Source organism: Pogoniulus pusillus, chromosome Z (genome assembly GCF_015220805.1).
Source record: "Pogoniulus pusillus isolate bPogPus1 chromosome Z, bPogPus1.pri, whole genome shotgun sequence".
Taxonomy (NCBI): domain Eukaryota; kingdom Metazoa; phylum Chordata; class Aves; order Piciformes; family Lybiidae; genus Pogoniulus; species Pogoniulus pusillus.
Window position 1 is genome coordinate 94913897 of NC_087309.1, and position 72089 is coordinate 94985985.

Here is a 72089-nt window from a genome sequence, read left to right on the forward strand (position 1 = left end):
TGCTGCGATTCCAATGGTTTGAAATACTCTAAGATGCAGCAAAACACTATTCTGCTGTTCACACTAACAGATAGGGAGTGCTTTATCCTGAAAAAAGAAAAAAAAAACAAACCACACACTAATTTCCATCCTGGATTTTAATTTTTTTTCTAATCGATTAATTTATTCACATCTGAGCTTCAGGTGAAATGAATGGGAATACTACTGGCATGCTGAAAGTATTGCATATTCAGGCCACAGGGTGACAAAAAATATATGTGAAACCATATAGCATATAGAAAGGGATGGTACAGTTATATAGTTTCAGTAAGAGTAAAAACAGTCAAGAGACCTTGTCCCTTCAAGGATAAATGTCCACTGAAAGCAAAAGATTTTTCTTTTATTTTTACACACATTGAATCTTGATGCTGTACCAAGATAAATGTACCAATTATGATTATCTATGGTTATTCCAAGGGACTCTAATAGGCTGGTATTTCAGTCAAAAGAAGTTAAACCAAACTATTATCAACATTTGGCTTGTATTTGGGAGAAAGTGGTAAAACACAGTATGTGTGCATATGTATATAAATATAGAAGAAAGTAGTTGCAACTACTTAACCATTAAGTGCATGTAGCAGATCCTCTACAAAAAGGTCACAACATTAATAGACAAGGGACAAGCAACTGACATCATCTACCTGGACCTAACCAAAGCCTTCAACACTGTCCCATATGACATCCTGGTCTCCCAACTGGTAAAATATGAGTTCAGTGGATGGACAACTCAGTGAATAAAGAAATGGCTTTGATGGCCACACACAAAGAGTGGCTGTCGATGGCTCCATGTCCAAGCGGAGGCCAGTGACAGGTGGAGCCCCTCGAGGATCAGTTCTGGGACCAGTCTTGTTCAACATCTTCATCGGTGACATGGACAGTGACATTGAGTGCACCCTCGACAAATTCACCAACATCAAGCTGTGTGGTGCAGCTGACACGCTGGAGGGAAGAGATCCACTCAGAGGGATCTTGACAGGCAGGAGGGGAACATAACAACCTCACTACATTCAGCAAGACCAAGTGAAAGGTTTCTGGTCCTTGGGCCAGGGCAATTCCAAGCACTGATATAGGCTCAGCAGTGACTAGTTCAAAAGTAACCCTGGGGAGAGGGATTTGGGGGTGGTGATGGATAAGAAGCTCAACATGAGCCATCAGTGTGCACTTGCAGCTCAGAAAGCAAACCATATCCTGGGCTGCATCAAAATAAGCATGGCCATCAGGCTAAGGGAGGTGATTCTCCTCCTCTACTCCACTCTGGTGAGACCCCATCTGGATTACTGCATCCACTTCCAGAGCTCCTATTACAAGAAGGATATGGATGTGCTGGAACATGTCCAGAGAACAGCCACAAGGGTGATCCTATAAAGACAGACTGAAAGAGTTGGGACTGTTCAGTCTGGAGATGAGAAAGCTCCGAGAAAACCTTATTGTGGCCTTCCACTATCTTAAGGGGTCCTACAGAAAAGCTGGTGGATGTCAGGTAGTGACATGACTAGAAGGAATGGAGAAAAACGAGAAGTGGGTAGGCTGAGATTGGATGTTAGGAAGAGGTTCTTCATCATGAGGGTGGTAAGGCACTAGAACAGATTGCCCAGGGAGGCGGTGGAAGTCTCATCCCTGGAGGTATTCCAGGCCAGACTGGACGTGGCTCTGAGCAACCTGATCTAGCATGAGGTGTTCCTGCCCATGGCAGGGGTTTTGGAGCTAGATGATCCTTGAGGTCACTTCCAGCCCCAACAATTCTAAGATTCTATGATTCTGTGATCAATGTGACTTCTTTGCATGTGGTCAGGTCATTCTGTGGCTTGATACTATACTCTCCTTAACTGATAACACAAAACTTGAAATGTGAAAACAAAAGAGATATCTTCTCTTGATGAGAGGGAAGTGAACCATCTAGTGTAGTAGATCACTTGGAAGCAGACCATCACAATACAATACAATCTAACAAAGTGCTAACATTGGGGCTTATCGTACTTTGGGTTAGAATTCTAACTTCTTTATTGGAAACCAGACACAGTATTGATACCTAGATATATGAAATCTTCATTAGCATGTCTATGATAGGCCCTTTCCTTTCCAGTGAAGTGCAAGGATTCAGAACAAAATATCTGAACCAAACTTTAGCACTGGGAGATAGAGACACAGCTCCTCAGTTGTCTCAGACATCCCATTGTCTAATGAACTTTCTGGTGCTGCCAGATGGGCACAGTCTTCTTCTACTACCTGCAATCCCTTTGTCTCCTGTCAGCCCCTGACACTTCTCCCATGCCTCTTCATGCAGTCATGCTGCATAAGTGGAGTGCCAGCTCCATCCAAGGCCATTTGGAGTACAGAGGGAGTGCATCTGGCCCAGGATACCTACAAGGATGGGAGTGAGCAGGTGTGCATGGCAGCTAGAGAACAATCCCAGACAGCCGACAGGTGGATGGAGCAGCAGGGGGACAACACCAGATGGGTGGCAGGTGGAGAGGGCAGCAGAAGGGCAATGCTACTTTGTACTCAACTTGATGTTAATTACACTTGTAACCTGAATGTTCCTAAATTGTTGGTTTTGTGGGTGTTAAATTACAAACCATAGCTGTTTAGATTCAGGAAATGGGTTCCTCTAATGAGTGAAGGCTTAGGAAGTGGTTGGAGAAGAGTTGGGTTAGAAAGTCTTGTTCCATCCTTAACTTCGAAATTTCAATGGACTTTGTGGAACAGTATGAGCTTGTGGTTCATTCATTTGCCTTTACCCACCCAGGCCTTCTACAAAAAGCCCTCAGAAGCATTAAAATACTGATGACTTTCTCAATGGCTCTATTATGTGGAGCTTCTCATTGTGGTATTTGCTGAGGTGCCCAGATGTTTATAATTAATTTAGTCTGATTACTTCTAATCACTATTTCCTGTCTGTGTTATCTTGCATTTGTCAAGTTCACATATAAGTAGCCCTGCTGCCTAATCATTTAATTTTGTAAGGTCCCTTTGGACCTTCTTAACCTTCTTCAGTGATGTCTCATCTAAATAATTGTGCTGTCTGAAAATTCTTTTCCCATTTCTCAGAACATTAATAAAGAGAATAGAGTCTTATTCCAGTACAGAAACATGAAGAATCCCACTGCAGACTTCTCATGATGAAAATTGGCCTCTGTCTCTCTTTTTCTAGTTTGTGGTTTGGTGGTTTGTTTTGGGGGATATTTTTGGGTTTGGGTTTTGTTGTTGTTGCTTTGTTTTGTTTGTTTGTTTGTTTGTTTGTTTTTAACCTGTTAACTGATTTCTAATTCCTGGTCGTATTTTAATCCTCTAGTCTTCACCACTGGAATTTATCAAGTCTTTTGCAAGAAATTTTATCAGGTTTTGTTTGTTGTTTCCTTTAATCACATCTACACCAACTACATTATTGCCACTCTTAAGAAATCTGTTAGATGAAAGGGATGGAGTTTCTTCTCTAAAAGGTGATTTCTTGCAACATATCTTGCTCAACCACTTATTCTAAACTTTTCAATACTTTTGGTATTTTCTGTTGATTTCTGAAATCTGAATTAAAATTTAGTAAGTAACTCATTTGTAGCTTCCCTTTTCTAATTCCTCTTTCCTACTGCTCTTGCTCCCAGTTATTATGCTATGTATTATACTGCACTGCTCCTAAAAGCTGGAGAATTTGAAGAAGAGAAAGGAAAAGGTGATGAGTTTTCATGTGAACCTTTCCTCTTTGAACCACAGAAGCTAATCCATTTACTGCTACCTTACAGGGACAGCTTTGACCTGAAGCATTGTATTTTTTTTTCTATTTATCTTTTGTAAAAGCTGTGCTACATTTTTAATACTTACTCACACACACACACACATTTCAATCAATTCTTTATGATCTGAGCTAGAGTTGTGATCCTCTTCTTTCTGAATCAATCTCACAGTTTAGCTCAGATTCCATTTGTGTGCAACAGTTGGATCTGTCCAATTCTCTAAAACAGCACACTCCTTTTATTAAGACCTTTAAAGATTAAATCTGTTTGTAGGCAGTGTTGCTACAGAATATAAAGTAGGAGAGTCTGTGCCTCCTTTCTTGGCTGATACAATCTGAACACAATTCAGCACTTCCAAAATATTTTCATCCAATGGTTTCACACCTTTACAAACCAATTAAGCTTCACAGCTCAATATAGAACGTTAGATCACATCAGTGTAACCATTTAGCAGTTTAACTGTAAAAGCAGTATCACACTTTAGAATATCAAATAAGTGTAAGTTTCTTTAAAAACACAATTCCAATACAGTTAAGTGTTCTGAGAACGTGTATATTCAAGAGCAAAAGAGGCCATAATGAAAGATGACTCAACACAAGAATACTAAAGCTAATGCTACCAAACTTCCAGCATTTCAGGAGACTGTATCTCCAGATCTGCTGTTCTTCCCCACACCCATAAACAGGTTGTTTTACCCATCTTGTTCTGTTTGCTTAAAGACTGACTATCAGAGGCATCTTGACCTGTCTCATTAGACAGGCTGACCTTGGAGAGAGCAGAAAATCACCTAATGCTTTGCCATTGGCTACCAAGCCTGAACTTGTAGTTTCTAATGTGTCAGAGTAAGAAAGACAAATCTAAAATATCCAGTAATGCTTTGGTCATTGCACCGTGAATTCCTCTTCCTGCAGGGGGTCACATTAGGAGAATGATGCATCTACATGTAAATAATTTGGGCACCAGTTGAAATTTGTACAAAATCAAGCACATCTGTAGTGACAATACCAGTAACTCAGCGCCTGAGCCCCTTGTATCTGCCTGTGCTAGCAGGAGCTCTTGTTCATGTTTGGATCTGCTTCAGGGTTTGCAGCCAGCGATTTCAGCAGTCTCCACACACACCTGGGCTAATTGTGGGTATGTGAAGCACATGTGCAGAGGTGGGAGTGCAAAGCAGGAAGGTCAAGGACTGTTCACCTGCAGCCTGTGGGGGTTCCTCAGAAAAGTTAATTCACAAAAGCTCTGTGCTCTGGGCCGCATCCCTCTAATCTTTGATGAGGTATTTGAGTAATGATTCTGGAAGTCAAATACTAGAAATGACCACTTGGTTTTGAAGGTCTCTGACTCAAATAACACATTTATCTAAAAGCCACATCTAAGTCACAACCACTCATCTAAGTGGTGACTAGTTAGTGTAGCAATTTCTACTGAAACACAGAGCATCACATGATAAATTACATCTGCAAGATTTGTTTCATATGTCAAGTACACATTACTTTCTAAATGAAATACTAAACCATGCCTTATTTAGTCAAAAGTAATCAGAATGCCATAATTTATAATTGTCTTAAAGCATACTGCACCAAAATTGAAAGCAGACCATTAAAATTTAATGCCTGTTTGGCAAAGTAGCACATTTCTGGACACGTTTAATGCAGCGTCATTTTCTCACACCATTGTGTATGCACAAAAAGTCAGCTTATGTTTGCCAACGTTCATGGAAACTAATTGAAAAACAAAAAAATATTTAGCCGCTGACATCAGGCTAGAAAATTATTGTGAGCAAAGACACTAATGGCAGTGGCTCCTTTCTCCTCATCTCACCCCCATCCGCGTGCTTTTAACAATTGTCTGTTGTTATTCAAGCCAGCTCCCTGCAGTACAGTTCCTAGCAAATATTCATTGGGGTGTTTAAGTTCTCGTCCTACACACCTATTCATCTGTGCTAAGTGAACAGCAGTCTCAGCTCAAATTAAGCTGGCATGAAAACAGCCACTGTTAAAAATTTCTGCTGTGATTCAGCTTAGCTTTGAATAGCAGGTGAAGATGTTTCATAACGGAGGCAATTATAGCTCTGTAAGCTCTTTCCGGCTGTCTGTTTAATCAGAGGAACAGAGCACGGTAGCTGCTGGAGCATGTAGCACGGCTGGATCCAGTCGCCATCAGAACGCATTTGTTATCTGCCAGATTGAACAGGCTGTTTTTCAGGGGCAGACGCTGGGCACAGTGATTAGCATGCAAAGCCTTTGGAAAGGTTGGGGTGAGGAGGTGGGAGTCAGCTTACTTCATCTGAACTTGCTGCAGACCTCTCCCAGCAGATAAAAATCTTCTAGCCCATCATTCCTTCGGCTGGAATGCAAACGTGTGTTTGTCAGGCTTGCACGGGTGTGTCCAGGCATTGTATGTGCACACTCGTGTGTGCGGAGAGCAGCTGAAAATTAAATAACAGGAAGTGAAGAGCTCTGTTCCACAAATGAGGGAAAAATTCTGTTTGCAAAATGGTAGCAATCGGTGAACTTCTGAGATATAATCAGGTCTGATAAAGAACTAACCTTTTAACATCTGTTTATTAAGATGCAGATGAAGGAGTAAGATGAGTGGAAATTAACAAGTAGAAAAAATACAAACGAAGCCTGTAGTTTCGGAAGAGAAATGCCATTGTGACGAATTTTTAGCTTTTTGTTTGTTTTTAATTAAAGACAATGTGTTTCCACCCACTGAATCTCTATTATTCTGTCTTTTATCTTTCATGTCAGTGCCACATAGGTCGAAGTATATTAAAACATAGTTGTATACTTAATTGTGTGGATTTGCAGATGGTTCATTTCCAGCCAAACATTTTTCTTAGACCTCAGAAGAAAATCTCTGACAGTCTAAATTGATTTTTTTTTTACATTATGATTTCCAGAAATGTACTTCTTAATAGCTTTTGATGTGCCTAAAGGCATGAATCTTAAACTACTTCCTTAGAAATGTGCTAGAAAATGAAAAATGTACTGTGGACTGTTTTTGTTGTTGTTGTTGTTGTTACTGTTGTTTGGTTGGCTTCTTCTCAAGTGCAAATAGTGTATTTCAGTTGTGTGTGTGTTAACCTACTTATATTTTACTGCTGTAGTATTATCTTGAGCACTTGCAATAACGAAAATATAACATTGTGCATTTCGGAAGTGCCCGATCGCAATTGCACTGTAACTGCAAAATGCACAGTGTATACTGGTTTCCAGAAACAAAATATATGTCTGCTTCCTTTTCAAAGAACAGCCTTAGCTGCTTTGTAATACTTGAAGTTTATCTCTTAGAGAGGTGGCACGGACGTTGACCTATTTCCATATTCCGTATTTTTTTTCCAAATGTGACACTGAAGGATTCTTCTTTCAATTAAGGGAAAATATTTCCACAATTCTTTTGAAATGCCCGAAAGACTAAATTGGTTGCAAGCTTGTGTGCATATTCAAATTCTCATCTCCCCAGCATGTAATTGTTTTATACAGTTCTGACAATGCTCTATTTATTGTCATCTTGGACTATATTCTGCATACCATCTCTTCCCGTGACAATTAGCACTGTTCCTTATCCCTGCAGCCTTTAAAATCTTTGTGCAACATTAGCCTATGTAGCCTAGTGAAAATGTCTTTACAGGTTAGTGTAATGTTAATACTACTGGCTCCCTGCTTTTGACTTGAAGTAGAATATACGGCACTGCTGGAGCAGATGGAATCAGAGTTTCGCTGGAAAGAGGAGATTGCTTGGCTGCCCGCCAACCGCGCTGCGCCGGCGGCTGTCGCAGCACCCCCACCGGGAGCGACAGCGGCGCGAAGACTCTCCCTGCCCTGGGAGAGAGTGGGAAAATGGAGGTGGGGAGGGAGAGGCGGGAGCACCGCTTAAATTTGCTTTGGATCACAATGCAGTTAAAGTTGTTTATCCTTAGATGTTTACACAGCATTCTAGGATGAGATGAATCTTCCTGTGAAAATGGAAACGTCTTTAGGTTTTTAGATTTGGGGAATTTTTTTACTGTGTTTTCTTTGTGCCATTTTTGTGGCGCGGTTTTGTGGAGCTTTTGGGTGTGTGGCAGTTTTGTTTGTTTGGTTGGGGTTTTTTGTTTGGGTTTTATGATGGTTTTGAAGTTTGGTTTTGTTTTTTTTTGGGAGGGGGTTGGTTTGGGTTGTTTTTGGGGGGGTGTTGTTTGTTGTTTGGTTTTTTATTTGTTTGTTTGTTTTTTCTTCCCTTGATATTTTTGTGTATTTTTTGCTTTTTTTTTTCTTTCTTTGTTTGTTTGTTTTTTCCTTTTATGGAAAATGTGAGGGAAAAAAGTGTAAAACACAGACAACTAAGTTGTAAACACATAATAGTCTTCTAAATGGATTTTCATTGGGTCATAATGACAATTTACTGTAATGTTCCCATTGCCTTAAGTGAATCAAATATATTCCTTTGTTTTGTGTTTGGGGGGTTGTTCTTGTTTGACTTCTTTCTTTGTTTCATTTGTTTTGAACAAAACATTATTCTGCAATAAAAAGGTTTTAGGTATTCCATAAAATATATAGTTGTACATTTAATATGAAGGTCATGCTGTGAAAAAAAATGGTGGGGAAAAAAAAACAGAAGTACATGGAGGATTAGGATGGACACATCTTCTATTGCATGTTTTCGTGGTTCAGAGATTAAATACATTAATCACAACACATGCGCTCTATTATTATTACACCAATCTAAGCTTCTATTGAATCTGTCACCCTGGATATTTACCTCCCTCTTGCTATCATGCCTTCCACCATTCCCCAGCCCAGAATCTTATTTTTCTTTCAAGTACTGCATTTCCCTATCTGTAAAACATATGCTGTTTTCTGTCTAAGTAGGTGGATAATGTAAGCTGTGATGTAGAGAGCATTTTTTCTTATAATTTTGGTTTTGAGGGTGTAGTTATAGTAACATATATGTGCTTTTATCTGTGACAAGAACTACCATCTGGTAGCTAAATACACACAGCTTATTGCTGAAAGTGCTTATACACATTGTGAAAACATACAGCTTTTGTGTATGTTAAGGTACTGCTTATATGTATTATTAATAACCTCACATATTAGCTGTTTGTAAAATAGAACAGTGATTCTAGACAAGAAGGATTAGGACTGGCATATTGCCAGATGTATATTTATTCCAGCAATACTATTGTGATCTTTTAATATCATACTGTTTGCAATGTCTTCCAGACAATAATTGTTTTAGGAGGAAAGTGGAGCCTCTTTGACAAAGGAAAAGGCATTTGTTATATTCACAGACCTGAAGCTTTCATTCTTGGTACACCAATTCACAAAGATGTGTGCTAAATGTGTGTGAGCATCAAGAGAGACAGAACCTATAAATTTGAGTTACTTTGACCTTTAATTCAGGAGACCAAGAAGAGAAATGCACTAGGAAGGCTGGTTTGTTGCTGTCTGGAGACTGATAAGCTGTAATAAAGGTGCACTCTGTTGCAACTCATCTAAAGCTTCCATTGCTATCATCTTCTTTTTTCAATTTTTGTTACCTCAAGTACTTATCTAAATCCCTTTCAATGCCAGCTTGAATGTGCTTTGTATTCTCTCCAGCTGTGGCTGGTGCTGTCTGTGCTTGTCAGTGTGCTTCAGCATACACTCTTCCCTCTTGTTTGACAAGAGCCAGTGCCAACACCTAATTAAGGATAAGCCATGGAGCTCTCAGCTCTATCTTTGTCAAATGCTTTATTCCCAGCTTTCTGCCTAGTTAAGATTTTATGAAAAGAGCAACATTTTTGGTTCAGCCCACTTCTGGCCTCTCAGTTCTCTGTGTGAGAACTACATGTAACTTCTCTCAGTGGTTGATTTTAGAAACATTTATGGTAGCAAAATTCATAAACCTCTTCTCTCTCTTTCTGAAGCAAACACATGTGTACATAGGTTTGTCTCTTCACATCTATATAACTGGATATGAATGTACATGTATATCTGAACTTTTTTCCATTCCCCTCTCCCCTTAATGGTTTCCTATGAGACAATTAGATGTTTTTGGGTTTTGTTTTTTTGTTGGTTTGTTTTTGGTTTTTTTTTTCAGATACTGTTTCTGAAAGTGTGCTATGAGCTTAATTTATCAGGACAGAAAACAACTAACTTAGGCACTTGCAGAGCTGTTCTAAGCATTTTGTCACTATACAGATATATTTAGGTCACAAAACAAGAAACTTTTTCAAAGAGTTAAGGACACGATAAGCTTGAAATCAGATCAATATGACCAATAGATGACTACTAGCCAATTAAATGACTACATAAAAAAAAATGTGGAGAGATCTGAATTTTATGTAAGCCTCAGTGTCTTGCCAGACACACTGCAAATTTACAGTGATGATGCACTGGTTAACTGATAAAAGTTGCTAAAACCTCTAAGGGAAAAAAAAAAAGAATGGCTGCATAAAGGGGACCTCATTTATTACAAAATGCATACATACATAACCAAAGGTAAAAAAATGTATTACTGACTTCAGCGTTTGAGATCTTGCTTCTTGTATTGTTAATCTGATAAGGAATGGACAGAATTCAAGTGTGAATTTCTATCAGTCAGTTCTTAATCTGAAGTGTGTTCTGATTCTAAAATCTGAAAAACTGCTTATGACATTGAGGACATCTATATAAACAGTTAATGGAATCTAGACCGCCCTTCCCAGTTATACTTCACAAGTTGGGCAGGTCTTAGTTTTGAAAGCTAGTTAGGACTGTTTTCCTTTTGAGTGATGAGTTTGTCTCTTCTGTAGGTTTTGCCAGTGACAGTAGCCTCTGTCTGGCTTTCAAATTTTCCATTTAGTCTCATTTTGTTCTTACAGAATCACAGAACTAATCAGGTAGGAAAAGATCTTTGAGATCATTGCGTCCAACCTATCACCTTATAATTAACTAAACCATGGAACTGAGTGCCTCATCCAATCTTCTTTTAAACACTTCCAAGGATGTCAAGCCCACCACCTCCCCAGGCAGCCCATTCCAATGGCAAATCACCCTATCTGTGAAGAACTTCCTAACATCCAGTCTAAACCTACTCTGGTGCAGTCTGATTCTGTGTCCTCTTGCTCTGTCACTGGATGCCTGGAAAAAGAGACCAACCATCACCTGGCTACAACTTCCCTTCATGTAGTCTAGAGAGCAATAAGGTCAAACTTTTCCATAGCTGACTTCCTGGGATACTAGGGGGGAAAAAAAAAAAAAAGTTATTTACATTTTTTTTTACAAATATTGAGTACAATCATGTCAATGGCATCTCTGCTGTGCTTCAATAAAGTGTATAAAGATATTGTCTTCTCGTTGATCTAAACAACAGTAGAACTAGCTTTAAGACTTTTAATTGCTCAGGTATCACAATGAGTGTCTTGCATTTCAGAAGGTTAGTTTTCTGCATTAAAAGCACTACTTCCTGAGGAGTAAATCTTTCAAAAACTATTCAGAAACCAGAGAACAGCAGAGTACACTTCACTCATTACCTTAATCTTGCTTTTATTTGTTTATTTGTTTTATGTCAAGCAGCTCCCCAGCCAAAACATCTGGAGGCTGAAAGTTAAAACCTGTCAGCAAAAGAGGTCATAATGGGTAGATATGCACTTTGTGTGTTACAGAGGAGAAATGGATTTGGTTTGGCTAGGTTATGAGTTTTGGAAAATTGCTCTTTGTGTTAGCTCAGTATACCTTTGGTCAGGCAGCATGGGAAAGACCTATTATTGCAATATGTAGTATCTTTGTATCTTAAGTTTAAAAAAATTCCAAACACATTGCATTGTGCTTCGTGAGAAACAATAGTGTAGACACCTTACAAGATGCTTTTTTTTTCTTTTTCATTACATTACAATTACAAGAAAAACTAGGCTGACAATCATCTTTGGTCCCAGAAGTCTAAATGGTATAACCTTTAACTGCTTTACTGCTTTTTTTCTTGGAAGAGTAGGTACAAACACTCTGCTCACTAAAAATATTGAAAAAAAAATATATTCCATTCTACTTAGTGTCTGTCATTTTTAGTGCAGCAATCAGTTTTGTATTACAAGAAGGAGCCACTTCATCTCTTTTCCCACAATCCAAACAGATGCTTATAAATTGACCTTGGATTCTAATGCAGCTGAAGAGTGTAGTGAAAATCTTCAAACGTATGTCTACATTACCAGCTTTAAGCAGAACTGGCTTGAGTATTTCACACAAGTACTTAAATTCAAACTATATTCTCCCAACTCTGCCCCACACCCCATCATAAAAGACAAGAGAAAAGCTCAGCTACAGTTATTTTGCTTCAATGTTTTGATTCAGCTTCTAAAATAAAATTGCTAGCATGAACACAAGCACTAGCTAGATTCCTTCTTGTCAACATGTATGTGAATGTTATTTTAAAGGACTTGTAAAGTGTTAATCCAAGGATGACAGACTTGCCATTTTTTCTACACATACTCACAAAGTTAACTCTAAAGGAAGAAAGAAAAGACATGATTTTAAGATTACGCACAGTGTTAACTTTTTGGCATTTCCAGGGAGTAGCTGTAAAATCTCATTGTTCTTTCTGTACCAATTATGGGCATCTGTGGGAGTGTACAATCAAAACAGGTCAATCTCAGAAGTCCCAGGACTGGCCATTCCCATGCCAGTGCAGAGACATCAGGAAAAATACATAAAACTTAGCGCTGCAAGAAGCTGTAAGCACTGTTGTTCTCAACAGTGCCAGTGTCACAGACAGCACCACATATGGACAAAGATATAAGCTCTTTTCTGGCTCTAGAAAGCTGCAATGAGTTCTGCATAGGTGTGTGTGTATGCTCTTGTGTACACATACCTACATGCTGCACATTTACAAAGTGGCATTCTCACCCTGCTCCTACCACATGCTGGATCTGCTCCAGATTTCCAGCTCTCTGGGGTTTCCTTTTGTAGTTAACTGAAATAACAACAAACATGTCTGCCAAATTTTGCTTTGAAGATTGGCTGCTTCTTCAGCTACTCTCTGCAGGACCTCCTTTGACCCTAACACCAGTTTCCTGAAAGGCATTAACAGCCTGTTGCATATACACAACCGGATGGTGCCACAAGGATCACCTGCTCTGCTTACTTAGCGATGACAAATCTCTACATTTTTCAAGAAATCCCTTAAGCAGGACCACAAGAGTGAGTAAACAAAATAGCCTGGTATTTGCATACGAGGTATAGGTGCTGATGCCTTGTTTATGAGGTGCTTAGTAAGTGTTTGTACGCTAACGTCATTAATGCAACAGAACGGGGCTGGGGAATAATGAAGCAGAGTTTTCTTAAGTAGTTAATAGGTGCATTTGTGTACTTGTCGGTGCCAGGCCTTTTCTTCTCCGTGCTGGTGTTTGCTGGCTTGGATTTCCATAAGGATCAGCTCTGCTGTTTTCAGTTTCCTGGCACCTTTCCTCTCAGTCCTTGCCCACTTCTAGACTCCTCCTTTATCTGCCTGTGCTAGACAGAAGTCGATCATCTAAGACAGTAGATAAGCCACTGAGATGTTTTACATGTCAGGGTACAAAGAGGACACTGACTTAGAAATCGAGATAACTCTTCAGTATACCAGCTATTGTTCTTCATAAGTATTGTGTTGGTAATTTCAAAGCAAACAGTAATAAACTGGAATTGCCATGCACAGTGTCAGCTTCTGTTTTTTGTAGTTTCTGTGGAAGAGTGTGATGAATGGCACAGAAATTGTATCTGAAGGTTTAATTTTATTTTGTTTAGTTTTGTGAAGTCTCTATGTGCATGTTCATGCTAATGTGAACTCAGAATGCTCATATGACATAAAAAAAAAACCAGTTGTTCAAGCTACAGTGTGTTTTTCAGTATGTGTGAGACAGAGGTCAGACGCTTTCATTTTTATCACTGGGGTCGGAAGGCAAGGATGCCAGTGTGATTCCTAAAACATTTTAGCTTATAATGGTGGCTCTGAGCAAGCAGGTCAACCCTCTGGAGAAGTCCAGTTAATGCTATGAAATTCATTGAAGTAACAACTGATATAACTTCCCTTAGCTTTCATGTGCTTTGGCAGTATTTTTTTTACAAATATACTAGCAGTTACAGAACATCCCAGATTCCCAAACCTTTTCTAATTAAGGTTAAATATAGTCTTTGCTGTAAGCACACATAACTCTTATTAACAGAATACGGTCTTAAATTTCCCTCCATGTGTTGCTTAGAAGGAAAAATGATAAATTTGCTTTTGCTCAGAGAAAAAAAAAAAACAGAGATGTAAGTTAGTTTCAGGTACAGCAGAATCTGATGTCAGTCTGGTAATTACTAAGCAGAGTCAATAATACCTCTCCTCAGTATAATTGCAAATCCAGTACAACCATGACCAGAACTAAATTGCTTCAGAGCAATCAATAGAAATCTCCTGATTGCATTCCCTGGCGTACACATCAGATACAAAAAGGAAAACTGTCCATCCAAGCAAAAGGTCCGTTTTATAAATGAAAACTGTGCTATAAAGCCAAGAAGAAATCCATACAGAAGCCTCCTGATAAACTGTGGCTAGAGATGACAGGCCTGAATAAGAAGACAGGTTTTGAAGGATAGTTAAGCCTATATGAACAGTAATTTGATGCAAGTGGAGTGGAACAATAGATTCAAGTAGCTGATACTGAGTTCCTAATATTTGTTCCCTGTGTGGTTTTAGTAAGACTAAATTTCCTCAACCTAAGTAGTTTCTTCATGTGTGGTTCAAAGCCATCTGAAGTCTTTGACTCATATGTCTCTGTTCCTGTGACAGGATGAATCACATTAGATTTTAAGCTGTCATGGAACTTCTGGCTCAGCTCCCTCTTTGTTGCATATAGTTCAAGTACACCAAAACCACTGTGAGGACTAAAGCAAAGCATGGTAAGCAGGAAAGGTCAAGGGTTAATTTTGAAACTTCACTGTTCCTTTAACGAAACTAGTATTGAAGGTGCAGCCAAAGATTTGCTCCAGAAACCTTTAATTACTGTTTTCTTAAGTGCTTAGAACTTTATCTTCCTGTTTTTGTCTTTGCTCAGTCACTTTTCCTTATACGTAAATGACTGAGTGTGGTGGTTTGGGGTGTTACCCACCCCCCACACTTTAGAAGTACCCAGTTAGACTCAGCCGGCTCTGGGAATATAAATGAAGCTATTTATTTAGAGCTAGCACAATATACAAGCAGCTATTTACAATATATACAGTTATATACAGAAATATACAAGGTAAAAAGTAATACAGAAACACAACTCCCCTCCCAGAAACCTGAGTCCCCAGGAGGGGTTCTCAACCACCCCTGCACCTTTCCCCTGCCCCTCTCAACCTTACCCCTGTGCAAAGGAAGAATAGAGGTTCAGCCAAGAGGTTAAGAAGCAAAAATGAGTGTCAGATGAGGTTAGGGAGATGCAGCTCAGTCAAAGCCCAACCCAAGAGTGCAGCAAAAAATGGCGAGAGTGTTATCTAGTGTTTACACTCTTCTTCAGAGAGACTCTGAGGGAAGTAGACATCACAATTGTTTTTCTTTCACAGCCTATGATCTAGTTTTTCTCACCAAAACATTCTAGCCTGCTTCAAACTTGCACACTAAGTTAAGACATTGCCTTGCATTTGATTTTGTGTAATTCTTACAACTTCAGGTTTTCCTGCAAATATTAAGTAGAGATATCTAATGACTTAGCAGAATACAAGATGAATTTTACTTGGTGTTAGTTTGTCATAGTCTTTTAGGCAATGAATAAGTTTAGAGCTGATGTTGTGAGTGGATTCTTTTTGCAAATAATTTAATCTTTTTCTGTGTGTGTTTCAGGATTGGAACATGAGGTTTGAAAGTGCTTGAAGTCCCTTGAAGCTTGAACAAAAATATTTAGGTGTTGGAGCTGTGAGAGCCCATTTACTTACTCAGGATCCTCAAAACCACTCTGGAAAACAGGTACCTCTGTTTTCTCTGGATATATTCCCATGGTTACTAGGTTATTAAGTTCTGGGTTTATTATATCTTTATTATTTTCTCCATTTGTATTTTGGATGGAGTGAAGTGACAACTTTGATTCTGTCTGCTGCTGCATTTTCTTTTGGAGGTTTCTGTTGCAATTGACTAGCTTTCTAAACTGTCTGAAGGAGAAATCTGCTTTAGCATAAAATTGTTGGTTTTCTCACTACACAAAGTTATACTTCCCACACAGTATGCAGTACAAAATAAATAAACCTGTACAAAGCTGTAGTGTGGGAGATGTCACAAATATTTTTGCTTGGACTGTGCTGACAGAAAATGTTTTCTTTCCAGTTTAACTATATCTTTCTTTGGGCATGTCCTTTGCTAAAAGTTTATGAGCTAAATGTTTTCAACAGGTCCCAAATTTTAAAATGTACATTTTTAAAAGATATTTTCATAACAGAAGAAAAATATATTTGCACCACGAGACACTGCTTTGTAGAAGCTAGTATAAAATTCTGTTCATAGCTCAACAGAGAGGAAAAAAAACTGGCAGGGATTGCGTTTGCGTTATGGTATGAATTAAGTACTGCAAATTTTTAAAGAGGGCAAACTTTGACCTGTTCAAGTCTGACTGACTGATGAAGTCCCATGGGAGGATATATTAGTCCAGGAGGGCTAGACATACTTCAAGAGGGAAGTCATAAAGGCACAGGAACAGGCAGTTCCTGCGTGCCAAAAAAATGAGTTAGCAGGGAAGACATCTGGCCTGGCTGAATAAGGACCTTTAGCTGGACATCAAGAACAAAAGGAGAGTCTGTGGTCTCTGCAGTAGGGGACAGACCTCTCATGAAGACTATAAAACTGTAGTGAAGCTATGTGGCGAGTAAATTAGGAGAGCCAGAGAACAGCTAGAACTCAACCTAGCTATAGCCACTAAAGATAATAAAAAATGTTTCTATACATTCATTAATAACAAAAGGAGTAGGGGAAATCTCCATCCTTTATTGGATATGGAGGGAAACATAGTGACTAAGGATGAGGAGAAGGCTGAGGTGCTTAGCACTGGATCCAGCAGTCTCCTGGACACCCAGCGTCATGGAGTAGGAGTCGTGGAGGAGAGTCAGAACAAGGCCATCACAATAAACAAGGCAGTGATCTGCTATGCCACTTGGATGCACACAAATCTGAGGGGACGGATGGACTACACCCAAGGGTGCTGAAAGAGCTGGCAGATATACTCACCAAGCCACTGTACGTTATTTACCTCAAGTTCTGGTTAACTGGGGAGGTGCAAATGGACTGGAAGGTAGCAAATGTGACACCTATCTACAAGAAAGGAAGAAAAAAGGATCTGGGAAGCTGTATACCTGTCAGTCTGACCTCAGTAACAGGGAACTTCATGGTGCAGGTCATCTCAAGTGCCATTACACACCATATAGAGAACAACCAAGGGATCAGGCCTAGGGTTTATGAAGAGCAGGTCCTGCCTGACAAACCTGATCTCCTTTTATGACAAGATGACCCAAATATTGGACAAGGGAAGGCTGTGGATGTTGTCCACCTAGACTTTCAAAAAGCCTTTGATGCTATTCCCCACAGAATTATCATGGACAAAGTGACTGCTCATGGCTTGAATGAGCACAGCTCTGCTGGATAAAGCACTGGCTGGAAAAAAGGGCCCAAAGGGTGGTGGTCAGTGGAGTTAAATATGGCTGGCAGCTGGTCACAAGTGGTGTTCCTCAAGGCTCAGTGTTATGATCACTTCTGTTTAACATCTATACTGATGACCTTGATGAAGACACAGAGTGTGTCATCAGTAAGTTCACAGATGACATCAGGTTAGATGGCAGTGTTGATCTTCAAGAGGGCAGGGAGGCTCTACAGAGAGACTTCGATAGACTGAGTCTATGGGCCAATGTTAATGGCATGAGCTTCAACAAGGCAAAATACCAGGTCCTGTAATGCTACTGGTCTGGGGAAGTGTGACTGGAAAGCTGTCTGGCAGAAAGGGCTGTGGGGTTGTAATAGACAAACAACTCCACATGAGCAAGCAATGTGCCCAGGTGGCAAAGAAGGCAAATGGCATCCTGACTTTTATTAGAAATGCTGTATCCAGCAGGAGTAGGGAGCTGATTGTCTCCTTGTACTTGGCTCTGGTGAGGCCACACCTCAAGTACTGTGTTCAGTTTTAGGTACCTTAATACAAGAGAGATGTGGAGGTGCTGGAGCAAGTGCAGAGGAGGGCAATGAAGCTGGTGAAGGGCTTGGAGAATAAATCTTACGAGTGACTGAGGGAGCTGGGGCCGTTTAGTTTGAAAAAGAGAAGGCTGAGAGGAGACCTCATCACTGTCTACAGCTACCTGAAAGGTCGTTGTGGAGAGATTGGTGCTGGTCTCTTCTCACAGGTAAACAGTGATAGAACAAGAAGCAATGGCTTCAAGCTGCAATTGGGTAGGTTTAGGCTAGATCTTAGGAAAAAAAATCACAGAAAGAGTGATCAGACATTGGAATCAGCTGCCCAGGGAGGTGGTCCAGTGACCAAGCCTGGATGTGTTTAAAAGTCACTTGGACATGGCTTGGGGATATGGGTTAGGGTGAACCTTATAGAGTAGGCTTATTAGTTGGACTTGATGATCCTGAAGGTCTTTTCCAACCTGAATGGTTCTGTAACTCTGCGATTCTGTGATTGTTTCATGCTCTGTCATGCAAGTGTTGGCCAACATGTGCTAGTAATCTAACAAAGTCACAGTATTTGTAGCTCAAACATGAAATTTATGTGTTAAGGTTAAACTTACCATGGCAATTTTATGTAAACATTCCTTACTTCCTCTCACATTCTTAGTGCTGTGCTTGTTATGTGTACAGGTGGTGTTCTATCACTGTCCTTTACAGAGGGATTGTTGGTGTGCATTTCTGGCTGGGGGGGAATGTTTGCTGGTGTAGCTAACCCAGGCCTTTCAGACTGATCTGAGACCTCCCTACTGTTTGATACAATTGGAGTCTGCCCTAGGGTTGAAGGCTTAACTGCTTTGGGTTGGGCTGGAGCACTTCTCCCATGAGGACAAGCTAAAAGAATGGCAGCTGTACAGCCTGGAGAAGAGAAGGCTCTGGAGGAACCTTGTAACTACATTTCAGTACCCAAAAAGACATACAGGAAGTCTGCGGAAGAAAACCTTAGAAGGGGTTGTGGTGATAGGAAAAGGGGCAATGGTTTTAAATCAGAGCAGGACAGACTTAAGTTAAGCATAAGGAGAGCAGCCTGATTTAAATGGAGGTGTCCCTGTTGACTACAGGGGGTGCTACAAAAGGTGGCCTTTGGGAGGGTCCCTTCCAACCTAGTGCAATCTGTGAAACTGTGAAAAGGAAGGGTAAAAAAGCAGCTATGGCTGTTTGTTGTCAAGTCAAGTTTTCAACCATATGTGCAGTTTTCTCCTAATACACTTGGAGCTTTCCAGGATAGCTCTCCAGATTGTTTGATGAGCTTTTAAGGGGAGGGGTTTGATACAAAAATCCTTCTCTTTGAGAAAAAATTGCAGGTTTGTGACAATGTTGAAAAATCTGAACCATTTCTTTGTGATGTCTTCTTCTGCTTGGGCCAGAAGAATTTAGTAGTGGAAAGCCAACATTTACACCACAGTGGCCTGAAAAATGTTACATAGAGCCTGTCAAGTGTTGCACTGTCAAATAGTATTTTTCTTTGTGTTTTAATTTCTGTAGATCTATATTACAGAGAATACATAAAAAAAACCCCAGCACATTTCTCAAGCTATCCATTGCCTTGACATTCAAAATGACCCAGTTTTCTCATTGAGCTTTTCTAAATGGTTGCTGAGATTGATCAATATCTCAACACAAGACTTGTTTCATACACTTTACCACACAATTTGCCTTTTTTCTTTATTCTTCTCTTTAATTTTTTTTTCTGCTTGGCTACTCCTTGCAATCTGACTTCAAGAGCCCTTCATGGGCTTGTTGTCAAAAGCATTCAATTCCCAATGCTCAGCATGTTCATTCCGTTTTACCTGCCCTATAGTCTTGTTTATAGTTGTTTAACACTGTTTTTTATATGGTTCTTAGATTTTTCAGCTATAGTGGATCTTTGAAAGCTGGCAGGATGAATTGCTTGATTTCCAGTCTTTAATGTTTATCTCCCCTTGGATCTCACCATCTGTTCCTATTTGGCAATGCAGGTAAATGATTTTTTTTTAAAAGTTTCCTTTCATTTGCCCTGTTTCCCACAGATACTTAGCTTGTCTGTTTCCTCTTTGTCCCTCCAGACATCAGGAAGGATTTGTTGACATTTACTGAAGTTGATGAGTCTGACTGAAATTTTCATTCTGTGTATTGCCATCTTTGCAGGGGCTTACATTGACTAACAAGCATGTCCTCATGAAGCATAATACAATGATGTCCAGAAAGCTTGGACTGTTTTTTTCTCCTTTCATTCAGATGTATTCCACCTATCTTCTTCCATTTACTTTCATTTCTCAATGTCACATCTCTGAACACATTAGCAAGTCACATGTCTATTATTTCAGAATTAGCATCTCTTCTGTACAAGTTCAATCCCATCATAGTCACAGCTACTATGGACAACCCTGCCTCCATACAATGAGGTCTTGGACTTCAAAGATAGTGCCCTTTGTTTTTGCAACTTTTCTTATGCTATGGTCATTCTCAAAATGACTGGAGTCATTCACTTTCTTTGCCTTCTGGATTACAAAATTTTTCAGGGAGAATTCTCAACACGTAGTAATCTGTTGCATCCTCCTGCATACTATTGAAAATAAGGAAACAAGGATGAAACACAGAATGTGGAAAGGAGAAGACTTTTTCCCCCTCATATTTATTACCTGTAGCAGGAAGTTTGACTTTGAAAAATCTGCCCTCAATTTTAGAAGTGCTCTGCTGCTACCCTAGATAATTGCATTTGTAAGCATTTGGAGGCATACATGCTATCTCTCAGAGTTCAAGATACTCTCTTTGTGCACAGCATTCACTTAAGGCTTTTTACAGCTTTCTCTCAGAGTGCCTCTACTTTTATTATTTTCTAAAGTCAACACCAAAGTCAAGTGAGATCAGATTCTGGTGTATTCCTTAATGAGTTACTGAAGGGCAGTTAGGGATCTGCCTTATGAAAAGATTCGTCTGAATGAAAACCCACCTGCTGTTTCCTTTTTTCATCCTTCAGCTATCCTCAGACTCTCCTCAGACTCTCTTTTCAGAAATAATTTGCCAGTTGTTGCAGTCTGTCTACTACGCCTGTTAACTAGAAGTAATTTCCATGCAACAGCTGTCCCTCTGTCTCTTGTTCGGTACCCTTCCAAAACCAGATCGCACAGCCATTTGGAGTCCTTCTTGGAAGCACTCATAATGAGCCCAAGACCCAAGCCAACACTAAGGCTGGGTGTCAGTCTGGGAGTCTGAGCCTTTCCTGAAGCCATCTCTAGGATTTTCAATCATTTTATCTAGCTCATTAGGTTACAGTCATGCTGAACGGGCAAAGTGGATCTTGTGTAATGGTTGGTAATGTTTTATCTGCTGTATAGCTAAACAGAGGATTATGGGTTTTAGGCTCTGTCAGCCATGCATTTTTCCTGAACTACTGAAAATTATTTTCTTACCTATATTGTAAGGGCTTTTGCAGTATTTTTTTCCTTCTTTTCCAGCAATTTTTGGCAGCTCCTGTAAACTCCATACAGGACCATAAAATCTCTTAGACAGCTTAGTGGGAGTTCCTTATTTATACTGACTAAAGACAGAGGAGACGTGCTAGAAGTCATAGCATTGTCTGGATTATTGGCACAGGTGCTATTTAAATGACGGATAGTTGCTTACACATTGTGGTCCGTGACAGTTTTGATTTCCTAAGTACTGATAATTTCCTAATAATTGTTGTCTTCAATAATTTTGCAAGCAGATATAGGTTATTCTAATATGAGAGTAGTACATCTTATCTGGTCTTTAGACTGAGTAATTCCTTCAATTTCTTTTTTACATTTGGGTGATTTCTAGATTCTAGACTGTGCTCAAATCATATTGATCAAAACACTAAAGGCTGTATTACTTGGAAAAAAATAAACCTTCTCCTGATTTCAATGCTGGTTGCCTGCTTGAAAAAAAAAAAGCTTGTCTGCTCTCCTTTTATCCAGCTTTCACTAATGTCTTTGCTGGCTGACTCACCTAATAAAATGCTCTACTATACTTCAAGCCCTATGTGAAATTCTGCTGTCAGAATACCAAAAGCAGAGTGACACCAACTCTATCCATGTTTAGGACTTGTTATTCATGCAGTAAAAGATAGATTTCAAGGCCCTGCTAATGTTCTGTAATGTTGTGTATCATCAAGTTCTGGAATACATTTCAGACTTGGAGAATTACATGAGAGGTGTTTCACATATTAATGTATTGGGTGACTGCAATAAAATTGACCGCTTGAATCACTGCATTCTCATGCTTGAATTATCTATGGAGTGTTCCTTGCTTTCTTGTGTGAATTATGCACTCATGCATCATAGCATTAGCAGAAGGTAGGAAAACCAGCATACACTAAGCACTCTGTTTCACCACTCAAAACCACACAAGCTGTTGTTCAGGCTTATTTGAGTCTACTTTAAATCTCAGTTCTCAAGTGACTTATGTTGAAAGAAAGTCAGAACCACTTCACAATATCTCTGAATTTACTGCATGACTTGAAAACACTGGTCCTAGTAAAATCAGGTTAAACCCTCGGTGAAAGGTCATAGCTAGATATACTAGTTGTGCTGCAGCTGGCTGGTTTGGGAGATGAGTGACTCCATTTGCACATTCTCAACTGGTTCAGATTTTCTGACTTTACTGCATTTATAACGCTGAGAATAACCTGTGATAACTTGCATACATTTTAGACTTTTTTGTTTTATTGTAACACTTCTTTTCACATAAATTGGTGATTGTGACACTTCTTATACTGTTGTGCTAGCATTACTAAGAGAGTAATAGTCAGCCAGAGGAAGAGGTAAGCAGATGAGGACAGCAACCTCTTCATCAAGTTTAGGTATAGTCACAGCGCATCTGACTGTGCCCTGAACAATTGTAACTAAAAAAAAATAAAAAAATAAAATTTAAAAAAAAAAAAGGTTGACATGGGCATGGCCCAGAGCCAGGCCTGAAATTCTGTCCATGCTGAGCATGCAGCATGCAGCTGGGAGGAATTTCCCGGGTCGATGAATTCCATACAATGTTTTTTCCAAGAAAACATTCTTTAACTGATCATGGTCCATATTAAAGTTTATTTAGTCTGTTGACCTTCTAACCTTGAAAGCCAAACATCCCATAGACTTCATTTGGATTGGGATTTCATTTCAAGTGGTGGTTCAACAAAGCCATAAATATTCACAGAAAGTTTCTGACTAACCCTTCAAACTACCTTCTCCACCACACACCCTGATGACATCTTTCTTACTGTCTGCTGCTTAAAGACACATCTGCTCAAAGTGTTGGCTTCTATTTTATAGGAAGAAGCAGAACTGCTCTACAGATTTCTTTAAGAGGGTTTTCTGAAAATGAAGCATATTCTGTCCCACAGCTGGGAACGTTCTGTGGTTTCAGTTTCGGGTTCCCAGCAGAGAAGTGGGGTGGCAGGGAAAGATTTCTTGTTTATTTTCTTACACAGACCTTACCTTCACCCAGGCTGTGTGCTGGTCATCAGTTTTTTTGCCAAGATAAAAGGCAAAGATAAAGAGTATTAAAGGGTACTATTAACCTGGCTTACCTTATTGTAGCTTTTTGCCATTCCTAGTGAAGGTAGGTTTGTTCCTTGCTCTGTAGTCATCTTATTTCCTTCTCAGCCAGATCATACCTCCCAGCTGTGCCTATTTCAGTCCTAGAAAAATTTTGTCAAAGCAAAGGGTGCTTTCTGAAAATCACACATCTCTGTGCTTCAACTTCCCTTTCAACAGAGTATTTTTTTTTTTGTTTCCTGATTTTATTTTCTCTGTACGTTTCTGAAAAGTGGCAAGAGGGAAGGCCAGAAAATGAGATTGTTTGCCTGTCTAGCAACGGAAATAGTTTGATTGAAAAGTGGTTGAGCTGAAGAAATATTAAAATCTCCAGGAAAATGCTAACATTTGTTCTGATGTTTTTGTTTATTTTTGGAGCTGTGGGATATCCATGATTTTCAGTGTTTTGACCTTTACTTTGAAGAATGTCATAATTATGCCAGCAAATTCAGCTGTCAATATTCTCATTTCACACCTCTTAGAAGTTCATAAATGACCTATAAAATTACACATACTGAATACATGTGGTTTCAAGCAGGAAAAAAAGGTAATAAATAAAAATATAAATACAAATGTGTCTGTTTAAAAGTTATAATGCCATTAAAAGAAAAAAAAATAATTTCAAATTTGTTTTACAGTCCTGTAGCTCAAAAACAAGACAGTCAGGTTTTTCTTCTTTTAACTCAAAATGATTTAACTCTTCGTCTCTAATGTGGACTGATGCTGTGCCTGTGGCTATCGCAGCAAATAACCACATTATTGCACTTAGGAAATTAGCTACTGTGTGCTTGTAGTATTCTTTTCTCCATGAAAATAGCTCTCAAATTTTAAGCAGGCAGACCTATTACAGGAGTTAGTTCTGCTTTTAGCTGCACACCATCTTTTTTGTATTTATGTAGCTTTATCAGAGTGTATCTAAAAGGATCTTTGTGAGCTAGTTTTAATATTAGGAGTTTTCCTTCTGGCATACAGGGAAAAGGAGGAGGAAAAGTGTTTAATTTTCAGTGTGCTGTACTCTTTAGAAGGAAAACATTTTTTTTTATTTTCGCAGTTTTTCTCATCTCATGATTAACATAATTGTTTAACTATTAGATGTTATGAGGTCTGAAAATGTTCTTATGTCATTATAATTTCCATACAAATGCTTGTATGGTGAAAATTATAAAATCAGAACTGGTTTGGTTAAAAAAAGACTTCTAAGATCATCAAATCCAACTATCAGCCTAACACTACCACAGTCATTAAACCATATCCTAAGGTGCCATGTCCACATGTTTCTTGAACAGCTTTACAGACAATGACTCCACTGCCTCCCTGGGTAAATGTAATGGTTTAGCACAAGAGCAAACCTGTCTGTTCCCTCAATGTAAAAGTAAGAGGAAGACTAACATACAAAATTCAGGGTTGAGATAAAGAGATAAGAGTTTAATATAACATGAGATATCATAATCACAATGCATAATTACCTTAGCTAATAATCTAATTAGTCTAATTATACAATACATGATTACTTTCTCTTAGTCTATTTCCAGAAGAAGCACAATGAAATAAAGGAAAAACAAACAAACAAACCAACAAACAAAAACCAGCAGAAAAAACAAAACTAGCAGCTACCCCACACCCACTCATGTCACTGTGATCTGTGCAGAAAGATCCAACACTCAAGAACCTAGAACCCAGAAGCAGCAACCGGAACTGGAAACCTGCAGTGTTGCAATCTGAACTTCAAGACACCTAATACATTACTCCAGTTATTACTTTCACTTTTTGAGGCTGGCATAACTGCATTGTGGTGTGAAGAACAGCAGCAGCTTCATCTCATTTAATGACAGCAACCAAGCCTGACCACTCTTTCTGTTAATATTTTTTTTTCCTCACATTCAGTCAAAATCTCCTCTTGCACAATTTCAGGTTATTTTCTCACATCCTAGCACCACATACAACAGAGAAGAGACCAACTCCCACCTCACTGTAACCTTTCAGATAGTTGTAGAGAGCAATGACACCTGCTCTTAGCCTCCTCTTCTTCAGGATGAGCAACCTCAGCTTTCTCAGCTGCTCCTCATAGGTCTCATGTTCAAGACCTTCATCAGCTTTGTTGCCCTTCTTTGAACATGGTCTAGTACCCCAATGTCCTTCTTGTAGCAAGGGGCCCAAAAGTGAACACAGTACTCAACAGTGCTTAGTACAGGAGCCAGATCACTTCCTTACTCCTGCTGACCATACTATTTCTGATGGAAGCCAGGGTGCTGTTTGCCTTCTTGGCCACCTGAGCATGTTGCTAGCTCACATTCAGATGGCTGTCAGCTGACACAGCAGAGGTCCTTTTCTGTCAGGTGACTTTCCAGATACTCCCCCAAGTCTCTAATGTTGCATGAGCTTGTGGTGACCTAAGCACAGGACTTGGCACTTTGTTTTACTAAACTTCATCCAACCGACCTTCCAGATCTCTTTGCAGACCCTTCCTACCCTCAAGCAGATCAACTCTCCCACCTGGTTTAGTTCCACTTGCAAAGTTATTGAGGGTGCACTCCATTTTTTCATCTAAATGATTGATAAAGATATTAAAGATAATTGGTCCAGATACTGAGCCCTAGGGAACACCACTAGTGACAGTCTGCAAACTGTTTTTAACTCCATTCACCACTACTCTTCAAGCCCAGCTGTGCTACTTTGAAGCAAGCTATAATGTTTTGGTAAAAGAACTAGATAACAGGCAGTGAAATGAAAAACAATTGTGTCTCCTTCTCTCACAGTCACGCTGAGAACTCTGGGAAGAAGAAGTAAAGCATTCTCCATTTTGTCTTTCATTCTGCCTTTGCCTTCAGACCTAGTCACATTTCATTAACCTTGCTCCCACTAACCTTGCTCCCTAACCTCTTGGCTGCACCTCTATTCTTCCTGAGAACTGGGGTAAGGTTGAGAGGGCAAGGGGAGGTGTTGGGGTGGTTTGAGAGCCCCTCCTGGGGACTCAGGTTTCTGGGAGGGGAGTTGTGCTTCTGTATTGTTTATTCTTTGTATATTTCTGTATATAACTGTATATACTGTAAATAGCTGCTTGTGTATTTGCTGCTGTAAAATAAATAGCTTCATTTATATTCCCAGAGGCCGTTTGAGTTAGCTGGAGCAAATTCCAAAAGTGTGGGGGGGTGGGTAAGAGCCTAAACCATCACACCAGCCATCCATACAGTTCTTAACACGATGAATTGCTGTGGAAAATGGTGTTAAAGGCTTTGCTGAAGTCCTGGTAAACAACATCCATAGCTTTTCCTTCATCCACTAAGTGGGTCACCTTGTCATAGATGGAGATCAGGCTCATTGAGCGGGACCTGCCCTTCATAAGCCAGTGTTGACTGGGCCTGATCATCTGGTTGCCCTGCACTTGCTGCATAATGGCACTCAAGATGATCTATTCCATGACCTTCCCTGGCACTGAGGTCTGACAGGTTTGTAGTTCCGCAGGTTCTCCTTCTGGCCCTTCTTGTAGATATGTGTCATGTTTGTAGTTTTGGTGAAAAAGTATTGTAAAGTAGAAGCAACGATAAAATTCTTAGAAGCTTTAATTTTCAACTCCCCAGATAGTTTTCTTTCATCAAATATTTGGACCTCCAAACTACCTCATATTTCTGAAAGTTTAGCATTAAATTATTTTTATTTCATAAAACAAATATACTTCTTATACTTCCTCCTAAAACTGAGCTGGGTTTAGCATAGTGCTTTACGGTAAATACTCTACAGAAGGGAAGAGAAGTAGTAGGGTATGTGGCAGAATAGTGAGATTTTACATAATGATAAACGTGGGAGGTAAACATCCCCTGCTTTTCTGCTCAATAAATGTGAAGCTGATGTGGGAAGGAACAAAAGCAGCATGTGTTCTTTGAGCAAATGCAGTGAGGGATGGGAATTTTCTTTCAAAGAAGATGAGGGATGACTCTCATCAGACAATTGCTGTGTTTGTTTAGGCACAAGGTTCAGCCATTAGTCCTAGCAGTAAGAGTGATAGCACAGGTCAGTTTTGTGCTGTCCTTTTGTTGTCCTTCTTACACAGGCAGACCAGAGCAAGGTAATCTCCACCATGTCCATGTAGCTTCCAGGTAGAAAACTATGTCTTGAGCATGTATAAGATTATTTTAAGACTTTCTTTTATTGGGGGAGAGGGGGAGGAGGAGGAGGAGGGGGAGGGGGAGGGAGAGGAGGGGGAGGGAGAGGAGGGGGAGGGGGAGGAGGGGGAGGGGGAGGAGGAGGAGGGGAAGGAGGGGGAGGGAGGGAGGGGGGGAGGGGGGGGAGGGGGAAGGGGGGGAGGGGGAGGGGGGGGAGGGAGAGAAGGGGGAGGGGGAGGAGGGGGAAGGGGAGGAGGGGGAAGGGGGGGAGGGGGAAGGGGGGGAGGGGGAAGGGGAGGAGGGGGAAGGGGGGGAGGGGGAGGGGGAGGGGGAGGGGGGGGAGGGGGAGAAGGGGGAGGGGGAGGAGGGGGAAGGGGGGGAGGGGGAAGCGGAGGGGGAGGGGGGAGGGGGAGGAGGGGGAAGGGGGGGAGGGGGAGGGGGAGGGGGAGGGGGAGGGGGAGGGGGAGGAGGAAGGGGAGGAGGAGGAGGAAAGGGAGTGGAATGGTGAGGAAAGTAGTATTGGCTCGGTCTGTTAAGAGATTTCTGAACGACCTAATGTTTCAGTTTGCACTGAAATCCTAAACTGTACTGTGCCTTACATGATTTTGCATTTTGGTAAAAAGAGTTCACATGTTTCAGGTCCTAAGGTTACATTAATGAGGCAATGTAGAAAATACAGAGGCACAATGTTTGTAAATAGGGTAGATTAATTCTGTGTTTGGAATACATGACTTTTTAGTGCCATGAAAATCCTGTGGAGAACTTCATACCTATGTTATTTCTATTCATCATTTAAAATGATAACCTAATTTATGCCTTCAACATCATGTTAGTTCTCTTACAGAAGTAAATTAACACACTTGCTCCATAAAGCATTGCAGGATACATGGTAAATTGCAAGAAAATAATTAGCAGAGATGTCATGGCAACCAACCAGGAAAAAAATATTCCTCATCCCACAACTTACACTGCAGAACTATTTGATAACTCAAAGAAAATGGTAGATTTTCCAGCATTCCCTTACCTCTGTTAGAGTGCAAAACCAGTAATTTTCTTTGACATGTGTAGGTTTCTTTTTTCCATTTTTTCTATTACCTTTATGAAATGAAGGCTGTCAGCTTTTCTATTAGAGCTGTCCACACCTAGAATAATGAAATTTCAAATCCACATGATTTCAGCTTTCCTCACAGATTTTGTTGAATTTTCTGGTTTTAGTGAGAATTTTTTTAAACTGGACAATTCCTCACAGCATATTCTTCATAGGTACTGTGTACTGATGTGCCTAGAGTATCCACAAACTGGTAACTATGCCAGGGAATGTGACAGCTGGTTTTGGAGTTTCAGTGGTGCTGAACAGAGACAGAGTAGTGGTGAAAGATGTAAATATTTCCACCAGTATTCTGAGAAATAGGAATTATCTGCCTAGTTTGTAAAAGTGGCACCCTGAATAGCAAATGAAAGATTTTCTTACAGACTCCCTTTTGCAGAAGATTATAAAAACATTTACCTAGATAATGCAAACATTTCTGGTTTATAGGCATGACATATATTTCACAGATTTTAAGTCTTTGTTTAGTGTTTATTCTGAGCCCCTTGACTAAAACATTATTCAGAGAATGCATTCAAATGATAAATCCATGCTGCTGCTATTAGAATACCACTCTCATTCTACTGAAGAGGAACTCACAGGCAAACTTGATTATAAATATATGTTTGATTTAAATTACAGATGCCATCTTATTATGCTTTCTTAAACTACTCATACACTTTATTACACGTTCTTAAACTACTCATACTGCAACATAATTATTTTAATTTTATATTAGAGTCTGCAAATTAATTTTGTCATTGATTACAGAAACTTATTAATTAACTAGCAAACATTCAAACTATAAACAGAGAGAGGAGTTTCCCCCTGCGGCAAATACTGTTTGGGGTCTATAGACTATTTGCTCAGCAGAATGGTCTGAAAACTGATTCTGTTCTATGGCAGAGGCAACTTATATTACAGTGGTATTAAAGCATTTATTGGCAGGGTCTCTGGAGCAGGAGAAGGATATCGTGCTGTCTCTAGCATGGTTCTCATGTGGCTAGCAGGCTGATAGCATGCGTGTGTGCAGACAATCCAGAGACTGTTTCCTGGTAACTTGGCGACCAGTGCTGCTATCAGGCAATGAGAGGCAGCAGGCATGCAAGTGTGCAGCTGCTGGGAGACTGTGCTCCATAGGTAAAGGCAATGCAGGATCTGGTCCTGATAGCACAGTGGTCTGCAGATGTGCCCAGCTGGCTGGAGACTATGCTTCTTATATATATGTATATATAGGCAGACTTAAGTAAGCTCTGTGGCTAAGGTACGCAGGCAGATGAGCTGCAAGTGGGTCAGAGCATGAGGGTCTGAGCCTCTGAGCATTGGAGCTATGCAATGGAGTCTGAGCATGGGGGTCTGAGCTATCGGGGGTCTGAGCACTTTGTTTACCTGTGCACCTCTATTTATTGAATGTGGGCCAAGATTAAAGGCTCCTTTGGCCCCTAGAATGACCAATCAGGTTGGCAGTCAGCCAAACCTTACCATAATAGGCAAAAGCTACTTACCTGGACTTTCCCCAAATGTGGGGATCACCCAGGGAGACACGAGCTGGGTGTGTGGGGGCTTACAAAACATGTTTACAACCAGGGGTCCTGGCAGAAAAACATGTCCAGGCAAGACAAGGCATAAACAAGCCAGTTTTTGGGCCTAGAGGCATTCCACGACATACACCCAAAGGATAAGGACTGAATTCTGAGATATATAGATACATATATATACACACACACCAAAGAAAAAAAATGTATATATAAGAGAGAGAAAGAAAGAGAGGGAGGAAAATCCTCTTCTTTCCAAAATTTGAATCTAATACCCAGGGTAGGGGACATATATCTAGGTGCTGCTAAAATGAGGCTTTACTAAAATAGTGGAAGCACAATATCTCAAAAGCCAGGAGGCTTAGTTGTCAAGGATAGGTGTATGTGTCACTCAGATCAATGTCTCAAAAAATGTACTTGAAATTTGGTAGATAACACTTCAGTTAATTGAATTTTCAAGTAACAAATATTCAATGAATTACTTACTAGACGATTGAGTACAAAATATGAAAACTATATTTTGCTGAAATTAACCTAATTATCAGCTTTTCTGACTGGAAAAGAAGGAGAGGGGTAGGGACATTGAAATTTTACTTCTTATTTCAGGCATTTTTCTTATATGGATTTTTTTTTTCTGTGAGCAGTATACTCTTCCTTTGTGACATGCAGTCATTTATGGAGCATATGTACTTGAACACAGCAAAACTTGAAAGTTGTGTGCAACATAAATATATTTCATTGCTCCCTCATTTATTGTTGTTTTCCTATGGAGTTTTCTTCTTTTCTTTTACTGTTCAGAGTCATCATCACATAATTTAGGATAGTCATCTCTCATGTCTCCCCATATAGATCAGTAAGTACAATGCAAAATTTTCTGTAGCAGTAAAGCAGCCTTAGACCTGACCTGTCTCTTGAAAAACAAATGATATCAGAACTTTTGAAGTGCAAAGGAAATACACATAGATGGCAGTGGAAGGGTAACTCTGGAACAATAAGCTAAAGAGAGTGGGTAGTATTTCTGCTCTTTTTAGGAGGAATGTTGAAAAGATGGACTTCACCAAAGAACACCAGTGTGCATAAAAGAAAAAAGAAAAATACCTTCCACATCTCTTTTTATTAAACTTCCACCTGTTGCCTCCCATCTCATAAGAAGAAAAAAGGTCCAGTTGCGTTACCTAACAAAACAGCATTTCTCCTGACCTCTTTAGGTCAGAAAAAAAGAAAAGGGCTTTTTCCCTACAGATTCTTCTATGCAGATTCCCTAAAGATGCTAAACTAAGCATCAGTAATGCTAAACTAAGTATCAGTAAACAGAAACAGTCATTTTTGAGGACTCCATTGTGTCTCAGGATTTAAATACAATTGAAAATGTCATCAGTTTTTGTATGCAAGTAGCAATAGAGAAAACAAAGAAAGATGCACAAAGTTGGAGAAATCTTCAGGGACATCAGGTCAATTAAAAACAATATCGAAGTAATCAAAAGTCAGTCGACAAACCAAATAGGGCTTCATAAAATAAAACCAAAACTGAAGCTGAGGCAGCTTAAGAACTGTTGGTAAATGCAGTGTATTTACATAAAAGACTGAGAGACTGCAAAACAAGATACAACAATTAGTTAAATCTCAGGTAGTTTGGTGCTTTGTTTTAGCTGGAGGTTTGGTTGCTTACTCAGATTTTCTTCAGTGTTTCAAGATGACAAACAAAACTAGAAAACTAGATAAAGGAAGAATATGCACAGCAATCCTTGCACTTTTGTCTTTAACGTGTCCTCTCCCTCATGTTCTGGCATCTTTGCTAATGCTTCCCAGAAGTATGTACAAATAGACAAGGACTCTAACATTTCTTCAAACACCTCAATTCTCAGATAGTATTTGAATTACATATGGTACTGTGTAATGCACACATTCTTCTTCTAGAATAACTAAATCCATTTTTTTAAATCCTTCTGGTCAGAGAAGCATGTTTTATGACCTAAAGTTCATGAGTATAACAATGTGGAGACATGAAGTTGAGATAAAAGTAAAATATACAAATTTTAGTATAACATTGTTTTTTTTCTCATCAAATACTATACAGAGTGAGGGAACATCATAGATATAAATAATAACAATGTTTCAAATGCTTGGTTGGTTATTAGAAGACAAAAATACAACAGACTGTTGTAAACATTGCTGCACAGAGAAAAACAAGACAGATTTGAAGTTTTGCATTTGAGTAAACTAGAGGTGGCATGTGTACCATTTGGCTCTTACAGGCTGAACCTAGACATCATTGTGATCAGGAGTCCTGGGTCTCAAATCATCCTCACACAACCTTTTGGGTGTATGCCCAGGAAGCTTCCAGTTTTCCTTTGCCTCTGTTTCCAGGTCTTACCCCTTTAAAGAACTAGGGTACAGATTCAGATGCGTAAATGTCAGTGTTGGTTGCAGTGAAACAGCTGGATTTGGAATCTGAGAGTGGAAAGATTGTGCCTCCATCTTTCAGTAGTAAATTAACTTGGAGATGCCAAAAGAGTTTTATCCACTTCTCTCTCTCCTTTAATATTTTCCAAACATTTGCTTCCTCACTCTTTCTCAAATAGAGACATAGATCACTAAATAATCTCCAGATGCAGCTGTGTTTCTGCACTTCACATTATCTCTGCGTTTTGCTGTGTGGAATGTGGACTGCCCACATCTCTCTGGTACAGCTACAGAGACCCCAGGGTCCTCAATGCTATTTGTATTCAACATCTCCACTTTCCAAACTCAATCTCGTCATACTTACCAAAACTTGTCTCTAATTCTGCTTACTACTACTAAAGGTAGTAGTCCTTCAAGGTCCTTTCTAATAAAAATGTTAATCTATACATCAAATTTTGTTTGGTTTGATCTTTTATCAACTATTTAATTTATTTCTACAAATAAATGTTGTATTGATTTAATGTTACATTCAACTTGCTAGAAATGTATCTTCCAGTCCAGCACTGCTCTGTATACTGGCCCAACCAGGATCAGGTCAGGATTGGCTGCCTCTCTCCCAGCACCCTGTTAATACCTGGGAAGACTAAAAGGCTAAGAAGACACTGACAGAACTCCATGCAAATGTTTGGATACTGTCTGGAAACTGTAGCTAGCCCCAGGAATCCAGAGATATTAATATTTTGTGAGTAAATACTTAAAGTCTCCTGTAAGTGAATCCAAGCAGAAAGGAGCTTCTTGAGTCCCTCTAGTGGGCAAGTGGTATAATTGACCACAAGAACCTCTTTCCAGTTCTAATGTTTCTATTTTAATTTTAGTGTTTACTGTTTCTATTATTACTAGTTATTTCTTAAGTGTTCTAGATCCTGTTATTTCCATCTATGTAATGTTTTCATGACCATTGCAAAGAACCTGTTATTATTAAAAATTGTGGCCAGTAGTGAGACTCCTGAATATCAAAATTAATAAACAATATTAATTTTTAAAATCCTATCTTGCATCATACTACCAGCCATTACAAACTATCCACAGGCTTTATTCATTTGTATTTTATACCACTAAATATTTTTTTAACACTGACTGCAGGTTGTCATTGTGAATTATTGTAATTATAATGTACTTCTAAGAAAAAGGTTTGAATCAAAATCAGTAACATCAGTTGACAGAAGATCATAAGTCTACTTGGTATCTCCACCATGCATATTGTATAGTTGGCAGGTTTGTTGTTAGTCTTTTGGGGAATTAGAAAAAAAGGGAATTAATGAAGTTCAGAACAACAAGTAGGTGAGATACAAAGTACACAGCTCTTCTCTAACAAGAATTTAACGGTTATGAAACAGCTGTGTTCCTGGAAAGTTCCAAAAGGACCATTCATCCAAATGGTCTTTATGTGATACTTTACCTAACAGGCACAAAATGGACTCATTCAGTTCAGGAACGTTTTATGTGAAGTAGCCTTGTGAATAGTTTTGCCATTTCTGCAGTACTGTGTAGCAGTAGTAGGATCTCTCAAAGTTTCAGGTCCTTCTATCAGATTGATGATACTCTACCACCAATCCTGTGAATCACTGGGGACTGACTGAAAGCTAAGAGCATTTCATTTCTCACTGTTGAACACTTGAAAAGCCAGACCTCGCCCTTAGAGTATTCTAGTCACACAAAAAAATAATCACCACAGCAAAAGGCTGAGCAACTGTTTGTGGCTGAATTTTACTGTTTTCCGAAGGAACAGAATTTGGGAACAAAACCAGAAATACACAGTATAATTCAAACAAAACAACGACAAAGTATATGCAACATTTATAAACTTCAGAACAAAGTGATGCATTCTACTCTTTCTATTCTTATGCCTTTTATCAGTTTTTGCATGTAAATATCCATAAAATATTCAGCAACAGCCTCATTATTTTTAACTGCAATATACAATGGAGACAGCTGAGAAACAAAGTTTTCTGTCAGACTCTATAGTCTGTCTTCAAAAGCAATGTGTACTGCCATTGTGATTGAGAGCTGATTTTGCTTTTCAGGACCAGTGTACATAATTCCTTATACTAACTACCAGCGATATCCAGATTCAAGCCTCTAAAGATTACGTGCACAATTGGTTGTTTTTTTTTATATTTTGTTTGGGTTTTTTTGTTTGTTTGTTTGTTTGTTTTATCCCTTCTTATTGTCTGTATTGTTACTGTTTCTCTGGTTTCTACATATTGTAATCTTTTTTCAAGGAAAGAAGAAAAGATCTCTAGTTTTTATGATTGTTTCCCAGGCTTGCTCAGTTTAGCATGTTAAGGACAGGTGCTACTTTTATTAGACCCTAGAGAAAAAATTAGTTCCTTTTGTTGTATTTCTCCCAGTCCTGAAAATTGGAAAAGTCAGCTACCCAAATGTAATTTCACTGGGTCTTTTGTATACAAATAGTTCACCCATAAAAACACTTAAACATGTGCTTGGCTTTGTACACATGACTATCGCTAATAAAGCAATTTATTACTATTTTAAAAGAGAAATTGTTGTGAAAAAAAATACATTAAAAACTCTCAAACTCTCAAAAATTAGTGCCACTATTATGTTTTAGAAGTAGACTTTAATGAATATAGAGAAGGCTACATAAATATATCCCAATAACCCAGAGTTCACAATAAACTCAGTATGCTATTTCATGCAGAGCAAATTTACACCACATTATCTGCAATTTTGCGTAAACCTCACAATGCATTACAGCTTCTAAGTAAAATGAAAGAATATGCAGATGAAAATGATGTCTTTGAGCTACTTTCAGTAAACTAGTTACTTTGTATTTGCTTTCTTAAGTAAACAAAAAGAAAATATGTTTCTGAGATAAACAGCTAGGTCTTCTTTCAGTGATTATAACACAAGTATGAAATATACCTTCAACTGAAGAAGAAATTTAAAGCATAATGAAGCATATGAAAATGCTACTGGAAAAGCAAGGGGAATGTGTGATACAAAAATCTGCGAGTAGTCTGTCCTCAGTCAGAGAGTCTCAGTGCAGTAGCACCCATAAATCTAAATCCAACAAAATTTTGTATTCTTTGATCTTGGGGACCTTTATATGGTCCTGGGTCTGCTAGCAATAGATGGGGTAAAACTGACTCAGAGAGGGAGAAAATTCCTGGCACATGAGCTGGCAGGTCTTGTTGAAAGGGCTTTAAACCAGACTGGAATGGGGAGTGGGCTAAACACAGCAGTACTAGAGACAAACTGAAGGAGGCTGAGGGTAGTAGGCCGGGGATAGGAGTGCTATGGAATGGCAAATCACTCTCTCTGTGAAGAACTTCCTCCTAACATTGATAGTAGAGGTATTTGAGTCTGCATTTGGGATGAGATATGAGGCCGATTTGAAAGGTTTTTAAATAATTTATTAATATATACAAAGATAATTTCCCCCAAACTTCTGTACAGTTAACCCACACAAATTCTTCGCATGCGGTTAGTGAAACTATTTTACAGAATGTCTATTTACAGCCAAATTAAGCAATTTGGTAGAGGTTTTGGAAATGTTCTGGTCAGAGAATCTTGTGGCATAAAGTGCCACTGATAAAGTCAATGAAATTCCTTAGCTACTTGAATCAAGAGAGTTCAAATACTCACTAATTGGAAGTCTCATTATCTGTGGGCCCAAAATATATATATAGTGAAAGCCACATAGTTGATTCTCATGGAGCTAATAGTTCAATTCAAATTTGGGTTGCGCTATCTGAGAAGATTCCATGGGCATGATTGGGCTGATGCGGCGAGCTGGAGTGGTGGCCGTCTGGGAACAGCTCATTCGATGCTCAATCACCCACTGGATTGGTGCAAAGTGCCATGGAACAAAGGGTCATGTATATCGGATAAAGGTATTGGCCCCAGGCAGCAGGCAGCAAGAGGTGAGCGTCGGAAGTGGCAAGAGCACCTTGTTTACCTGAATCGCCCTATTTATCAACTGTGGCCTGAGATTGATGGTCCTTTGGCCACAATATTGTCCAATAAGCATCTGGCAACAGGCCAAACCACACCAAGTAAGGAAGGGTCCATAAGTCTAGTACCTCCAAATATGGGAAGAGCATAGGTGGGCCACACGCTAGGCTTGTGGGCTTATGCAACCTGTTTACAGCCACATTATATAACCAGGGCAGGCCAGACTTTGTGGCACCAGACCTATTGTGCCCCCTTTGTCCGTTTAATGTGTTTACCTCTGGTTTGGGCAGAAAAACAAGTTTGGGCAAGAAAACATGTCCAGGCAAGCGTAGGCATACGTAAACCTATTTGGGCCTATGTGACCCTCCACTACAAACATCCAGCCTATACCTTCCCCAGCATAATTTGAAACTGTGTCCCCTTTTTCTGTTGCTGGTTGCCTGGGAGAAGAGAAAGACCCCCACCTGGCTACAGCGTCCCTTCGTATATTTGTAGACAGCAGTGAGGTCATCCCAGAGTTTCCCCTTCTCCAGGCTAAACAATCCCATCACCCTCAGCCTCTCCTCATAAGGTTTGTGTTTCAGGCCTCTCATCATATTTGTTGCCCTTCTCTGGACACATTCCAGTACCTCTACATCTCTCTTGAATTGAGGAGACCAGAACTGGACACAGTATTCACTGTGTACACACTGTGGCCTGACCAATGTTGAGTACAGGGGAAGAATAACCTCCTTTGTCCTACTGGCCACACTGTTCCTGATCCAGGCGATGACGCCACTGGCTCTCTTGGCCACCTGGGCACACTGCTGGCTCATCTTCAGCCTACTATCTACCAGTACCCCCAGGTCCCTCTCTTCCTGGCTGCTCTTTGGCTACTCTGTCCACAGCCGGGTTGTTGTGCACTTGGCCTTGTTAAATCTCATCCCACTGGGCTCTGCCCACCCATCCAGCCTGTCTAGGTCTCTGCAGGGCTCTCCTACCTTCCAACAGATTGACACCTGCTTGATATCATCTGCAAGCTTACAGATACTGAGCTCAATCCCCTCATCCCGATCATCATTAAAGATATTGAACAGGACTGGGCCCAGCACTGATCCTTGGGGAACACCACTAGTGACTGGCTGCCAACTGCATGTGGCACCATTCACCAACACTCTCTGGGCCCAGCCTTCCACCCAGTTCTTGACCCATATCAGAGTGAATCTGTCTAAGCCACAAGCTGCCAGCTTGGCTAGGAGCTTGTTGTGGCAGATGGTGTCAAAGGCTTTTCTGAAGTCCAGGTACAGACTACATCCACAGACTTCCCCACATTCACCAGGCACGTAACCTGATCATAAACAAAGATCAGGTTGGTCAGGCAGGACCTGCCCTTCCTAAACCCATGCTGTCTGGGCCTGATCCCTTGGCCATCCTGTAGGTGCATTGTGATGGCCTCAAGATGACCTGTTCCATGACTTTGCCTGGCACTGAGGTGAGGCTGACAGGTCTGTAATTTCCTAGTTCCTCCCCCCAGCCCTTCTTGTGGATGGGCATCACATTGGTCGGCTTCCCGTCTTTGGGAACCTCTCCAGTGAGCCAAGATTGTGGATAAAAGATGGAGAGTGGCTTGGCCAGCTCATCTTCCAGCACCCTAGGATGGATCCCATCAGATCCCATGGACCTGTGAGGATCTATGTGGCTCAGCAGGCCCCTTACTGCTTCCTCCTGGATTACAGGGGAACTATACTGGTCTCTGACTCCATCTGCCAGTTTGGAAGGCCGGTTGTCCTGGAGACAACCTGTCCCACTATTGAAGATTGAAGCAAAGAAAGTTTTAAGCACCTCTGCCTTTTCCTCATCCTTTGTCACTATATTCCCCTCTCTGTCTAATATGGACTAGAGGTTGTCCTTGCCCCTTCTTTTGCCATTAATATATTTATAGAAACATTTTTTATTCTCCTTAAGAGCAGTGGCCAGCCTAGGTTCTAAATGGGCTTTTGACTCTCTAAGTCTTTTCCTATAAGACCTAGCAACATCTTTGAACTCTTCCTGGGATACCTCTCTTTTTTTCCAAAGGTGATACACTCTCTTTTTTTTCTTTTACTCTTTTAGAAAATCCTTGCCCATCCAGTCTGGCTGTTTCCTTCATCGGCTCATTTTCTGGGACAATGGCACTCCTGTTGCTGTGCCTTCAGGAGTCCTTTCTTGAAGTAGGTTCAACCTTCCTGGACTCCTTTGCTTTTAAGGGCTGTTTCCCAAGGAACTTTCTGAGTTAGTTCCTTAAATAAGCCAAAGTCTGCCCTTTGGAAGTCCACTGTGGAGGTTTTGTTGATGGCCCTTCTGGTTTCACCATATATTGAAAACTCTAGAATTTCATGGTCACTGGATCCCAGACAGTGTCTGACCACTACACCTCCCACCAGCCTCTCTCTATTTGTGAACAGCAGATCAAGCAGGGCTGCACCCTGGTAGGCTTATATAACAGCTGAGATAAGAAGTTGTCCTCCATACACTCTAGGAACCTTCTAGACCGCCTCTTCTCTGCAGTGTTAAAGTTCCAGCAGGTGTCTGGCATGTTAAAGTCGCCCACAAGAACAAGGGCAAGTGATCTTGAGGCAGCGTCTAGTAAAGCATAATAAATAAACCTCTTCTTCCTCTTTGGGTGGTCTATAACAGACTACACCCAGGATGTCAGCCTTGTTGGCCTTCCCCTTAATTCCCACCAGTTGGGACTCAGCCTGATGATCCTTAATCTCTATCTCCATGACATCCAAAGCATCCCCAATGTATAGGACCACTCCTCCACCCCTTCTCCCTTGCCTGTCTCTCCTGAAGAGTCTGTAGCCACTGATTATAGCACTCCAATTGTGTGAGTCACCCCACTATGTTTCTGTGATGGTGGTAACATGGTAGTTTTCCTCTTGTACCAAGGCTTCCAACTCCTGTTGTTTGTTACCCATACTGTGTGCATATACTTACTGCATGTACATACACTTCAGCTGGGCTTCTGGTTTTACTCCTTTTTATGGTCTATCACCCTCAACCTCCTTCAGTTTGTCTCTAGTGCTGTCATGTTTAACCCCTTCCCCCTTCCAGTCCAGTTTAAAGCCCTTTCAACAAGCCCAGCCAACTCATGTGCCAGGATCTTTTTTCCCCTCTGAGTAAGTTGTACCCAATCTGTCGCTAGCAGACCCTGGGCCCTATAAAGTTCCCCAAGATCAAAGAATCCAACCTTTTGTTGATGGCACCAGTCTCTGAGCCACTTGTTAATCAGGTAAGATTTCCTACTCCTGTCAGCATTCCAACCTGCAGCTAAGGATATTGATGAAAAGATTACCTGTGCCACCGATCCCTCAACTACTTTTCCCAGTGCCTTGAAATTCCTTTTGATTGCTTTTAGACCTCTGGTATCAACCTCATCATTTCCTGTCTGTATAACTATAGTGGAGGGCCTGTAGGCCCGAACAGAGGCTTCTTTATGCCGCTACTTGCCTGGACATGTTTTATTTCCAGGACCCCTGGTTGTAAACAGGTTCTGTAATGCACACACACCCAGCTTGTGTATCCCTGGGGTCCACCCATGTGATCCCCATATGTGATGGTTTGGGGGTTACCCCACCCCCCACACTTTGTATTTGCCCCAGCTAACTCAGACGGACCCTGGGAATATAGATGAAGCAATTTATTTACAGCTAGCAGAATTTACAAGCAGCTATTTACAATATATACAGTTATATACAATTATATACAGAAATATACAAAGGATAAACAATACAAAAGCACAAATCCCCTCCCAGAAACCTGAGTCCCCAGGAGGGGCTCTCAAACCACCCCAACACCTCCCCCGGCCCTCTCAACCTTACCCCAGTTCTCAGGAAGAAGAGAGGTGCAGCCAAGAGGTTAGGGAGCAGGGTTAGAAAGCAATGATGTTAGAAAGATGTGTCTCGGTCTAAGGAAAAGCAAGAATGAGAAACAAAATGGAGAAAGTTTACTTCTTCTTCCCAGAGTTCTCAGTGTGACTGTGAGAGAAGGAGACACCATGTTTTCATTCCATTGCCCGTTATCTAGTTCTTCTACCAAAACATTCTAGCTTGCTTCAAACTAGCACACCATGTTTGGGAAAATCCAGGCAAAGAGCCTCCTACTTATTATGGTAAGATTTGGCTTAGTGCCAGCCTGATTGGTCACTCAGGTGGACAAAGGGCACATTAATCTCTGCCCACAGACTATAAAGAGGGGGGCACAGGAGAGCCACTTGTTCAGATCTGTTCTGTTCAGTTCAGATCTGTTCAGACCAGCTCTCTGACCCTGCCTGCAGCGCAGCTCAGCTCAGGTCTCTGACCCACCTGCAAGGATCATCTATAGTTCTGACCTTCTGTGGCCGTTTGAGCTGATCCTCTAGCTCAGACATAGGGGAGAGATGAACATTCCAGGGATAGGCCACATAAATGGCAACAATAGATAATTTCATTGGAGCATCAAGAACTTAATGTCTAGAAGCACAGTTTGTTCCCCCCTTTCTCCTGCTGGCTTCTGCTGCTGCAGCTTCGCCTATCTTCCCCAGCTGCTGTTTTGGCTACTGCTGCTTCTGCTGCTTCACCGCCGCTTGACCCCTCCCCCACCTCCCTTAAGGTTATTGTATTGGCTTTTTTTCCCCTTCCTTCCTTCTCTAGTTATTATTTCTCTTTACATTGTTATACTATAAGAAAATACAATTTCATCTTTCCCTGACTTTCAAAAAAAAAAAGGGATGGGTTTTGTGTTGTGCTGAGTCGACTTCTCCCCGGGGGGCACCTCCCCCAACCCGGGACATCAATTCTTGGCACTTTTTCCAAACGGAGACTCCTCTCCTTCTTAGGTGCATTGGCCAGGACTTGAACCTGTGCCACCAACACATCCCCCCCCCCCCCCCCCCCCCCCACCTCGGGAATTGAACCTGGGTTTCCTACACGGCAGGCGAGAATTCTACCACTGCACCACAACACCCTTCCCCAGTAGGGAAGTTGGATAGCTTTTACCTCTGCAAACTGGCTTGACTCACCTTCTCCAGCTTTTGTTTCAGCCACTGCCTGTATAGGGCTCCAAACTGCAGCTCTCCATTTTCTCTTGTTTCCAACAAGGCGACAGGAACCATCAGTAAATAGAGCATAGTTTCTTTCTTCTTCAGACAAATCACTGTAAGGAGGAGCTTCTTCAGCCCGACTCATTCGCTCCTCTGGAGGATTTATACAGTTTGTACCTTCTGGCCAGTTGGTGATCATCTCCACTGTGCCAGGTCATTCAAGGCTCCCCATGCGTGCTCGCTGTGTTATGAGAGCCATCCACTTAGACCAGGTAGCATCGGTTGCGTGATGTGGTGATGACCCCTTTCCCTTAAACATCCAGTTCAAAACTGGTAATCTGGGAGCCAAAAGAAGCTGAGAGTCTGTTCCTATTACTTCTGAAGCAGCTTTCACACCTTCATAAGCAGCAAGGATCTCTTTCTCCGTTGGTGTATAGTTTACTTCTGACCCTCTGTATCCTCTACTCCAGAAACCAAGCGGTCGGCCACGTGTTTCTCCTGGGGCTCTCTGCCATAGGCACCAGGTTGGACCATTATCACTCGCAGCCGTATACAGAATGTTCTTAATGTCTGGACCAGTTTGAACAGGCCCCAAACCCATTGCATGAACTACTTCCTGTTTTATCTGATCAAAGGCTGCTTGTTGTTCAGGTCCCCACTGAAAGTTGTTTCTCTTTCGAGTTATATCGTATAAAGGTTTTACAATTTGGCTGTACCCAGGGATGTGCAGCCTCCAAAATCCAACTGTTCCTAAGAAAGACAATGTGTCCTTCTTATTTGTGGGATTTGCCATGGCAGAAACCTTATTTATCACATCCACTGGAATGTGACGGCGACCATCTTGCCAACGAATTCCCAAGAACTGAATCTCTCTAGCAGGTCCTTTCACCTTGTCTAGCTTTATGGCAAAACCTGCCTTCAGCAGAATGTCAATTATTTTGTTACCTTTCTCAAAAACTTCCTGTGCCGTGTTCCCCTAGACAATGATGTCATCAATGAACTGCAGGTGCTCTGGAGCTCCACCTTTCTCCAATGCATCATGGATCACTGCATGACAGATCGTTGAGCTGTGCTTCCACCCCTGGGGCAAATGATTAAACGTATACTGAATCCCCCTCCAAGTGAAAGCAAATTGACGTTTGCATTCTTCTGATATTGGAATAGAAAAGAAAGCATTAGCAACATCTATGTTTGCATACCATTTGGCCTCCTTGGATTCCAGCTCATACTGGAGTTCTAACATGTCCGGCACAGCAGAACTCATGGGCGGAGTCACTTCATTTAGGCCGCGGAAATCAACTGTAAGTCGCCACTCTCCATTTGCCTTTCGCACAGGCCATATGGGACTATTGAAAGGTGAATGGGTCTTTTTAATGATGTCCTGGCACTCCAGATGATGAATCAGATCATGTATGGGCACCAAAGAGTCACGGTTTGTTCTATATTGCCTGTGGTGTACAATTTGGGTGGCAACTGGCAACTTCACATCCTCTACATTATGCTGCCCAACAACTGCAGACTCATCTGAGAGCTCAGGCCTAGCAGACAACTTCAATTTGTCTCCAACAGCTTCTACAGTTGCTATTCCAAAGGTCCACTTAAAACCCTTGGGATCTTTAAAACACCCTTCTCTCAGAAAGTCAATTCCCAAGATGCAAGGTGCATTTGGACCCATTACAATGACATGCCTTCGCCAATCACTCCCAGTCAAACTCATCTCTGCCTCTAACCTTGTCAATTCTTGAGAGCCTCCTGTAATTCCAGAAATAGTAATAGACTCCATTCCTTTACAGGTTGAAGGCATCAATGTGCATTGTGCACCCGTGTCCACTAGAGCCCTGTATTTTTGAATTTTCAAGGTACCAGGCCATTTAACTTATATATTCCAGTATATTCTGTTGTCTTCCTGGTCCCTGGCCTCCACCTGGTAAGAGGCAGGACCCCCCTAATGTTGGCCATTACAATTGCAATTGGCACAGTGTTTAGTGGTGTTAGCTGAATCATTACCAGAACCATCTGAGTCATGTGGTGAAACTGAGGCGACTACTCTTTTAGGCTTCTCACTCTGTAACTCTCTCACTCTTTTTAGGAGAAGAGAGGTAGGTTTTCCATCCCATTTATCCATGTTTTCACCAAACTGGTCGCGTAGGATTAACCAAAGAGACCCATGTGATTGTTGTCTATTTTTTTAGTGAGTTAGGTTGAATTGGTCTTCTAGGAAGACGCCTATCCCTGATGGCCGAGACATGTACCCACTCTGAGGGTGAAGAAAAAAGTTCACTGTCCTTTGCCAACTGGGATAGGGAGGTTTTAAATTCCTCCTTGAGTTGTTTCATGCTATCTTTAATCTCTTCAGTCATAGTATTTATGGCTGATACCATAGCATTAACCGTAAGGCTATCCTACATTTGCCTCATTTGATCAGAGAATTCACCCACAGTCATAGAAGTTGTTGCATCATCTTTCCCCACCGTCTTACTTGCCAATGTATAGGCATAATTAGAGGGGGCAAGCTGAATAAGTTTCTTTAGGAGAGCTCGGCTCATTGGTATCTCCTCAGGGTTCTGTGTTGTGGTGTTTTATTTTTTGAAAGTCAGGGAAAGATCACAGTATCACAGTATCACAGTATCACCAAGGTTGGAAGAGACCTCACAGATCATCAAGTCCAACCCTTTACCACAGTGCCCAAGGCTAGACCATGGCACCAAGTGCCACATCCAACCTTGCCTTGAACTGCCCCAGGGATGACGACTCCACCACCTCCCCAGGCAGCCCATTCCAGTGCCCAATGACTCTCTCAGTGAAGAACTTTCTCCTCACCTCGAGCCGAAATTTCCCCTGGCGCAGCCTGAGGCTGTGTCCTCTCGTTCTGGAGCTGGCCACCTGAGAGAAGAGAGCAACCTCCTCCTGGCCACAACCACCCCTCAGGTAGTTGTAGACAGCAATAATGTCACCCCTGAGCCTCCTCTTCTCCAGGCTAAACAATCCCAGCTCCCTCAGCCTCTCCTCATAGGGCTTGTGCTCGAGGCCTCTCACCAGCCTCATCACCCTTCTCTGGACACGCTCGAGCATCTCAGTGTCCTTCCTAAACTGGGGGAGCCCAGAACTGAACGCAGTACTCGAGGTGTGGTCTGACCAGTGCAGAGTACAGGGGCAGAATGACCTCCCTGCTCCTGCTGACCATACCATTCCTGATGCAGGCCAGGATGTCACTGGCTCTCTTGGCCACCTGGGCACACTGCTGGCTCATGTTCAGGCAGGTATCAATCAGCACCCCCAGATCCCTCTCTGTCTGGCTGCTCTCCAGCCACTCCGACCCCAGCCTGTATCTCTGCATGGGGTTGTTGTGGCCAAAGTGCAGCACCCTGCACTTCGAGCTATTGAATGCCATCCCATTGGCCTCTGCCCATCTGTCCAGGCGGTCAAGGTCCCGCTGCAGAGCCCTTCTGCCCTCCAACTCAGTCACATCTGCCCCCAGCTTAGTGTCATCTGCAAACTTGCTGATGACTGACTTGATGCCCTCATCCAGATCACCTATGAAGATGTTAAAGAGGATGGGGCCCAGCACTGATCCCTGAGGGACACCACTAATGACTGTCCACCCAGCTGGATGTGGCACCATTCACCACCACTCTCTGGGTCCGGCCCTCCAGCCAGTTCCTAACCCAGCACAGAGTGTTACCATCCAAGCCGCGGGCTGACAGCTTAGCCAGCAGTTTGCTGTGGGGGACAGTGTCAAAGGCCTTGCTGAAGTCCAGATAGACCACATCCACAGGCCTCCCCACATCCACCAAGCGGGTCACCTGATCATAGAAGGAGATCAGGTTAGAAAGGCAGGATCTGCCCTTCCTAAACCCATGCTGGCTGGACCTGCAGTGAGTGAGAGGCTCCAGCACTCTCTGCATCCAGTAGCCTGGACTCCTATGTGTTTCAGGGTTGAGTCTCTCTGTGTGCACATGCTTTTCCTGCCCTTCGTAGTGCGAGTGACAGGCATAGTGCACAGTGATACTGACAGTCAGAGACAGAAGGGAAAAAAATTTAAAAAAAAGCTCCCAGCCGCAGGCTGTGGCTCGGCAGCCAAAACGGCAGTGCTCGCGGCATGCGGCAGGGTTTTAAATCTCCCACGGCTGACATCACCAGCCCCCGTCACAGCCTCGCTCTCTCTCGCCAGACAACAGCCCTGCCGTCCCCCTGCTTACCTTAAAGTCTCTCTCAGAACCACGGAGAGCTGCAGAACGGAGCAGAAAAACCAATCCCAGCAGCAATCCCCGCAGCGGTTTCACTCTTTCATCTCAGCAGCCGAAATGACGGCAAGGACTCCAGGACACTCATGGCCATTCACACTTCCATTTATCTTATCTACACCTATATGGCACAGTATTGTTTCATCAATACTGAGCTGAAATATGTCATTCCCATACACACCCCACACACACCCCCCCCCCCCCCATTTTGCATATATAATTTTTTATTTATTTATTTATCTATTTATCTATTTATTTATTTATTTATTTCCCCCCCCCCCCCCCTACTTACATAGTTGTGGAGCATAGTCCAGACTTTGAGACATCAAAGCATCCATTTTTTTTAGTGGGCATCTCCACTTATGATTGGTTTCTATGTTGTGTCAGCAACTCTGGTTACTTATATACCTCCTGTCGCATAGGACACATAGATATTGCAGGTAGGCAAAACATTCCCTTAATAATATAATGTTAAAATACTACTTCTTTTTTTTTTTTTTCTTTCTTTTTTTTTTCTTGTTTTTTTTTTCTTTTTTTTTTTCTGTTTTTTTTTTTTTTTAAAGAAAAGTAACTGTCTGTTGCCTTTGGCAGCCGTACTACACACACACACACACACACACACACACCCCCTTTTCTTTATCACTTAGCAGACAGTTCCTCCAGTAGGATACCCTGGGAAATGGTGTCAAAGGTTTTACTAAAGTCAAATATCCACAGCCTTTCCCTCATTCACTGGGTGAGCTACCTTGTCATAGGAGGAGATCAGGTTCATCAAGCAGGACCTGTCTTCAGTGAACCCATGATCATCTGGTTATCCTGTACACGCTGTGTGATTGCACTCAAAATGATCTGCTTCATGACCTTCCCTGGCACTGAGGTCAGATTCATAGGTCTGTAGTTCCCTGGACCCTCCATCTGTCCTTTCTGTAGATGGACATCATGTTTTTCAATCTTCAGGCAGCTAGAACTTCCTCAGTCAGCTAGGACTGATATCAAATGGTGGAAAGTGGCTTGGTGGCCACTTCCAATAGTTCTCTCAGTACTCTCAAGTGCATAGCACATGGGCCCATAGACTTGTGTATATCTAAGTAGTGCTGCAGGTCACTAACCATCTGCCCTTGAATTATGGAAGATTTGTTTTGCTCTCCATTCCTATCTTCCAGGTCAGGGGCTTGGGGAAACAGTGATACAGGTCTTATATCCTCCCAGCTCTTAATCAACTTCACAGCACTTCATTTGACTCGCTGTAGTTTGTCTATGTGTCTCATATTCAGAAGCCCAGAACTGGACCCACCAGTCCAGGTGTTTCTCAATAACATTGAGCAAGGAAGAAGGTTCACCTCTCCTGACCTGCTGGCAACATTCTGCCTAATGCAGCCCAACAGTACCACTTGCTGCAGATTTCCAGTTAACGAGAGACATAATGCAAGCACTGCACATTCCACAATGATCCTTGGCAGCTCTAAAATGCAATGTACTAGCTGTTTGATATGCACAAACTCACTAACAGAGAGTCATTTTAATGGAAAGGATTGGGATTCAAGGGAACTCGTGTAAAATCAGGGACACTTCTGCAGCTCATAGTGAATGACTGCCACATCTATTCTAACTGCTGACAGTGAAGCTCATTCAGGATTGAAAGTGCATGGAGGGAAATATATAGCACCCACCAGTACCCACACCTTGTCTCACTTACATGTGGACCCCTAAACTGGAATTGAATAAATTTTCACAGGGGGTCTCATTTTATTCTTTCAGCACCATGTTGACCACTGAGATAGGAAAGGGGTCTCCTACTCACTCTATCTGCATATTGTACAGACTTTCCCACAGCCTTTAAATTTCTCTAGCAGTGAAAGTGGAGACTTATCTCTTTTTCATTCTCCACTCTAAAGTGAAAAAATGTACCCCAATTTTCAGACTAAAAAAAAGAAAGAAAAAAAAAAAAAGAATCTCACTAATATTATTAAGGAAACACCAAAAGACACTGATGTATTAAATGGTTTAAATGGCAGAAAGTTGTTTTATTCTCCTGTCAACAAGGAGCCATTTCTTTCCACACATGGCAAAATCTGTTTTCTAGCATCTCTGTCCCAAACTGATCTTCCCTTGCCAGAAACAATGTTGAGAGCTGTGCCTTGTTTGTTTTTTTTTTTTGTTTGCTTGTTTTGTTTGTTTGTTTGTTTTGTGGTTTTTTTTTTGTTTTTGTTTTTGTTTTGTGTTTGCTTGTTTGTTTTACTGTCTTTTTAAACTAAAATGTTAGAGTTAGGTATTGTTTCTGTTCTAACAGCTAGCACCTTATATATATATGCTATCTGCTTAGGTACAAAAAAATCTACTTTGTAGTCTAGATTAGTAATGTCCAGTACTAACAGGGTTTTGATGATCAGAAAGCAATAATTAAGAGAAAATGAATCAAATTTGTAACATCTTAGCTCCCAGTTTTATTAGCAACAAACTGTAATAAGTTCAGTACAGCTCCAAAAGATACTGGGAAATTTACACATTTTTTTTCCCCAGTAGCACCCCCTCCTCACTTTCAAATTGGAGGCTGAGTGCTATTTTAATGAAATTTCTGGTTAGAGGCTTTAAAACAAATGAGAAAAGTTCATTTAATAAAACAGCAATTAATGTAGAGGGGATTATCACAGTATCACAGTATCACCAAGGTTGGAAGAGACCTCACAGATCATCAAGTCCAACCCTTTACCACAGTGCCCAAGGCTAGACCATGGCACCAAGTGCCACATCCAACCTTGCCTTGAACTGCCCCAGGGATGACGACTCCACCACCTCCCCAGGCAGCCCATTCCAGTGCCCAATGACTCTCTCAGTGAAGAACTTTCTCCTCACCTCGAGTCTAAATTTCCCCTGGCGCAGCCTGAGGCTGTGTCCTCTCGTTCTGGTGCTGGCCACCTGAGAGAAGAGAGCAACCTCCTCCTGGCCACAACCACCCCTCAGGTAGTTGTAGACAGCAATAAGGTCACCCCTGAGCCTCCTCTTCTCCAGGCTAAACAACCCCAGCTCCCTCAGCCTCTCCTCATAGGGCTTGTGCTTGAGGCCTCTCACCAGCCTCGTCGCCCTTCTCTGGACACACTCAAGCATCTCAGTGTCCTTCCTAAACTGGGGAGCCCAGAACTGAACACAGGACTCGAGGTGTGGTCTGACCAGTGCAGAGTACAGGGGCAGAATGACCTCCCTGCTCCTGCTGACCATACCATTCCTGATGCAGGCCAGGATGCCACTGGCTCTCTTGGCCACCTGGGCACACTGCTGGCTCATGTTCAGGCGGGTATCAATCAGCACCCCCAGATCCCTCTCTGTCTGGCTGCTCTCCAGCCACTCCGACCCCAGCCTGTATCTCTGCATGGGGTTGTTGTGGCCAAAGTGCAGCACCCGGCACTTCGAGCTATTGAATGCCATCCCATTGGCCTCTGCCCATCTATCCAGGCGGTCAAGGTCCCGCTGCAGAGCCCTTCTGCCTTACAACTCAGTCACATCTGCCCCCAGCTTAGTGTCATCTGCAAACTTGCTGATGACTGACTCGATGCCCTCATCCAGATCATCTATGAAGATGTTAAAGAGGATGGGGCCCAGCACTGATCCCTGAGGGACACCACTAGTGACTGGCCGCCAGCTGGATGTGGCACCATTCACCACCACTCTCTGGGTCCGGCCCTCCAGCCAGTTCCTAACCCAGCACAGAGTGTTACCATCCAAGCCGTGGGCTGACAGCTTAGCCAGCAGTTTGCTGTGGGGGACAGTGTCAAAGGCCTTGCTGAAGTCCAGATAGACCACATCCACAGGCCTCCCCACATCCACCAAGCGGGTCACCTGATCATAGAAGGAGATCAGGTTAGAAAGGCAGGATCTGCCCTTCCTAAACCCATGCTGACTGGACCTGAGCTCTTTGCCATCCCTCAGGTGCACAGTTATTGGCCCCAAGAGAACCTGCTCCATCAGTTTCCCTGGCACTGAGGTCAGGCTGACGGGTCTGTAGTTCCCAGGTTCCTCCATCCGACCCTTCTTGTGGATGGGGACCACGTTGGCCATTTTCCAGTCTCCTGGGACCTCTCCGGTGAGCCAGGACTGCTGGAAAATGATGGAGAGTGGCTTGGCCAGCTCATCTGCCAGCTCTCTCAGCACCCTGGGATGGATCCCATCTGGTCCAATGGCATTGTGGGTGTCCAGATGGCTCAGCAGGTCCTGAACTAATTCTTCATGAATTTCCAGGGGAACACACCGCTCCCCAACCCCATCCCCCAGTACAAGAGGCCACTTGCCTCCTCCTCCTCCCTCCTTACTGTTGAAAACTGAGGCGAAGAAGGCATTCAGGACCTCTGCCTTTTCTTCATCATCAGTTATAGTGTTTCCCTCCTGGTCCAGTAAGGAGTGGAGGCTCTTCTTGCCCTTCTTTTTAGCATTGATAAATTTATAAAAGTGTTTTTTGTTAACTTTCATGGAAGTGGCCAGCCTAAGTTCTAGCTGAGCCTTAGCCTCTCTAATTTTTCTCCTACATAGTCTGGCTACCTCCTTAAACACATCAGGAGAAGCCTTCCCCTCCTTCCAGAGGTGATACACCCTCTTTTTCTCCCCCACATCCTTCAGGACCTCTTTGCTCATCCAGGCTGGTCGCCTCCCCCTGCGGCTCATCCTCCGGCACGTGGGAACTGCCAGTTCCTGTGCCTTCAAGAGCTCCTGTTTAAAGTAGGTCCAACCATCCTGGACCCCTTTGTTCTCAAGGACTGCTGCCCAGGGGACATTGGAAATAAGTTCCTTGAGCAAATTGAAGTTTGCCCTCCGAAAGTCCAAGGTGTAGGTTTTGTTGAAGTGCCTCCCTACCTCCCTGTATATTGAAAACTCCACTAACTCGTGATCACTACACCCCAGGCAGCCTCCCACTATCACATCTCCTACCAGCCCTTCTCTGTTGGAGAGCAGCAGGTCAAGCTGAGCTTGAACCCTAGTAGGCTCGCTTAACAGTTGGGTCATGAAGCTGTCCTCCATGCACTCCAGAAATCTCCTGGACTGCCTCCTCTCTGCTGAATTAAGTTCCCAGTAGATATCTGGCAGGTTAAAGTCACCCACAAGGACAAGATCTGAAGATCTTGAGACAGCCTCCAACTGTTTGTAAAATATCTCATCTGTTCCCTCATCCTGGTTGGGTGGTCTGTAACATACTCCAACCAGGATGTCAGATTTATTAGTCCTTCCTCTGATTTTAATCCACAAGGTCTCTACCCCTTCATCCCTCACTTCAAGCTCAATGGCATGGAGTGACTCCCTAATATACAGGGCCACCCCTCCTCCTCTTCTCCCTTGCCTATCTCTCCTGAAAAGGTTATATCCCTCCAGTATAACAGCCCAGTCATGCCTGTCGTCCCACCAAGTTTCTGAAATGGCAACTACATCGTAGTCACCCTGGTGGACCAGGACTTCCAATTCCTCCTGCTTGTTACCCAAGCTGCATGCATTGGTGTAGATACACTTCAGCTGGGCTCTCGATTCAATTGTCCTTAGTTTCCTTCCATCTCTCTCCTTCTCAGAGAGAGTAATTTCCTCACCCACCCCCTTCAGACCTAGTTTAAAGCCCGCTTAATGAGCCCTGCCAACTCCATTGCCAGGACTCTCCTGCCCTTCCTAGATAACTGCACCCCATCACAAGCCAGCAGGTCCGGCGCAGTAAAAGTTCCCCCATGATCAAAGAACCCAAAACGCCGCCGCTGGCACCATCCCTTCAGCCATTTGTTGATATCGTAGGTTCTGCTGTTCCTCTCTGTGAACTCCTTTGCCACAGAGGGAACTGAGCAGAACACCACCTGCGCTCCTGCCCCATCTATCAATTTCCCCAGGGCTTTAAATTCCTTTTTAATTGCCCTGGTCCCCTTCTTTTCAATTTCGTCGCTGCCAGCCTGTATTACCAACAAGGGGTAATAATCAGAGGACTGGATTAGGTTAGGGAAATTGTATTTTCTTATAGTATAACAATGTAAAGAGAAATAATAACTAGAGAAGGAAGGAAGGGAAAAAAAACCAATACAATAACCTTAAGGGAGATGGGGGAGTGGCAGCGAAGCAGCAGAAGCAGCAGTAGCCAAAACAGCAGCCGGGGAAGATAGGCGAAGCTGCAGCAGCAGAAGCCAGCGGGAGAAGGGGGGAACCAATTGTGCTTCTAGACATTAAGTTCTTGATGCTCCAATGAAATTGTATTTATTTATCTATTGTTGCCATTTATGTGGCTTATCCCTGGAATGTTCATCTCTCCCCTATGTCTGAGCTAGAGGATCAGCTCAAACGGCCACACCTTCACTTGAAGCACTCAGCTGCTCATACGTACACGCTGTGATGCTGTAGCATATCTCCAATGCTCAATGAGGCACAGACCTCATGCTTTGAATAAATTTGCAGCTAACCTGACTACATGCTTTAGAGGCAGAGCTCTATTCAAGCCTGCACCCATTTATATACATAAGGAGCTGATAGAACCTCCTAAAGCCAGCTGTGCATACCTGCAAGCTGTATCATTTATCTATAGAGCTCAGTCTCCCAGCTTAAAGCCTGGTAAGAGAACCAGGAAAGCAGACTTCTGGACTGTCTGCTAACCCACATGCACGGCTTGAATCTGTGAAGAGAATTGTGCCAGAGCCAGCACAGACATCCTTCTCCTGTTCCTGAATCCTGCCAGCTGATAACCCCTGGACACAGTATCCAGAAGAAGACAGCAGCATCGAGGCAGAGTTCATCCCACACCAGGAGAAAGGTTAGAAAACCCTAAGACCCCAGAGACTGGGAAGATTCACCTATTTCCCCTCAAGCCAGGATGATTCCAGCCCCACAGAGTCCACAGGCAGAGCCCCTGGAGTCTGGACACTGGGCACAGGCTGTGACACAGCCCCGGAGGGTGATCAATAATTAATAACAACACTCATAAGTAAAGCTTCAATTCCTCTGTGGTATAAGATGCCTCTGCCATAAATCAGAAAGGGTTTCAGCCTACCCTGCTGGGCAAAGTGTATAGTTCCCAAGCAGCACTAAGCCAAAGAGAAATTCCTCTCTCTGTTTATAGTTTGATGTTTGGTAGTTATTAACCAGATCCCTGTATATATTATAGCCTAATTGTTTTCATAACCTTGCACAGAACTAAATATTAATACACAGTGGTTGGGGGTGGCAAGAGTTCATAAATATTAATTTTAATAAATTATATTTTTATATAAAATTTATATAACCTAAAATTAATTTCTCACCTACGCCAAATAGGCATACTGAGAACATCTTCCGCAACAATAACTAACAAGAGATAGTAATCAGAGGTCTGCACTACAGTAGGCAGCTTTCTGGTAACATCCCTGACTGGGGCCCCAGGGAGGCAGCAGACTTCCCTGTGGGAGGAGCCTGGCCAGCATATGGGGCTCTCTGTTCCCTTCAGAAGGGAATCACCAATAACAATTATCCTCCTCTTTTTCTTTTGGTTACGAGTTCTGAGGCAAAGGAGCAACTGGCTTACTTTAGCCAAACCCCCAGATGATGAAGCTTCTGCTTCCAAAACCACCTCACCCTCAACCTCTGAGGAGGTGAAAGGTGGCCAAAAGTGTTTTCCTTTGCTCTTCTGACAGGCACCTGTGTCCATTTTCTCTTGTTTCTTGGTTCAGCGCCCTCGGCTAAGGGGGGCTGCAGAGTGTGGTGCCACAAGTGCAATTCCCTTTCACATTCCTTTTTAGCCTTTAACCTTTCTACTTCATACTTCAGTTCAGCCACTAGGTTAAGCAGACCATTGATCTGCTCACATCTAATGCAGGCATTGTCTCTGCCCCCTCAACTTTGAGTGGCAGGCTCCTACACTTCTTGCAGCCAATTGCCTGGACACCTGCATGCCTATGAGTGGGCTCTGGGTGCCCACAGTTTTACAAGTAACCTTTGACTGAGTTTTCACCATGTCTCACTTCCTTCAAGGAACTAATGGGAATTGGTTTATGTGTTGGGTTTCTTGGGGGGGGGGGGGGGTTTGTTTGTTTGTATTTTTTTCCCTTTTTCTTTCTCTGGTGTGCTGCGGGCTGGGCTCAGCAGAGAAATTGCTGTCTTCACAAATCAGGGTCTGGCATCACTGCTGCTCCTCGTTTAGATTGCCTGCACGCCCAGCACAGCCCTCACTGCATCAGTCCCTCCAGTTTTATCACAGAATCATAGAATCAACCAGGTTGGAAGAGACCTCCAAGATCATTCAGTGAAACCTAGCATCCACTTCTAGCCAATCAACTAGACCATGGCACTAAGTGCCTCATCCAGGCTTTTCTTCAACACCTCCAGGGACAGCGACTCCACCACCTCCCTTGGCAGCCCATTCCAATGGCAAATCACTCTCTCTGTCAAGAACTTCCTCCTAATATCCAGCCTATACATTCCCCAGCACAACTTGAGACTGTGTCCCCTTGCTCTATTGCTGGCTGCCTGAGAGAATGACCCCCACCTGGCTACAGCCTCCCTTCATATAGTTGTAGTCCACAATGAGGTCATCCCTGAGTTTCCCCTTCTCCAAACTAAACAATCCCATCTTCCTCAGCCTCTCCTCATAGGGTTTGCGTTCCAGGCCTCTCATCAGATTTGTTGCCCTTCTCTGGACACATTCCAGCACCTCTACATCTCTCTCAAATTGAGGAGTCCAGAACTGGACACAGTACTCAAGCTGAGGCCTGACCAAGGCTGAATACAGAGGAGTTCGTCCAGTTTTCTATTCAACTCACTGCCTGCTTACCTACCCCACACTTCATAATTTTGTCAGTGAGCATGTGATGGGACACACTGACAAAAAGCTTGCTGAAGTCAAGTTGAACAATATCCGCTTTTACTCTCATCCATTAAACTAGCTAGTTCACTATAGAAGACTAAAGAATTCATCAGGCATAATTTCCTCATTGCAAATGTACAGTGATTATGCTCAATTATCTTCCTTAAACATCTGGGACTTTGAAGAATACATAAAGGTTTATGAACTTCATCTGTATAATTGTGGTTAGTTTACAACTATTATGATGTGAACATAATATTCTCATACCTGTTAATCTCAGCACTGAAGAATGGTATTGATGTTAAGTGCAGACCAAAATAAGAGCAAGATGAAGATCAGAGCTGATTTACACTAAGAGATGAGTTTGACAGTACTGTTTGAAGAAAAATTTTCTATTTTTTTCAGGTTAACCAAATGTTATGGTGTTTTATTTCTCTCATCTACTGTAGATGGTGAATTATTAGTATGATGTACTTGGCCATTGCTCAGCAACTGAACTGGTGAGAGGTTATGATCTCCTCATAACAGCATTTCCCTACTCTATCCAATCAATGTGGCAGTATTCCTGAAAGTCATTCTCTGGGGTAGCAGCTGAATGTGGTCTTGAGAGACTTGTGATTGCATAATTGCAGTAGCACAGGAAGCTACATTGCAAAGAATAAAATAAATATTGTAAAAGATATATCTTGTTTATATACCTAGGGAGAGGATATTCACTTTAATAGTTCAGTTATTGCAGTTATCTAGAACAGGCTTTAAGCCATTCTATAAATACATTCTCATATTTTTTCTCTAGCATTTAAAGCAGAACAATAAAATTCTATCTCTAACTGTGTATACTTACAGACTGACTGCCAACCACAAATCAACAATTTGATGTAATGTTCTGCTCTCATTTGTATTTGCTTACTTCTGAGAATTCTTTTTTCCAAAACATACTTCCTTTCCCCCTGTATTTGCTGCATTATTGCAGCTCAGTCTGCCAAAACAGCCAAGTGTTTGTCAGCATTTCTACTATGAACCCTCTATTTAGAGTCCATAATTCAAGTGTTGTCATTAGTCTTAAGCTGAATTCACAGTGAGTTCTTAGCCAAAGAATAACTTTCTTAATCACCTTTTAATGGTTTTTGTTTGTTTGTTTGTTTGTTTGATTTTTGTGTGTTTTTTTTTTTCTTTTGATCACTCCAATATTTGGACAATGTTTTTTGTAATCACAGAAACATGAGATTTTACTGAATCTAATTCCTCTTTGCTATTCTTGAAATTCAAATAAAGCAGATTTTTTTTATATCAAAACTTTATTTTGATAACCAATCCATAATTTTAGTATTCAGTGTGATTTTTACAGCATGGTTTGGATTACAAAAAAAGTCCCATGCAAATAGAAGTTTAAATATTTAAATCCATATTTTTACTTGGAATTTTACTTTATACATGACATAAAAATTCTTCTATTACAAGGAATGTGAAACTTGCTTTGCCTAAGGAGTTTTATATGAGTTACAGTCTCCCTCTGAGATTCTGAATCTCAGATTTGTTATTTGAGAGCATTGCTATATTGTAAATGGTATTCCAAGTATCTTTGCAAAAGAGTGATACTGTTTTGGTAATCTTAACATGCTACAGTTATATTATTGATACAGCTTCCACCTCAAGTGCAGACTGGTGGGTCAGCATTCAAATGTTATCTCTTCCTCAATGGAATCCATCATTTTTATTCCTTCTGCTGGCAGTGGCATCATGTAAGATGTCACATTAGGTAGCATTACAACTTTTCTTGAAAATTATGCATTGTAAAGTATTTGTAAGGCATGAGGAGAGAGGATGAACAAAAGGCTGCTGAAAATGAGTATTTGTCATTTCATTGGATATTTGAGGATTATAAAAAGAAATGTGAGCTCACTCTCAATCTTCAACGTGTGGACTTCTTCAAAGGTGTTCATGGTGTTAGACACAAAGCAGCAGGCAAATTATGCCATATGCAAGGGCTGTGAATTTTTTTTTTTACTGTGTTTTTCAGCATGTCTCTGGCAGATTTCTCCTGAACTGGTAAACTGTGACCATAAAAATCAGGAAGCTGCTGCCAATAGAAGCTGAGGAGTATTATAGGATTAGCATTATTTTAATCCTGTGCTCCATTGCTCCAGTAGTTGACTATAGACTTTGCTGGAGGATGGAATGTTTAATTTTTTTGAATGCAATGTAAATGTAACAAAAAGAAACCCCAACATAATATGCTAGTTTGAAGCTAGCTAGAATGTTTTGGTGAAAAGAACTAGATTACAGGCTGTGAAGGGAAAACAATGGTGATGTCTACATCCCTCATAGGCTTGCTGACATGTATAAAAACAAAAAAGCAAAACATAGATAACCACTTCCACTTCTGCTGGGGAGCTGGCTGAGCTGCATCTCTAACCTCACCCCTCTCTGCTGTTTATTTTCTAATCCACTTTGCTTCCTAACCCCCTGGCCTAACCTTCATTCTTCCTTGGGACTGGGGTAAGTTTGAGAGGGGTAGGGGGAAGGTGAATGGGCATTTGGGAGCCCCTCCTGGGGACTCAGGTTTCTGGGAGGGGGGTTGTGTTTCTGCATTAACTTTTATCTTGTATTACCTTTTACCTTGTATATTTCTGTATATAACTGTATATACTGTAAATGTCTGCTTGTATATCATGCTAGATGTAAATATAAGCTTCATTCATATTTCCAGAGCCAACTGAGTCTAGTCTGGGTGATTTCTAAAGTGTGTGGGGGTGGGGAACACCCAAACCGTCACACATAAAGATGCACTCATACCTCAGGTTTAAAGCTGACAGTGCAGACATGTCTACCAGAACAGCTAAGACAGGCATCACCAGGGAATGAGATCAGGAAGGTGTGCTAGTTTGAAGCAGGCTAGAATGTTTTGGTGAAAAGAACTAGATAATTGGCTGTGAAATGAAAACAATGGTTGTGTCTTCTTCCCTCACAGTCTTGCTGAGAGGCATGGAAACAAGGAGGGTAAACATTCGATAACATTCGCCATTTTGTCTTCACTCTGCTTCTGCCTTCAGACTGGACTGCATCTCCTTAACCTCACTGCCACTAACCTTGCTCCTTAACCTCTTGGCTTCACCTCTTATCTTTCCTGAGAACTGGGATAAGGTTGAGAGGGGTAGGGGGAGGTGCTGAGGTGGTTGAGAGCCCCTCCTGGGGACTCAGGTTTCTGGGAGGGGAGTTGTGTTTCTGTATTACTTTTAACTTGTATATTTCTGTATATAACTGTATATATTGTAAATAACTGCTTGTATGTTGTGCTAGCTGTAAATAAATAGCTTCATTTATACTCCCAGAGCCCGTCTGAGTTAGCTGGGTGTTTCTGAAAAGTGTGTGGGGGGGGGGGGGATAGAAGCCAAAACACCACAGAAGGGTAAATGTGAGAGGCCAAGGCAAGCAGTGAGGAAGGTAGCACCATGTCTGCACTAAGAAGGTGCAGGCAGCTGTAGAGTAGGTGCAGGTCAGGGGCACTTGGGGCACTGGAGCCAATTGTCTGCCTATAAGCAAAACTCCAGCATGCTTGAGTACAATGTGCATCTCCCTGTGGGAAGAGAATGAAAGGTGACTACCTAGGGGAGTCTTCAAAAATCAGATTTTTTTTTTCCACTCATCCTGTGCTGAATTTTTTAAAAATTAAACACACCAGGAGAAATTGACTAGTCAATGGCTCTTTTTACTACACCTTAACTCTCCCGTCTGTCTATTGTTGTGTTACATAAAAACACTGGCCCCAGAGGCCATTTATACAGGTCTCCCAGATTCCAGGCTCTCATCACAACCACTGACATGCAAAAACCACATGATTATCTTTTTTTTTTTTTTTTTTTTTTTTTTTTCCCTGAAGAAAAATGTCTGCAGCATGTATCTCTCTACCATTTTCAATGACGGGTAAAATGTGCTCAGTTTTGGTTTGGTTTTTTTGCCAAACAAGATCTAACTTGATTTAATGGATGTATGTGTGCATTCAAGTTAGTTTTTGTGCATGCTTGTATATAAACAGAAATTATAAGTGAATAAATACAATGAGGCCAGATTTTCTAAATTAAATTCCTTTTCCTGCAGTTTCTTTAATGGACAAACCTTTTCCACATGAAGATGAATTCAGACATTATATTTATGCAGGGAGCGAAATATCAGAGTAATTTTCACTGAAGAGCAAACAGACCTATTGTCTTGGCATAAAACCACACTTTGGCTTATTTAAATGTTTTTACCTAAACATATATATTTGTGTTGCATTGTTATTTTCAAGTGTAACTACTGTTACTTCTTTTTTCTTTAAAGAGCACTTAAAAATTTAATGCTGTCTCTCTATATAGTAAAGGAGGACTTTGAGATATTCACATACGAAAGGAAAAGTGACACAGCTGTTATTACCAAATATTGCTAAAATGTGGTTATGTCAGCAGAACATTAAAATCACTTCTTATAATTTGTTTGATAGGATGAGGATACTAGACATCAAAATTTAGTTAATCATCAGTTCAGCACAGAGTAAGATATTGATATATGCCACAGCATCTCCACTTTTTAAAAAGTGTTGGAGGTAAGAGGCTCTAAAGCACCAATTTGTAATTCCTCTGAAGGGAAAACATAATCACAAGTGTTTAAGACATTTTGTGAAATTCTGGACACAAGCAGTAACAAACAAATAATTTTATTTTCTCAGATAAATATAAATTAATAACAGAAAGTTGCTCAGTTTGGCTCTCATTCTGTTTGTGAATCTGTGAATTTAAAACTAGGAATTTATTAGGTACCTTAATTATGACCCCAGATCATTCACTTATGACAAGAAAACACACCACACTACACACTACTATGTAGTTTTTGGACAGTCTTCCAAAGCTTGAAGCAGATGACATGGGAAGTTAATTTTAAATGGAATTCTATTCTATCGTTGCCAGTGCTGAAAATATAGTTGCTAATAGCAAGATATCAATCAACAGAACAGTTTCTGCTAGGAAACTAATTCTTGGTCCAACTATAATTTTATGAACAAACCTGAATGTTGATAGCATGTATTTTCTGTAAAACTTTTCAGATAAGACAAGGATTGGTTTAACAATACATTAAAAAAAAAAAAAAAAAAGTTTTATTTTCCTGAAAACTGACCAGAATCACTTTTTTAAACAATTGTTGTGCGGCTCAGATGTTGTAGCATAGCTGATGTATATGAGTAATGACTCCATTGTATAACTGTGGGGTGTGAATCTGGAAGAGCGTGAGGGCAGGTGGAGACAACATTCGGGGTTAAGATCAACTAGTAGTATATAAAGGAAGTAATCAAGTGTGAAGACGACCTAATACCTGAATACAGAATAGAATCAGTCAGGGTTGGAAGGGACCACAAGGATCACCTAGTTCCAACCCCCCTGCCACAGGCACAGACACCCCACCCTAGATCAGTGTAGCCAAAGCCTCATCCAGCCTGGCCTTAAACACCTCCAGGGATGGGACCTCAACCCATTCCAGGGTCTCACTACTCTCATGGTGAAGAACATCCTCCTCATATCCATTCTGAATCTCCCTACTTTTAGCTTTGCTCCATTCCCCCTAGTCCGGTCACTACCTGACATCCTGAAAAGTCCCTCCCCACCTTTTTTGTAGGCCCCCTTCAGACACTGGAAGGCCACAATAAGGTCACCTCAGAGCCTTCTCCTCTCCAGGCTGAACAACCCAAACTCTTTCAGTTTGTCCTCATAGTAGAGGTGCTCTAGCCCTCTAATCATCCTCATGGCCCTTCTCTGGATGTGCTATACATGTCTACATCCCTCTTGTAATAGGGGATGCAGTACTCCAAGTGGGGTCTCACTAGAGTGGGATAGAGGGTGAGAATCAACTCCTTTGACCTACTGGCCACACTTCTCTTGATGCAGCCCAGTATTTGGTTGGCTTTCTGGTTTGCAAGTGCACACTGATGGCTCATGTTGAGCTACTCATCCACCAGCACCCCCATGTCCGTCTCCTCAGGGCTTCTCTTCAGCCTGTCATTGCCCAGCCTATATTGGTGCTTGGACTTACCCCAACCCAGATGCAGGACCTTGCATTTGGTCATATTGAACCTCATGAAGTTGTTTTGGGCCCACCTTTCCAGCCTGTCAATGTCCCTCTGGATGCATCTCTTCCCTCCAGCATGTCAACCACACCACACAGCTTGCTGCTGTCAGCAAATTCACTGGAGCTGCACTCTATGCCACTGTCCATGTCACTAACAAATATGTTGAACAAGACTGATCCCAGGAGTGATCCCTGAGGAACTCCACTTGTCACTGGCCTCCACTTGGGTATGGACCTGTTGACAACCATTCTTTGGGTGCAGCCATCAAGCCAGTTCTTTATCCATCTAGTGGTCCACCCACCAAACCCAGGTGTCCACCAGCTGCCCAGAGAGGTAGTGTAGTCACCATCTCTGGAGGTGTATAAGAGGAGACTGGATGAGACGCCAAGTGCTGTGGTTTAGTTAATTAGAAAGGTTAGGTGATAGGTTGGACTGGATGACTTTTGGAATAGAATAGAGAGGGGTTTAGCAATGTCATCTGCCAGTTCCTTCAGCACCCATGGGTGTACCCCTTTGGGTCCCATGGACTTGAACACTTCCAGATTCTTCAGGTGATCTTGAACCTGATCTTCACTTATGATGGGCAGTTCTTCCTTCCAGTCCCTGCCCTTATCTTCCATGACTTCAGGAGTGTGGCTGGAGGCCTTTGCAGTGAAGACTGAGGTAAAAAAGCCATTGAGAACCCCAAGCTTTTCCATGTCACTTGTGACCATTTCACCTGTTTCCTTTCCGAGGGGGCCCACACCTTCCTGAGTCTTCTTTTTACCATTAATATACCTGTAGAAACTCTTGCTGTTCCCTTTGACCTCCCTGGCTAGATTCAATTCAAACTCTGCCTTGGCTTTCCTAACCAGATTTCTAGCTGCTTCTGCACCTTCCTTATGTACCCCTCCATTCCAGCTGTCCTTTCTTCCACTCCTTGTAGAGTTTCTTTTTGTGTGACAGCATGTCCAGAAGCTCCTTGCTTAGACAGGCAGGCCTCCTATCATTCTTCCCTGCTTCCCTCTTTGTTGTTATATACTGCTTCTGGACACAGAAGAGGTGATTCTAGAATGCTGACCAGCTGTCCTGGACTCCTCTTCCCTCTAGAGCTTCACTCCATGACACTTTGGCCAGCAGATCCCTGAAGAGATCTAAGTCTGCATGCTTAAAGTCTAGGGTCAGAAGCCTAGAATATGTCCTTCTGGTTGCACTGAGGATCATAAATTCAATTGTTTCATGGTCACTGCAGCCAAGGCTGTCCCTGAGCCTCACATTGGTCACCAGTTCTTTCCTGTTGGTGAGAACAGGTCCAGCATAACACCTTTTCTAGTTGGTTCCTCTACCATTTGGAGGCGGAAGTCGTCATCCTGGATTGCTAATGCCTTGCTGTGTTGTTCCTCTAGCAGATGTCACAGTGTTTGAAATCTCCCACGAGAACCAGGGCTTGTGACCTGGAAGCTGCTTCTATTTGCCTGTGAAAAGGCTCATTTGTTTGGTTCTGCTGGTCAAATGGCCTGTAGCAGATCTGTACAGTATCATCATCCTCCCTTGTCTTCCCTTTCATTTTAACAATTAACCAATACACCCTCAGTGTCATCATGCTTCCCCAGATGGACCTCCATTGATTCTAGCTGGTCACTGATATAGAGGGCAACACCTTCTCCTTCCCTTCCCTGCCTACCCTTCCTAAAGAGCTTTTACTCATCTATCCCTACATTCCAGTCATGGGAATCATCCCAAGTTTCAGTAATAGCCACTATGTCATGGCATTCCAGCAGCACAGTGGCCCTTAATTCGTCCTGTTTCTTGCCCAGGCTCTGTGCATTTGCATAGAGGCACTTCAGCTGGGCTGGCCCTGTGTGCCAATTCCCCTTGATTTCCTCAGATTGTCCTAGTGAGAGACTATTAACCTCTTCCCCCTTTGAATCTAGTTTAAAGCCCTATCAATGAGCCCTGCCAATTCCTGCCCCAGGATCCTTTTGCCTCTCTGAGACAAGTGCATCCCATTAGTTGTTTGCAGCTCTGATGCCTTGTAAACTGAACAGTGATTGTAGAATCCAAAACCCTGTTGATAACACGAGCCCTGAAGACATGAATTGAGCTGTTGGTTCTTCTTAAATGTTCTCACTTCCATCACTGGCGTTAAAGGGATAGAGGAGAACCCAACTTGAGCTCCTGATTCTTTTAGCAGTTCCCCTAAGGTCCTGAAGTCTCTTTTAATTGACCGTAAGCATTTCATTGTTGCATCATCACTATCCAGTTGAAACACCAGAAGTGGTTAGTAGTCTGAAGGACTTACGAGATTAGGAATTTGACCTACAGTGTCCCTTACCTGGGCACCAGGAAGGCAACAGACGTCTCTATGAAGTGGGTTTGGTTTGCATGTTGGGCCCTCTGCTCCCTTCAGTGGGGAGTCTCCTATAACAATGACTGAGGTTTCATTTAAAAATCAGTTTTGGTGGCTGGCTTAAGGCAACCTGTCTTTGGTTCAGTTTCTGGAATTTTTAAGTCCTCATCCTTGCTGATGACCTGTGCACTGTAGACAGTGTGCTTCTTAAAATGGCGTGTTTGCTCTGTTTGCTTTTATTCCATCAGGTGGAGACCTGTTCTCATTAACCCTACTCCTGTGGGTTACTGCATGGAGATTGAGAGACGTGCTGATGGAAGGATATCGGACCCCCTGCTCCACTAAGAGTTAACCCTAGTTCAGGTTTTGTAGAGATTATATTATGGAAATAGTCAATTTCCCTTTTACAGTGTCTTACAGTTTTTAGTCTTTCCACCTCTTCTTTTGGTTCAGCCACCATGTCCATGAGATCTCTGATCTGCTCACACCTAACACAGGTGTTGTCCCTGACATCCTCCATATTGACTGCCAGGCTCCAGCACTCACTGCAACCAGCTGCCTGAACATCTGCATGCTTGTGTGTGGCCTCTGTTTAGGTGTCGACTGCTTTTCTACTAGCCTTTCATCCAGTAGTAACAGTGTCTTTTGGTAACCGCTTTGTCCTTGCATATCTAGCATTGGATAAGGATATTCAGTTCTTTTAGGAGAAAGGTGATTTGTTTTATCCAGGCAAGTATTCTAGGCCAGATATCTCATGTAGAAGAGGCAAATTTCTCAGTGTGAGTGACAAAACTGTTACCAATTCTAGCGGCAGAGAGTAGGCAATTATAACATGTTGAGGTTTATCAGCTGAAAATTACTACCAAGAAATTGGGAGTCTGAGTGTAATCTGTTTTCAGGAGAAATTCTATAAATTATTGTAAATATCTAGGCTGGATACCTTTAGTGATTCCTTTTCATTTTCTATCTTTGAATGTCTGTACCTTCTCCTAGAAAATATTCCTTCATGGACCTAACTGTTCTTCTTTCAACAATTTGGTGGAACTAAGTGAAAAGACAAGTTTTTTAAGGCAACTAATCAAATGATCACAAATATTTTTTTCTTCTTTTTTTTTTCCTTTTTCCTACTGTGCAAGGGGGGTCAAAATGCTTCTGCCAGCATTTTCCACCTTTTCCTGTACTTCTGGAGGAAAGATATTGGAGAATAGGATATCTAGAGTGGGGAGTATAAAAGGAAGCTGCCTAAGCAGCAAAAGAACTGGTTAGAAAAGGTAAAGTTTGGTTTGAATTGAATCTAGTCAGGGATATCTAGGGGAACAGCAAATATTTCAATAAGCATATCAATGGTAAAAAGAAGACTAGGGAAGGTGTGGGCCCCCTCAGGAAAGAAATGGATGGAATGGTGACAAGGGGCATGGAGAAGGTTGAGGTTCTCAATGACTTCTCTGCCTCAGTCCTCACTGGCAAGGGCTTCAGCCACACTCCCAGAGTCACAGAAGATAATGGCAGGTGCTGGAAGAAAGAGCTATCACTCGTGAGTGAAGACCAGGTTCATGACTGTCTGATAAACATGAAAGCATCCAAGTCCATGGAACTCCATGGGATACATCCACAGGTACTGAGGGAACTGGCCAACAAGGTCGCTAAACTCTCTTCTATCCCAAAAGTCATGACAGTCTAGTGAATTTCCCACTCACTGGAAAAAGGGAAACACAGCCCCAGTTTTCAAAAATGGAAAGAAGGAAAAGTCAGGAAACTACAGGCCAGTCAGTCTCACCTCTGTGCCTGGTAAGATCATGGAGCAGATCTTCCTGGAGGCACTACTGAGCCAGGAGAATAGTGAAGAGGTGATTGGGTACAATCAGCATGGCTTCACCAAGGGAAAATCCTGCCTGACAAACCTGGTGGCCTTCTGTGAACAGGTTACAACATTGATAGATGAGGGGCGAGCAACTGATGTCATTCACCTGGATTTGAGCAAGACCTTTGACACTGTCCTGAACCACATTCTGATCTCCAAGCTGGTGACACATGGGTTTGATGGGTGGACCACTAGATGGATAAAGAACTGGCTTGATGGTCACACCTAAAGAATGGCTGTCAACAGGTCCATGTCCAGGTGGAGGCCAGTGACAAACGGAGTCCCTCAGGGATCACTCCTGGGATCAGTCTTGTTCAACATATTTGTCGGTGACATGGACAGTGGCATAGAGCGCACCTTCAGTAAGTTTGCTGACAGCAGCAAGCTGTGTGGTGTTGCTGACATGCTGCAGGGAAGAGATGCATCCAGAAGGACATTGACAGGCTGGAAAGGTGGGCCCAAAACAATTTCATGAGGTTCAACATGACCAAATGCAAGGTCCTGCATCTGAGTTGGGGTAAGTCCAAGCACCAATATAGGCTGGGCAATGACAGGCTGAAGAGAAGCCCTGAGGAGATGTACATGGGGGTGCTGGTGGATGAGTAGCTCAACATGAGCCATCAGCGTGCACTTGCAGCCCAGAAAGCCAACTCTATCTTGGGCTGCATCAGGAGAAGCATGGCCAGCAGGTCAAAGGAGGTGATTCTCCTCCTCTACTCCACCCTGGTGAGACCTTTCCTGGAGTACTGAAACCATTTCTGGAGCCTCTGTTACGGGAAAGATATAGATGTGATGGAATGTGTTCAGAAAGGGCCACCAGGGTGATCAGAGGACTGCAGCACCTTTCCTGTGGAAAAGGACTGAGAGAGTCTGGGTTGTTCAGTCTGGAGAGGAGAAGGCTCTGAAGTGACCTTACTGTGGTCAGTATCTTAAGGGGTCCTATACGAAAGCTAGTGAGGGACTTTTTCAGATGTCATGTAGTGATAGGACTAGGAGAAATGGAGCAAAACTAGAAGTGGTAGATTGATATTAGGTATTAGGAAGAAGTTCTTCACCATGAGGGTGGTGAGACTCTAGAACAGGTTGTCCAGGCAGGTGGTGGAAGTCCCATCCCTGAAAGTTTTTAAGGCCAGACTGAATGTGGGTTCAAGAAACCTGATCTAATGTGAGGTGTTCCTGCCCATCACAGGGGAATGGGAGCTAGCTGATCCTTGAGATGCCTTCCAGCCCTGAAAATTCTGATTCTGTGATGTATTCAATGTTAAACTGACCACATGTCAGGATGGAAGACTTCCAACAAATTAGCTGATAGGGTTTGGTAGGTCTTAGTTTTGCCAGCGCAGCCTGCATAGGCAGCATCTATGCAACTTTTGAAAACATTGATGGCATTGTTTTTACTTTTATCTCTGCCTGTGGTCAACAGTTATGCTGCCACTAGAAAACTTACATAATTTATTCTACTATTTAACTCATTATTAAGTCACCTGTCAGTTAAAGTGAAATAAAATAGAATTACAGAATTAACCAGCTTTGAAAAGACCTCTAAGGTCATCCAGTCCAAACTATCACCTAACCCTTCTAATTAACTAAACCATGGCACTAAACAACTCATCCAATTTCCTCTTAAATACCTCTAGAGATGGTGAATGCGCTACCACTCCAGGCAGCCCATTCCAATGGCAAATCACTCTTTCTGTGAAGAATTTCTTCCTAACATCCAGAATATTCAGAAAATTAGACTGGATAACATCACCTAGAACTACATGCACTTACCATAGATGTTATTTCTATGTTTCACTCTTACTCTAGGAGCAATACAATTCACTTTAACAATTACTTTCAAATCCAGGCCACTTTTAATGAATAGGGTATGTTAATAAGATCTGTTATGTTATTTAAGATGTTTAAATAATATAAGATGCTTATCTTAATTCATTCTTACCCTTTTGAAAAGTGTCAATATTCACATATGTTTAATTAAGCATAACAGAAAGGCTTTAATCTTCAAAACACTCCTGGTAATGTCAAATATCCTGAATAGCTCTTTTATTTTCCTACCTGCTGTAATTCTTACATTCACATTACACTAACAGAGAGAATTTCAGAGATAGATGGCAAGGCTTGGCAGTATAAGTAATAGCAATTTCTTAAGATAACACTAAATCATTGTGAAAATAAATATCACTGGCTTCCTGTATGCAAGAGAAAAATACATGGCACAAGAAGGTTTAACTTTATGCAGTGTTTGCAACTAAGCTGGAAAATACAGATTTTCAAGTACAAAAATAATCTGCAATTTTAAAGGCTATGCAATTCATAAAGGATTGTTTTCTGGGGGTCTTTTCTCTCTGTAATATTCTTTGTGCCTTAATTCTGCCATCTGCCTTATGTTCAGACCAATACCATCTGTTCTTTAGAAACACAAACTTGTAGAAAGCCTGACTAATTTTTTCTTCACAAGTGAGTGAAACTGAAAATAAAAATGTCTTTCAATAAGAGATGGGCAGGTCAAATAAGCCTTATAAAGGAAAAAATCCATTTCATATCCATTTCATGCAATTTTAAAAGTGCCTTTGTCCTTACAGTCCCTGCTCAGATGCACCTAAGAGAGCTGCTTTTCGTATAAGTTTCAGCTGCTGTAAGCCTTCTTTCTCCATCTCAGGACAGCCAGTTGACTTGTATGTGTGTGACTTCCTCTGGTTTAAAACAGCAAGCGTAGTACTGCTTCACTGCTATTTGCATGAATTGGCAAATAGTTGTATTTTTAGAACAACTAGCTTGCTGTCATGTAATAAGCAAGTCTCTAGTGTTACGTTTTGGCTATTTCACTAACTTAAAAGCAAAATATTCAGCATCTGTTTTATGATTGTAAGACTTGCTTCACCCTACAGAACATGATACTCTCCCCATTTGTTCAGTAAAGACTGGAATTCATAACTTATAGTTGTACTATTTTATTTTTTATAATTGTCTCAAAAATGAAAATTGCCAGAAAGTCACTTCAAATATTTCTCCCACAGCTTCATCAGTGAAGAAACACTGTAATTACTCTGGTATGCTACAGTCCTGCCACAAATATGTAACATGTATCCATGAAATAATGACCCACATATCCCCATATCTATCGCCACATCTGACAAATTGTTGTTCTTCTTTAACAGTGAAATACATATCAGTCACACCTGTGATCACTGCTTTGGGGAATATATATGATATTGATTCTTCAATGCAGAAATTCTTTTTTAAAAAAAAATCAGCTTAAAAAGACCTGCAATATTAGAATCTCTATGTCCTGTGTGCAGCTTGTTCCATTGTTCTAGATTTGGATGACCAAGAATTACATACAGTTATGTAAAATAATGTGAAGCCTTATTTTGTAATTTATTTTTGGATTTTGAAAATAAACTGGTGTATTTTCCCTTAGCCTTCAGAAATTGAATTGTGTTGTTTCTGAATGGTGGATGAACCTACATATTTAGCCACATTCTTATGGCCATGACTGCCAGCTTGTGCCTTCAGTTTATAGAATGTCAAACAGTAAATGGCAACAGCTTGTGAAATCATGCTGTTTCATGTGGATCTGTCTGGGTACAAGGCTGTTGCTACAGATATCATGTCAACCATTAAGTTCAGAGTCCTGTAGTCATAGTTACCCATAAAATAAATATGACAATAAATGTTGAAGGATCCACAGAGACCTTTCATGTACTGTGAAACACCTGTGGTCACAAATCAAATAACTACCACCCACAAACAAATTAAGACTGGAGGGAAAATTTCTTAATCCAGATATGGCAGTTACTTCAGCCCTGAACACATGGAAAAATATGTCAAACTGGCAACTAAGAAATTCCAAAGTTATTAGGAGCCCCAATACACACAGCCAATCTGAGATGCATCAGAGGAAACAAGGTTAGTCATCATGTTTTTCTCCCTGTGGAGTCATCAAAAGCATGAAGATTTTCCTAGTCCAGTAGACAGCCAGCAGAAGCACTGTGCTAGTTTGAAGCTAGCTAGAGTGTTTTGGTGAGAAGAAGTATATCATAGACTATGAAAGGAAAACAGTGGTGATGTCTACTTCTCTCACAGTCTTACTAAGGAGTATGAGAACAAGAAATGAAGACATTAGATAACACTCTCACCGTTTTTCTCTCACTCTCGTTTGGGCTGCTGGCTGAGCAACATACACCCTCTAACCTCATCTTCCATTTGGCCTAAGCCACTTTGCTTTCTTAACCTCTGACCGAGCCTCAGTTCTTCCTTGGGACTGGAATAAGGTTGAGAGGGGTAGGGGGAAGGTCCTGGGGACTCAGGTTTCTGGGAGGGGAGTTGTGTTTCTGTATTACCTTTTACCTTGTATACTTCTGTATATAACTGTATATATATTGTAAATATCTGCTTGTATATTGTGCCAGCTGTAAATAAATAGCTTCATTCATATTTCCAGAGCTGGCTGAGTCTAGTCTGGGTGATTTCTAAAGTGTGGGGGGGCAGAGAACACATAAACCATCACATATTTTTTATTTGGCTCCCCAGATCACAGTATCACAGTATCACAGTATCACAGTATCACCAAGGTTGGAAGAGACCTCACAGATCATCAAGTCCAACCCTTTACCACAGTGCCCAAGGCTAGACCATGGCACCAAGTGCCACATCCAACCTTGCCTTGAACTGCCCCAGGGACGACGACTCCACCACCTCCCCAGGCAGCCCATTCCAGTGCCTAATGACTCTCTCAGTGAAGATGTGCAGCAAATTAATTTTGAGTGATTGTAAATTAACTCTGGGAATCAGAATGAAGCTAATGAAGCAGCTATTTTACTTAGTGGGGGCTATCATGTGGCCTGTTTTCTGTTTTCTTGTGTACAATTGGATAAAAGCCCAAATTGGTTATTTCTTGCTTAATATAATTTTTAAGAAGGTCAAAGTTAAACTCACATCTCTCTTCTGGGCCTGGGGCAATCTCATTCTTGGGTATGCTGGTTTTAATGTAACTGAAAGTTTTACTAGTAATATTACAGGGGTATTTACCAATAATATTAGAAGCAATGAAAGTACTGCTTTTGCATTATCTACCGCACTAATGAGAGTTATCCAGCCCAAAACTGAGATGCCAGACTCTTTTATTCACATCACATTGTGGCATATCTGGTGCGTGTGATCCTAGGTCTTATACATTTTGACTTTATAATACTTTTAACATTCTGTGTGAGAACTTCAAATGCAATGCCTGTAAGAACTAGGAAACTCTCTATGTCCAAAATGAAAGGGACAGTGTCACATAAAAAAAGCGATCCAAACCAAAACAAAGATAACTCAGGAGCACAGCAAGGAACACCACCTCCTTCCCAGCAAGGGATAGCCACTACACCTCCCCCTCCAGATTCTGGGAAAGCTGCCAATGTTCCTAATGGGAATGATAACACAGCAGGATTGGCAGAATTCCCAGGAGTACAGGGAAATAATCAAAGCCAGGATGTTCCTTCTACTAATAACACTAGTAACAATAACTCAGCCAGTTCGTATCCCCAGCTAGCAGACAACCAGAACCCCTCTAGCTTTAAGGCAGATCTGAACTCTCACAGGCCTCAGGCCACACCCCCAATGATTCAAACCCTCCAGTAGACACATCAATGTCTGTCGCTGTGCAGCAAGCCCTTTTGGCACCTGCTAAGGTGAAAGCTAAGACACCACAGTTGAAAAAGTGTGATTCAAAAGAGGATGGCAGAGAGGGGGCCTCTGCTGAGCAAGAGGAGGAAGAGGAGACACATAGTCTCTGAGAATTGGCAAACATGCTCAGATCCCAGTACTCTGATGAGAGGAGCACTGTGAGGTCGGCTGCCAAGAAAGACGATGGTTCCAATGAGTTTAAAAGTGCTCTGAGGAAAGTTCTATTTCTAGTCCAGGAACAACCAGATCAACAAGAGGAAGAGGAGAAGGATGACATCCAGGACTCCAACGATCTCCTCAGAGAGGTCAGGGATGCTAGAAAGGAATACTCAAAGGAATCAGGAGAGCCAATCCTAATCTGGCTGGTAAGGTGCTGTACCATTGGTGCAAATGCCCTGCAGGTAGGAGACAAGTCTACCAAGCAGCTGGACCACTCACCAAGGAGAGTGGAGTGGACAAACACCTAGCAAGTCCTCTTGGTAAGGTTATCTTGTGGACACGCCTCCTGTTGGCTGTGGCTATGAGATATCCTTCTCGAGATGATCTTCCATGGGCTGCCAAGAAGTGGAACACCATTGAGCAGGGAATTAAGCTTCTGAAGGAGTTTGCTGTGAAGGAAGTGCTTTATGGAGGTCATGGCACACATGAGCCTGATGACATTCCTCTTGGAACAGGTCTCATGAAGATGCTTATTAAGCTTGCTCCTTCATCCTATGCTAACATCTTGGCCAGCAAGTTTCTATCAAGGAGTGATAATGGAAGGTCTATCACTGTTGGTAAGTTCACTGACCAGCTCAGGCAGATAGAGGACAGCTTGTCACATTCTGCCATAGTCTGTGCCATAAAAACTATAGGTACAGAGATGAAAGAAGGCATTAAGAATGGCATTAAGAACAGCATGAAAGGACTGAAGGAGGATCTTAAAAACATTGCCAATCTGGTAATGGATACCATTCCTGCATCATCTGACTGGGTGCATGTTTCTGCCATCAGGAACAGACACCCACCTCCTGTAAGGCAATTCCAGCCCAGGAGGAGACAAATTCCACCTAGATATCAGCCATCACATGCGTCACTGTGGGTAATTCTGCGTGACAAATTCAGTGAAAACATGAACAAGTGGGATAGTCAACCTACTTCAGCTCTTTCAAAGAGAGTCAGGGAACTGCAGAGTGGCAGACACAGAGGCAACAATTCCAGAAAAGTAGCTGTCACTTCTTCAGCTCCCCAGAGCAACTGCAATTATTCCAACAATTGCAATTTCTCTCACAACACCACCAATCATTGTGTACACCCCACTTGCCATGTTCAGCATTAGGGGTGCCCTGCCTCCAGCCAGGAGGAGGAAAGGGATAGTGGAGAGAACTGAATCTATTGGAATGTATTCACTAGGTGGTCTGGCAGTTCAAAAGTTTGAAAATCTGGAAGTGCCAAATGCAACTCAAACTGTGCACCACAGTCAGTACAGAAGTAACCGTGACTCTTTGTTGCCCATTCATCAGCTGATTCGTCA